The following is a 72,089-nucleotide window of genomic DNA, read 5'->3' on the forward strand; positions in this document are numbered from 1 at the left end:
CCATCTGAATCACCTGGTGGTTCAGGCGATGCACCAACTTCAGGGTATTGTTCCTTCTCAGAGTGAAATACTCAGCTGTGATATCAAAGGACGCTTTTCGTCTTGTGTGGTATTTACTTTCCCAAGTAAGCAATTGTAGGAGTTATGTGTCATTAATAGTCACAACGGAAGGTGGATGATGAAATCACTATTTAGTCTCATTTAGAAAAGTCTGGGATGCTTTCTGCGACTCACATGGGGTGGACTCTGTCCCATTCCTGTGCACTTTGCACACCAGACTTCCAACAAAACTCTGACAGATGCTTTATTCAGAACGTTTCTGATGACTCAGCAATTGCTGGCTCTGTTTGGAGAGGATGGGATAAGCAGTACAGAGGGCCTGCTGGGGAATTTGTGGACCGATTAAACCACAATCATCTTTAGTTGAACATCAAAAAGACAGAGATGGGTGAGCTCTACGTATGGATGTATGTAATGTTCGTGTTTTTTATTGTATTATTTTTTGTTTTCATGCCCTGCCTTTATTTATTGCATTATTTCCTGTGTTCTGTGTCTGACCTCTTTTCCCCTCATTGTCACACCTGCTCCTCATTCCCTTCGTCACCCTGCCTTCTTAACCAGTTCGTTAAACCTCAGTCACGACTTCTTCTTTTTTTTTTTTTTTTTGTTGAACACGATGTGATTATGTGTGTCTTTTCCCAAAGCCATAGAACCAGAGGCAAACAAGGAATGAAACGTTAATGTCCTAGAGAAAGGAAAGGTGCATGGATGTTGGACTTGCACATGGAAGGAGGACAGTGACAAACACTGTGTGCTGTTGTTGCACCTGGGTGAAACCACACCGTGCAGGCTGAAGAGACAATTGGGCTGTCACTAGTGTGGATTCTTTTTATTTTTATTTTGCAGTTTCAGAGAAAGGCAACAAGCAATTAGCATAAAATGTTCGCTAATGGTTTAAGCGGAGACAAAAATTACACAGCAAGTTGGATTGGATTGTTTTCATGAGGTATTGTTCCTGGTGTAATTGTGATAAAGACAACAGAGTTGTTTTTCATCATCCCTATAGTGGTGAAACGCCTCCAGCAGTGGACAAAAGCAAGAGTTTATGCATTCATTTAAACCATAATGTAGACATAAATGCAAATAAAACTGGTGGCAGGCTGCCGAGCTCACTGGATCGCCAGTCAGCTTTCATTTTCCCAGGATAGAGACGGCAGCTTTTATAGCGAGCCACTCTGAATACTCAAGGCATTCTTTTTCTGGATTATCTTTTTACACTTTTATGGTACCATCAGCATTTTACTTCATAATTTTCTCACAGCAAGTACACGGTAGAGCCAAAAAGAAAAACCAAGCAGCGCCCCCCCCCCCCCCCTTTGTTTTTTTCCTCACCCAATCTCTAGCTGTGTTTCTGTAGAGGAGGTCTGAAAAATGGCAGTGGGTTCTTAAATGTGGGCGTGTGCACATGCTGCAGCGCTTTAATATCATTAGTCAGCAAGCACTGGCCTGTGGATTTCGAGGGGGTGAGATGACTCTCTGGGGGGGGGTCAAAGTGAGGTTGTTTTTCCACGTTGTCATAGAACCCCAGTAAAGTAAAGTAGTGACGATTATTTCGTATATTAAAAAAGACATGTACTACTTCGAAACGCAAATCAGACATCGGAGGATTGGAAACGGCATCAGTTGATGTTGAAATGTCTCGAATCAACTGTATGGAAAGAAACGCTTTAACATGTCGCTGTGGCTGGCGGGGTTGCTGCTGTCAGAAAAACAATTTTGCTGTGAATCGTCTCCGAGTGTTGGAACATTACAAGATAAATTCACATCTGAGGGTAAATTATGGCGTAAAGCGCAGTTAGAAACGTAAAAAGGCACATTTCATCTGGACAAACTGGAGGCTTCATGACTGAACCACGGCCAACAGTGAGCAGCAGAGCAGGATCAACAGGTTCAGCAGACCTGGAGTTAAAGTTCCAATGAACCGTCAGCTTCTGACGCCCATCAGCCGGGCCTAAGAAGATGTACTCTGACACGCGGCAGCCTTGGCGCCAGGAAGACAAAAACATCACTAGGTGCAATGTCAGCATGTTCACAACTGACTCATGGCTGAGTACCTAATTCCTCCTACCATCTCTCTGCCCCCCCCCCCCCCCTCTATCTCGCACCCCTTTTTCAAATTTGCAAATGAAATGGAAGCGCTTGCTAATGCTGTCATTAAATGAGATGGCGCGTCATCTGCTGCCACCACCGTCGCCTGTAACACCAGCCTTGCTCATAGCGGAAATAAAAAGAGAGAAGTGTCTTGTCTCTGCTAATGAGGCTGCTGGGGCTGTCAGTTTCTCCCAGCTCCTCTCTTAGGGATGCAAGGAAGTGCATATATGGAGTTAATGGATGGTACTCAGAAAAGATGGTAGTAGAGTGTACAATATAAATCTAAATCAATCCGAAAATTGATTACATTTGGTGTAATTTCCTTTCCTCCAGCAGCAATATTGCAACAGTTCTTTTTGAGTCTCCTCGTTCCAGCGGTGACATCAGTGACAGATGTTTGGACATGGTTTTTAGGTCTGAAATTACAAATGTAATTCATGCAAAAGCCTGTGGTAGGTTAAAATTATTCTGTGCTCAGAAAAGAATACCAAGCACAAAATGCCACAGAGCACAGAGAAGCCATTGGAAAGATAGATTTTGCATTTATATTTTGAACAGAACAATGACATCATCTCTGACATCCATGCCAACATTAATAATGCATGCGCCTCATAGACAGGATGACAATTCCCTGTGTGTCCGGGACCCTTAGTCAGCCACAGTCAAACTGGCAAATGGCATATTGTCCTGTATTTCAGTCTTGGGTTAGAAAATATTAGATTCATAAATAATTAGTTGTCTTAAAAGTTATTTGGACTTTTCTTTGGCCATTGTTTTATTATTTCTAGACTGGACGGATAGATAGATGATAAACCAGATTATGGTGATACAGTTGCAGCAGTGAAAGACTGGAAATTAATCTCATCATTCCACATCCCTCCACTTTAAAATGCTAAAAACAAATTTATTTTTGATTTGATGATTGGATTTATGAAGCACTGGAAGGTTTGGGCCAAAACATACATACTTCTGGTTTGAAACTTGGGACACGTCTTCTTTCTGCAATCAGAGTCAAAGCTCAACACAGAGAAGCCGAGTTCTGTTTTTATGCTTCATATATCCAGGACACCCAGAATCATGACAGGTTCTCAGGTTGTTTCAAATTAAACTAAAATGTATCTATTTTAGTTTAGTTTAGTTTATCTTAAAAAGAAGTGCACACAAGCTAACTTTTAATGTGAAGTCTCACGAATGCATCACAACTTTCCCCAAAGTTGAGCAAGTCGCCTGCAGCAATTGGAGGGGAATTCCCCCCCACCTACCCCCACCGCAGACTCTCTGGGGTTCGACTCGGGAATGTCTCCTTTACTGGCACAAACTATTGAATAAGTCATTGTGGTGAAACTGACCAATCGCCGAAAGGCATAAACCCCAGCTTCCGCTGCTTGTGAGTAGTGAGTATGATCCATGGCACTGTTCCAAAATGTATGTCTAGCGTTCTTTGCACAGGGTGTTTTAAATTCATGAAGAAAATGCATGAAGGGGGGGAAAGTATTTTTGACCGGGCTTATTTGCACCTTCCTGTTGTTATTTATCATTTCAGTGACAAACAGTGGTGAGAGCGATATGGGAAATGCTGCTGCTCATTATCAGAACCTATATATGATTTTTCTACCATATTGTGGCAGTTCTCTCTGCTGGTTGCCCCATCTGTCACCTTGGTGTCGCAGAGATACTTTTCACAAGCAGATTGTGTCTTGCGATCCCCGAAGCCTGGCCAAAGAGGGTCGACACCGCTCTGATGAAGCGGCTTCTTAATGACTCTTTGTTTGTCCATCACAGATATGAACAATTTATTTTTGTGGAAAACCGCTGCTTTTGCCCCCCCCCCCCAAAAAGCAAAGCAATAGACCACATCAGAGCCTGGATCATATTTTTTTACAAATATTGACATGTTACCTGCAGTCGCGATGACACTGGCTGTTGCTGACTTTCACACTTGGAATGAAATCATTCGAAAGACTATGGTTCAGGATAAACCATTTAAAAAGACGAGTGTTTCTACAGCTGTGCTATTTGTACATTAACTCAGGAAATCTTTTTTTTACAGAAAGTTAGTCCCAGGTGAGAAACTGAAACCTTCTCTGGTTGCTTGTTTTCAATGAGAAATATAGGAGGCAAAAAAAAAAAAAAAAATCTGTGTACACAAAAAGTCTCTGGTGTCATGAGAATATATTTGACTTCATATTATCCCCTGCAACAGGGAGAGCAGCACCGTCGCAATGATCCACAGTCTCTGCTGTTCAGAATCAGCTCAGGCCTGTCCAGGTTTTTGGTGTGGTTGACATCCCTCACCAGCGTGGTGGTGACGGACGTCAACCTAAAGCCATACAGCTCTGGGCTTTGCGCTTCATGTCTTCAAGTTCTTATTAACTACTAGCAAGTTTTTCTAAACCAGCTTGCTCTGTTAAAAATATCAAAAGTATTTTTCTTCTCACTGCCAGCCTTACCACTCGCTTCCTTTGGACCCATCACTTATTATAAAGACTATTCACAGATACAGTGGAAATCACTGAACAAATGACGCGTGCTTAGAACGCTCGCAGCACATCTGGAAACGTGCTTGCATCTCACAGCACGATATTGCTCGCAGGCTGGCTCGTATGTCAAAGTGTTCGCGTCGAGGTATTATTGTAGATCAATATATATACTGACGCAGTTTCACAGATAGTTAAATGGTGGTTAAATGTAATCAAGAGGCTTTGTGTCCATTGGCATGAGTTACATTTTTTCATTACAGTCTGCATGAGTGCATAGAAGCTTCATTGTTCCAAAAAGGAATGAATCCATCAATCTTTGTTCTAGAAATCCACTCTTCGTATCAGGGTCATGGAGGGCTGGAGCCAATCCCTGCTGTCTTTGAGCAAGGAGCAGCTTCCATCACAAATTACACACATATAGGCCTGAAATACACATAAAGGACCAATAGACATGCAATATGGGCAGCCACATGGAGGCACCATGAATTTTGATTAATATAAAATGAGACGTTATGCTGTCCTTTACCTTACTGATTGAAATTGATTTGATTTCATGACTGTTTGTCTCACACCGTCCCTAACTTTGATCGCAGCACTTCTGTTGTCTAACCACTATTTTTAATGCGAGGTCCAAAGAGGTCTTGAGAGGAAAATATTTTTCCTCTACAATTCTATCCAAATGTGACACAGGGTCTTGTAAACACAGATCTGAGACCCTGGCGCATTGGTTGGTGTGCTTGAGATGAATTTGCTTGAGTCCAAAACTAACCACAGATGGGTTTCTAATGTTAAAGTCCTTCATTTTGTACAACCACCAACCAAAAATAAGAAAAGCTATAAAACAGTTACTGTTTCTAAATGTAAATATTTAATAAAAAACATACGTGAAAACTTATGACCTGCTTTAATTTAGACGTGTGCAGTTTCTTTCTTTCTTTCTCTTTCTTTCTTTCTTTCTCACCCACACGCTCTCTGCGGCCTCTAATTTCCTGGCATTTCACTACATATCACATTCACAATGACTTCAGCAGATATTTTGGGCTCACTTGCTAATGAAATGTGCAGAAAGGGAAGATATATTTTTTTATTTTTTTCCTGGACCTTGTATTGTGTGACACAAGTTAAGCTTGCTTGACAATGAACCGAGATCAGCGTTTGGCATTTGTGTTTTGTAATCTGCAGGAAAATTGTAATTACTTTTATTACTGTGGTGTTGAGCAAAACAAAAAGCCTCCATTGGGGAAATAATTCCTTGTTCTTCTTCCATTTGCAAAAAGACCAACTACTAAGTATGAAGGCATTTAGACTAAACCAAATTAAATCAGAAGAGAATTCCCCAATAAACGTGTGTGTGCTAATTTGAGGGATAAAAGGCTGAAAAAAGAGCACAGTTGTGACTATTATGGGTGAATCTCAAAGACTGGAAAGAGAGAAGACATCTGAGTTCCAAATTACAGTAGGCCTGTGTGTGTGTGTGTTGGGGGGGTTACTTAATCTCCCACCCACTTCCTGTTATTCTTTAATACTTAACATAGCAATAGCAGAACAAAAGTGTTGCATGATATTCTATTGAATAAAGTAATGTCCTGTACAGATTACAACCTGGCCTGCATGTGAAAGGCCTGGGAGGCTTGCTGTGTTTTACTAGTCCCACCCAAACCACTGGTCTTTAATGCAGACCCGGGGCATTAATTCACCTTCACTCAGCAAATACCCTCTGAAATGAAACCATCACTTTAACAAGTCAAATTGACAGCGTTTTATTTCCGTTGCATGGTGATTGCCGGAGCCACTACCAGAGAGTTTGGTACGCCTTTCAATCTGTGTGTCATCAGGAAATGATTGCGTTAAAACATCACAAATCAAATCCAGATGAGCCAGCAGAGAAGGAAACAGTGATCGTGTCCATCCCCTGAGGTAATTATATCTGATTCCCTCATGTCTGAAAGGCACTGTTGCCAAGAGCACATTAGGAAGGAGGCTATGATACCACGCAGTTGATTCGTGTTTTTATGTGTAACTCACACTACTGGTTCTGCGTTTGAACATTATCCAGGCAGACAGACACAGTGGGCCAGTTCATTGTGGTTTAGACTCAGTCCCAGACTGTGTTTTAGCACACTGGGGCTCCCACCATATGCTAATAGTGTACTGGGTTTAAATCTGGCACACATGCATTTCATAAATGCACACACACACAACACTACAGCAGCCATGTCTTGTCCATACTATACTTAGTTATATAGCAGTGAGACGTGCTATGAAGTATATTTAATGTATTGAATTTGTAGGATTTGGGGATTTTTTTTTTAACATAGCTACAGTATTTAGGTTCCAGGTTGGCATCCAGGCTGTAATTTGTTTGGAATCTCCGTGATATTGTTCACGAACCAGTCCAGGGGTATTTAACTAAACTACAGTTAGTCAGCTTCCCTCTCCTGCTGATGTCTGAACGGTTAAATATCTACATGAGTTGCTTGTTTGCCAGACTAAACAAATCAGTTTAGTCCGTTCAGGCATTTCTTTTCCAAGTACAAAATGTTACCAATTTTACACAAACATGATTAAATCAATAACTAAATTCCTTCCAGTCCATAAAAACCCAACTCCCTGAAAGCAAAGCTTAATGAATTCATCGTCTAGACTGAATGAGCTCATCCATCACTTTAGAATCATTTCATTATCCACACTGCAATCACAACTCTGACAGAAAGTGCAGGAGCATTCAGAGGAGAGGTGCAGTCTGTGGATCACAAATCTGTGAAGTGAGTCTTTCACACCATCATAAAAATACACACTTCTGTGCAGAACATTCCATCACAGGCATGTGGTGTACAAATATTTTTATACCAGTAAACACATATGCACAATTTATTTAAAAATTGTCTTATATACAATCTTACTGAGACACATTTCAACATTTCCTGACAAACAATGAGGCTTTATTACTTAAAAGTAAATAGACTTACATTTCAGAACAAGCATCATATAACTTCACTTTACTGTAGATATTTTGGGGGGTGGGGTTGGGGGGGCACTGTCATTCATGTACATGACATAACTTCAAAATATCGGAGTGGAATTTACTGGAGATGATTTTTCTGAAGCCAGAGAAATCTATATATATATATATATATAAAGGTATTTGTTGAACCTGACAAATTTGTCCCAAAATGCAAATGCGTGTGTTTTATTGTATACAAATATATCAAACTTATAATGTAGAGGTCTCAAAATCCTGAAAAGCCGAGTGCATCAAATAGGATACACTCAGCTTTAAAGGGTTAGCCTTGTTGTGTTAGTAACTTTGAGGACAGATTTCAACAAATGTTGAAAACAGATCTGCTTTTTATCATTTTGTCAAATGGCTTTGAGGTCCAGATGGAACCTTGTCGTGGCGTGGGGCTTGGCCACAGGGCTGCCAGTTAGCGACTCCTGAATTAGGCTATTAGTCCCTGTGTTTACATGCGGCTTCAGAGTAGTAAACCAAAATACGGACACTCCCTGATTCTAAGAGGAGTATTTCATCTTTGCCTCAGACCACGACACCGTCTGAAGTCGTTGATGACAAATACAGATGTCTGCTTGAGTGGAAATAAACAGGAGCAGCGATGATAGGAGTGTGCTTTCACCAAATTCTTCTTCCATGCATGCCTCATCCCAGAAGATTGTTAATCAACCTAACTGCCGTGGAGACGCGCTCTCATACACACAACGGCATGTGGCTTGAATGAGTTGCCATTTTTAATCAGTGGGGAAAATTGATCCTTCAAAACATTCACAAGCGTATTCTGGGCATTTTGAACAGGCCAGTGGCTGTTTCCCTTCATATCCAGAGGGATGAGCTGAGGGCTGGTATGGCGAGCAAGAAAACAGAGAGGGGTCTGTGTCTAATTCTAATCAGTTCAGACTTCAGCCACAGCAACACTCTCTATTAACTGTAATAGATGGGTCTGACTTTGGATGGAATTTGAACCAGTTCCTCAGTGAATTCTTTGCAGAAAAAGCCTCTTGTGAAGGAATGTGCAGCCGCAATTCCCTCAGCTCCCTGATCTCCCACACACAGCTGCCCGTCAGAGAATCACGCCAGATGAGCATGGGAAGAGAGGTAAAGAAAGAAAGAGAGAGAAAAGTTGGGTCAAAGGAGAGAGTATGCATGAATGGTGATGAATAGATGGCAAAATGGAAACAGAGCATCAGGAAAAATGTAGCCTGAATTATATCATAGAGAGAGGAAACACTGAGATTGGAAGGAAGAATACATCTGAAAGAGGAAGATGTGAGGAAAGAGAAGAAAATCATGGACAAGGAGACTAGGAAAAGCAGGAAAAGGGTGGAGAAAGGAGAAAAGAGGCAGAGCTGAGACGCTCCCTCTAAGTCGCCTTGAGGTGATGGATTGTATACGGAGTTTGGCAGGACTATCCATCAAGCGAAGAAAAGTGGTGAAAAGAAAAGTCTGAATAAACATCCGAGTTCAAAAGCACCAACAACACCATCAGTACGACGCAAATGGAAGCTGAAAATGTTCCTTGCAAAAGTAGAGGCAAAGTTCCCTTCTGGCCTCCTGCAGAAAAAAATATCTGCTCCATCAAATCTGTTAGTTTATCCTGTGGTAAAAAATCTTTTTTAAAAATAAATAAATAAAGATATTACTCCTAAAGCCTGGCAGCCATTCAAGAAAGATATTTTCAAAACACACATCAAACAAGCAGTGTAGCTCTAGAAACCCAGAATTCCTCTCACTGAGAGAGCTTCAGCATTCAGTGCTTTATTGTGTTTCAACTGTAAATGCCGTTTCTCTGAATGAACTACGTAAATCTTGACATTTCTAAGCTGGAGGCAAAAACCCCCAGAAGTTATTGACCTCCCGCTGCGCATGTGTCAACGTTTGAGTAAATCAATGTTTAGAAATGTGACATAACATTCGCGAGGATTATATTCTCATGTCTCTGATGATTGTCTTTTGGTACAGAGCTATCTGCACATGCAGTAAAAAGAAGAGACGATTTTTATTATTCATCTCTTGTCTGGAGAGGAAAGTGCTCTTAAAGTGGGTTTAACAGGAACTTAAAGTCTTTTTTTTTTTTTCTGCAGAGGTTTCACTCTTTATTTGGGTTATCTTTGTGCATGGCGGGGGAAAAGGGTTGAAGAGGGAAAAGACAGCAGGTTGAAAAAGGAGTGGGGCCCACCGGTCTCTCAACAGCTCTGTGTTGAATATGAAAATATATTATAGCATAATGTGTTCAGTATGTCAGCTTGAAGGAAACCATATGAACAGTTCCCAGACAAAGAGCCTTCTGTATTCCAACTGACCCCCCTTCCACCCCCATCTTTCGTCTACTTCAACTGAGAGAGAGGGCGAGACAGACACAGAGAGAGAGAGAGGTAAAAAGAGGGAGGTGTGTGTTCATAGCTATAGGAACTAAAAAGGGGCAGCACACACACTCGCTGGCTCACACACAGCTAGACCCAGGTGAGCAGCATGCCAAACCGGCACTCACCACACAGGACAGAACCCTGGAATCGATCCTGTGTTACCTGCATGCAAGTTTCCTTTATGGGGTAAGAGACTGTCATTGTTTGGAGAAAGGGGGAGAGACATAGGGAGAGAAAGCGGGTGGAGAGAGAGAGAGAACATTTAAAAGTCTTTGTTTGAGTAGAGATAACAAACATCTGTGCCTGCTGTTTTTCCCTCGGTGCAGACTTGCGGACCTGCAGAGGGCATTGACTTGCAACATTAGCACTGTGATCACTGTGCTCTGAGCCCATTGTCCTCGCTGTGTGGAGCCTGCTGCGTTGCCAGATTAGAGGCTGCGCGGTGTAATATTAGGAGGTGGATCCAATCAAAGGCTGGCTGGAGCTGTATTGACTTTCTTAGGAAATTAATTGCTTCCGATTGACACGACAGGTGAGACCTATTAACTGCTCTACAGGGTCAAATCTATGTTTGTTCTGCCATATGTTACCGTGCACGTATCTGTTAACGATAGCCCTGTAGTTTACTGTGCCCTAAAGCATGGTAAATGCGGCTAAAGCTCTTAATAATATACTGTACGTATAGATTTACAATTTTAAAAGTACTCAAACTTGCTCCCTTTCACATCTAACAGACTTCAAAGTATAGCTCTAAATACTTTTGGAAGGTCCCTCACTCTTTGTGAGAGTTCATGCACACCTACTACTTCAAGTATTAATCTTTGCCCCTTGAAGTTCTCCACCTGTGCAGCGTGAAGCTGCAGATGCAGCAGACGTCTCTTTACACCTGTAATCATTTTCCTCAATGATCAAAGTGAAAGAGGAACATAAAGATTGGATCTGTTCCTTGCAATGTTTTTTTTTTATATATGTCAGTCATCATCCAGCACAAGCAGAGGCATGTTTACTGTCACGGGCTCCTGTGGAATTTTGAACTAGCAACGCTAGCGTTGTAGCACAACCTACAATTATTCTCTAGTGCTGCGAGGAACCTTACATTGCTCTTTGTCTGAGCGAGCAAAGGCCCCCGTCTTTACCATCTACACTGAATGAAAGATTTTCACTTGCCAAACTGGTGGGTATGCTGTCAAAAGCCAAGAGATAATTATATTTATTTTACGGCTCTGACTCCTTAACTTTCAATCATTGTGTTATACCAGTCGCTGAGACCTGAGTTTGAAACTTCTAAGCTTTTTTTTTTAAGTTTGCCTGATGATATGGTTGTGTGTAATTTTGTTATTTCTGTTTTGTTTTGATTGAGGACCCCCTTGAAAACGAGATGGTTTCATCTCAAGGGGTTTTATCCTTTCAATCAATCAATAAATAAATAAATAAAATGCTTGCAGGATATGACAAAGTGTGATAGATTCTTACTACAAGGAGACTATTGATGCAGACGGTGTGAAACGTGTAGAAAACAGCACCTCTGAGACTCGAATGAATGATTTCCATACAAATGGCTGCCAAAGACATCTGTAATGTCCATCATCACTGCGCAAGGGCGTGCAGCAGGGAGCTGTGGGGTAGATTAGGTGTCAGGGTATGAATCAATCATATGTTGTCGATATATGCAGGAACCCTTTGATTACACACTAAAGTGGCCTATGGGCCAAACAGAAATGATATCCTTGGCTCAGTCATGGAGGTCGATGGGAGGCACAGCAAAACTGTGCAGGGGTGGGAGCTGGGCAGAACAGGTGGGCATTGTATAATACCTTTTTGAACTTCAAGGTAATTGAAGGGTGGGAGAGGGAGCAGAGATTACATCAGATTTTTGTTATGGGGCTTGGATATCAAAAGTAGTTTGGAAGAAATCCAACATTCTAGACGGATATTAACAAGCTAGGATCCACGGAAAAGACACAAAACGGGTTGTGGTTGTGTCTGCGGCATGTTTGTCTCTTGAGCCACAGTTGCTTCAAGTCTGCAACACGTCTCATGTCAGGCCGGATTGAATAGTATACTGTAATCAAATATTATATATTAATCAGTCGTGTGCAGCAGGGTTTGGGCGGGCACACCCTCAGCATGTTGACAGGAACAGTGAGCTCTCGGGACAACAATTATAATTCTGAATCAAGAAAATATAGAAAGGTGAGCTGCTGATCAAAAAAAGACAGTCAGAATCTCCAAATGAGCTCATCAGGGGAATCAAAGTGCCATTGTCCGAGTGCGAACAATCCCGGCCTAGATCTGTTCGCACTTGACACGGTCACAACAGTGAGATGAATTGTGCAGTGTTTTTGTTGTTTTTCTGCAGTGAGATTAAGAATGGATCTCTTTGAATGTATTTGCTCAGGATCTAATGAAGGGTCCTCCTGTGATTGTCGTGACTCATCTGCCTTTTCAAATAAAACATGAATGTGCATGCACACCGTTAGGAGCGATTAATATGAGCATGGTAGCAATGACCGTGGGATTCACTTGAAAATCTTTTTTTTTTTTTTTACTGCGTGTTCCCAGCACGGCCCGCCCACTCTTGAGGATTGCACTGGAGTAAAAACAAACACAGCCATGATCAGCTTCAAGATGAGGCAAGTCTGATCAAGGACAAAGATGTGAAAGCACTTATTTACTATAAACTTTGCCATTGGCTTATTAGCTTTTAGGGTGGTGGGGGGGGGGGGGGGGGGGGCATAACACTGAGCTAATGAAACACTTTATCAGATAACAGAGGGAGATGTGACACATGCCAAGTAGGACCTGCAGGACTCGAAAGCCTTTTATCCACAGTTCTCTGTGTTCTGCATCTCATGCCCTGAGGTAGAGAGACTTTTGGGCAGGTTTCAAACTGAAACCCCAACATTAAGTTGTGACCTCCCTTCCCTGCTTGGAAGCAACACTAAGTTCATCATGTTCAGACTTTAATGACTTCGATTTCCTTTCCATCCTTTTATCTTGAATGCAGTTCAAAGAGCACAGGCTGATCTGCCTTATTTGTCTCAAAAATGAAAACAAAAAAAAGAAGATTTAGATTTATGTTTTCTCAAAGCAAACCAGCCAAGTAAGACCTTATTAAAATGTTATTCAATTCACTTTCCCAGTCCAATTTGTGAAAAACTGCAGATTCCCATTCAGTACAGAGGTCAGAGCTTTTGGATCGCTTTCATAAAACCATTATGTGTAATACTTTAAATCCTTTTCAGTGGGCTTGAAGTCGTGCCATGACTCAAAGACCGATGATGGAAAATTGAATAGGATTCTTACCTGCAGTATGCCAAGCATTGGTTTGCAAAAGATGCTGATAGATTTAGCATCCAGCTTTTGTCTTTGCAAATGCCAAATTCAGATGGCACAACTGCAGACAGCAGTGATTGAAACTACAACTCCTTTTAACCTGCATATTTCTCTGTTTCTGCAGGTGGATCTGGACAGAAAATGGGCATAAAGAGGGATTAGATAAAGCAATGCAACCCATCATTTCTGCAGTCCGTTCCAACCTTCAAATCTGAATTGTGAAGCTGCAAACCATAGAATTGGTGTATTCATGAACCCTATGATGCATTGGAGTATTAATCAAAAATATCACCATAAGAAATAAGATTGATTTTCCTTCCTTCTGCAGTGGTGTATGACTTTGATGCATAAGAAATAAAGCAGGACTTCAGAACAAAGCAAGGTTAATGGTTTTGGAACTCTGAATGCAAACCAGTCTCAGGAAGAACCTTTTCAGATTGAATGTTATTCCTTACATGCAACTCACAGCAGGAAACCACCATATAGACTGTTCCACTCCGTGGCACCATAGAGTTATGATCTCCAAGATAAAGAGCAGAACCTTTTCTCCCAAAGAAAAACAATCTGCTTTCTGCAGATAGGGATGCAGATTGAAAACAGGTTTTACTGACCAAAATAGTAGAGGAGGGGGAGAGCAAAGTCTGGGAAATAAGGGGAAAAAAAGGAGTGGAAAGATGCAAATAAAGAGGGCTGGACTGTTTCTCAGTACTTGTTGCCAGATATTTAGGAGATCACAACAAACTACAATTTCTGTGGCGAGCATTCAGGGGAACATATTCAAGGCACATCGCAGCTGACTCTCCTGGGAGGTCCCATTGGGTAGAACTAAAACTTTCTGAAGCCCAAAGTAAGAGGTCACCTCTGCTGTCACATTCTGGCTGCCTACAGGGCAACATTTTGAAGGAATATTGCTGAAAGGAGAGCCATCGCCACATGCAGCAACCTGGAAAGCTGAGCTTCTCCCCTCCTCGTTCCTTTATGTGTGTATTTTTGTATTTCTAAATGCATTCAGTGCCTGCCAGCAAGGACTAAATCTTTCATCTTCCAAATGGACCGTGAGTTTTATTGAACGGACTGGAACAAAACACATCTCCCTGCTGAGAAGTTTTGTTTCTGCTGTAGCAGAGGAATTCTTTTTTTTTTTTTTTTACTGTGGGTAAAGATGGAGATGGAGATGGAGAAGGGACACATGCCTGTCAGGAGAGGGGTGAGCTGGAGTCCAGGAGGACTGAGAAAACCTTTTCATGCAACACAAAGTATGCACACACCTCTGATGGAGTGCAATGCAGCATGGGAGAAGACAGGCTCCAACAAAGAACAGATGAGCCGCAGAACAAGTAAGTTTTTGTTTATTTGGTGTTTTTGCCTCTTATTTGGGAAGTCCAAGAAGTAGAATGTGTATTTTGTTTTCCCCAAGTTTCTCCATTATACAGAAACATAGTTATAAATTTATTTCCAGTAGTTTGTTGGAGTATTGTCGTAATATTAATCATAATAGAGAGGAATAGATGAATACAAGTGAGGCACTCTGTGAAAAAGCAGAATCCATGCCATAAACATAGAAGAATGACTTTATTGATCCATCAATAGGAAGACAGATAGATGATGGAGTGATGGTCAGCCACGTAGCACCATCCTGGGAGCAGTTAGGGGTCTGGTGCCTTGCTCAAGGGTACCTCAGCAGTGAACTGGCAACACTCCATGTACCACTCCACATACACCATGCTGTGTCCCACACTGCTGTTACACCGGCCAACCTCCGTTTCCCGAGCCAAGTTACTGCCACCCAACAACAATGAAATGATTAAAATGAAAATACTGGCTGAACTAAAAGTGAAGGAACCGTAATCAGTCATCGCTGCCAAAGGGGGGAGACGATATATAATTCAGGCTCCAACAATAAAGGGCTAATGTGTTGCAAATGCTGTTTAGAAACTCTTTCTAAAAGTTCTGTTTACTTTTACAACTGACCTATGTAAAATATAGCAAAAGAAAAGTATTTCACATACCGTAAAAACACACAGACCAAAATGGTGTTAAATTTCAACGTCGAACTACACTGAATGATTTTACCTGGGATGACAACTGCCTCTGGGCTGTGACAAGTCAGAGGCAGCATTCAGCAAGAGTGAGAAAATACCACTCGGTACGGAAGCATAACAGAGAGGCAATGACCATCAGATACAGATCTGTAGACTTTGAGAGTCTAGCACGGTTCCCATCACTCAATACATTCTAATCGGTTTCCTCAAATGGAGCAAAGATCAACCAAAAGCAACACCACACACAGTTAAATGACTGCATCTCTGCAAATGTAACAATAACAGGCATCAGAGCTCGGCTTCCACCTCTGAGCCGCTCTTTCATTTCTCCCATGGGATCCACCGAGAGCTTAGATCCCAGGACTTTTGTTAATCCTTGTCTTTCCATAGTGCTTCTCACATCACCCACAGGGCTAGTGTTGTCATCCCGCTCACCCCACAGCCATCGCCCAAAGAGAGATAACATCCGACAGCGTAATCTGACCTGTCATACACAAATGCCGGGTTGGCCTCTGTCTTAAATCCTCCTGCTGTGTAGGAGTTTGCTGTTTGCCCCGACCCATGCAAGAGACGAGGGGTTGAGGGATGAGGTAGAGAAAGTTAGAAATGGAAACACAAAAAAAAATAGAGGGTTGAACAATGATAGGTGGAGTTTTTTTTAAATAATTGCCCTGAGCTTAGTATTTGACTCTGCAGAAAGACAGGAAATTCCTGCACTGCCCTTGGCGCTTAGAGCCCAGAGGGTTCAGGGAGGGAGGCCAGACGGTTGGGGAGCATGCTCAATAAATACACACACACACACACACAGTTAACATGGTGATATCCAGACACAGAAGGTGGGGGCAAGACCGCTGTAGCCTCAGCGTTCGCTCTTTCCACTTTAGAGATTGCAATAATTGTCAGACACTTCCTCAACATCACGGGACATGAGAGATAAGTCACTCAATGATTGGACACCACTCCAGGACGACAATAACAAAGTGCCGTCTGTGAAAACATCAATACTTTCCCAACAGAAGCCCTGAGCACTTCCCTCAGAGTCGTGTCTCCGCGTTGATAATAAGTGGAAGCCCCGTGGAGGTGGTGCCACAGCTATGCAGAAGTGAAGCAGAGCTGTAGGCTGTGCTGTCTGTCTGTCATTTGGCTTTCAGCAGACCCCCCCCCCCCCTCCCTCCCTCCCTGCCTGTGTGCTGGACTGCACAGAAAAAGAAATCTGATCCCGTGTCTCGCTCCAGAAAGGGGGGTGTAAAACTATCAGACGCAGTTAAAATTGAAAACTCTTGTGGAAGTATTTCAAAAGAGCGGAGTTCTGAATATGGCATGAGAAAGGTAAGGGATTAGACACTTAGATGGAAGATTAAACTCCTAATGGTTCACTTTACCGTCATCGTTCGGATAGTTTATAGCCTTGAATTAGGTAAAACTTGTACTTGCCTGTCTTTTTATACCACTCGTCAGCTGCGTGACATTTTGTAGTCTTTCTGAAGACATCAGTTAAGCTGACGCGTAGGGCTCTTTTCTCCTCATCAAAGAAACGGTGCGAGTGAAATCCATTTAACTTAATCCTCGCTGTGTAATCTTTCAGTTCATATTTCCATCTGCAATAATGCTGTGCACTTTAAAAGAATGTCATTTTCCTCAACTGGCATTTATTTCCCGTTATTATTGCTGACAACTTTGGCCTTTTATATTACTGGGAGTGCCATGAATAAATGGTTGGTAATAACTAATGTTTTCAAAAAGCATTTAAAGTACATCCCCAGTTCCTTAAACAAGTTATATTTAGGTTTTTTTTTAATATCAATTCTCTCTTTTGGTCATGATATTAATGGCTGATGGGATTTGCACCTGTATGTTACTCAATAACCAGTCCCTCTGTCCCAGGAGGCAAGACGTTAATATTGAGGACAGTTCATTTCAAGCCTCACTGCTCTCGCTGTGAATAAAAAGAAAAGAAAAGACACAGCTAGTTAAAATGATACCACTGGCCTATGTCTTAAAATTCTCACCCATATCTTGATATAAGATACTGAATATTTGTAAGTACCTGTGTAACAGGTTTGTTCATTTCTCAGCAGTTTATAAAGGAAAGGGAATCCTGTTGATTCCAACGGTGGTAATTTGAAAATGTCGTCACACTTGATATATTGTTGTTGCAAATACAGTGATAGTGTTTATAATATTGTCACATCCTGTTTTTTCAACTTTACCTTTTGGTTTTATAAATTACAATTGTTTATTATAATGCTGATATACCGGTACTTCTTTACAAATAAAACCACCACCACCTTCAAATATTTTGTTTGTGTAAATTTATTGCAAATGACTAGAATAAAAACAGGCTCGACAGTCACAATTTTATAAAACAGACCAATATACTAAAAAATTACGATACATTTTTGCTTCTGAATTTCAATTGAGTTTATGAAAAAGGACTTCAAGGGTACCCTGTTGGGGGGGAGTGTTAGCGTTATGGCCTATTTTGTGCCAGGAAAAACTATACTGGCAGAATGAGCGCTATAGGAAACCCTTCGAAATTACTTATTTACATACAATTAATGTGATTGATACATGATTATCTTAAATGATATTACATGGATCCATCATATTATTAGATGAAAGAGTCATGGCTCTGCCAACTGTCTGAGAAAACTCCTGGAAGGGTGATAAATGTCTTCCACCTGTCAGAATAACATGAATTAGATGAATATTACACCTTACGTGACATTACAATGGGTTATTCCCCTTCACGGTGTCCGTCAGAAAATATATGGTGTGAAGTTCTTGCTCTGCCAAAAGAAAGAAATAACCTTGATGCAGGGTGCAGAAGCGTCAGCACTATATTTAAGATGGGAACAGTTGATTGTATAGTATGTTTATAGACAGCGGTAAAAATATATAATTTGAGTAGCCATTGATTTTAAGCATTTAAGCTGCAGTTCTGCACACATTAACTGGGTAGGGAAACCAAAGGCATGCTGGAAATTCATGCAGGGAGTTTTCCCCGCGGTGGAGGAATGCTTAGGGAGGGACTACTGCAGAGGGCAGAGGAAATAGCTCTGCTGTCTGAAACCGAGCTCTTAAGCTCAGAAAACATACAATAATTTCAACATAGACATGTCTCCACTCATGATTTAAATGTAAGCAGTGCAACAAGACGATTGGCATCCATTTCTTTGGGATCTGTAGGAGGCATTAACCCAAACCTCTTCATCAACTTTAGCTTATTTGTTTTTCCTCATTTAAATGGTTATTTGAAATGCTACTCTGTCTTGCCTTTTCATTTTTCTTTGTCAGAAGCTTCTATATAATGAGCCAAAGCAAAGTCTTATGTTACTTGCGAATAAAACCTACAGCAAAAAAAAGAAGGAAAAGAAAAAACAACAACTATTAAAAGCATATGGTGTTGGAATAATGACCAGTATGTGGGTTTTAGAGAGGATATTAAATCTTAGAGTTGTTAAAAGCTAGCCATTTGTGATTCTGTAGTTCTTTATGAGTACATGGTGGTGAGCTCTAATGATATGTTGTAGTTTAAAAAGTAGGTGTAGCCTATTGCTACATTCACCACTGTTAGGGTCCCTTTATTATTGAGACATCGCTCTTGATTAGGCTGTCCTCTCTCTCTCTCTTTTTTTCTTATTGCTCCAGATCTGACCCGGAGTGCTACTTTATCAGAGAAAGAACTAAAGGAGGCTCGAGTCAGGAGTCAGATCATTGCTGCGCAGCTCACTATCCCTTCCGACTCCAACTCCAGAGGCGTGCAGCTCTTCAATCGACGCAGGCAGAGGGTCTACGCCTTCACACTTGAAAGTTGTGGCGAGGGGTCAGAGGACGACAGAGCCGAGAATGTGAAAAACAAGCTCTCATCTAACAAGCTGACATGGGCAGAGAGGAGCAATGAGGAAAAGGATCGAAATCTGAACATTAAAAATAGCACGACCTACCCACTTTTGTCACACCCTGCGAGTGTGCACTTAGTCAGTGATAACATTGAAGACATCTACAAGGAAAAAGAAATGGAGGACCATGTTATCCAAGACAGACTTTTTCTTCCTGTCAATGAAGAGCGGGAGGAAGAGGAAGCAACAGGAGATGAAATGCACAAAGAGCTTGAGGACAAAGTCAAGGATGAGATTCCCCCTGGAAGTAATACTAATGATGTGCTTCTGATTGGACACACTGTTGGAGAGACAAAGATAAATGGGTGCCACACAATGCCAACCCCCCATGAGAAGTTTCTTAATGGCTGCCACAGTACCTCTGGATCTGAGAGGCCATCTATGCTCACATCCAAACCGTCAAACACCATCATCAATCGAACTGCCAGGCCTTTTTTGTCACCACTGACAGTTGCATCTCCAGGGGAAGTCAGTCATGTTATGGACATCCCCCCTCCTCCTTCTTATGACACTCCACCCCTTCCTGCTTTCACCTCTCCCCAACCAGGGGTCTTTTCGCCTCCTCCTCCACCTCCATCCTATCCCACACCTCCTCTACCGTTATTTACAAACCAACCCCCACAAACCCTCTACTCAAGTCATCCACAAATGTCTAATGTCATGTCCTCTTTCTCCCCTCCACCACCCCAGTTGCCTGTTCCAGCTGTATCTCAGTACCCACCCATGCCCAATTATGGACCTCCCATAGCACCCAAACCCTTCACCTATGTTCCACAGCCGGGTGGAGAAAGGAGACCAATAACACCATTCAAAACCGGAATACTTGAGGAAGGTGCCGCTAAAAGGGCAAACAAGAAATCAATGTTCACTTTCAAAGAGAAGCCAGTGGTATCTCCAAACCCGGAGCTGCTGTCTCTGGTACAGGGGGCAGATGAGCGGAAGAAACATGGCCAGAGGCCTATGCCTGATCCAGCATCTGAGGAAGAGTTGCTGGCACTGGGTGCTGAGGCCTCCAACTTCCTTGCGAAGGAAGAGGACAAGGTTGAACAGGCAAGAGCGCCAGAGTGGGCTTCCTGCCTCAAGAGTTCCAGGACTCAACCAAGGGCGGAGCACAGGCCGGAGCAAACACTCATTAATGTTTCAGGAAAGGGGGCTGAGTTGTTCGCCAAGCGTCAGTCTAGGATGGACAAATATGTTGTTGAGAAAAAAAGCACAGGTCAAATTAGGTCTCCCTCTCCCACAATGTCCCTGCCTCCATCTTGGGTGTATCCATCAAACATGCCAGGAAGAGTAAAGGCAATGGCCAAAAGCTCCGAAATAACTGCCCAGCTTTCACAGAACCTTAAGGCCCAACAAGCAAGCAAGCAAAAACCAATGTCTAAAGCTCCAGCGCCAGCGCCAACTCCAGAGCCACCTCCAATGGAAAACGGATGCTCAAAGATAGAGATGGATCTGTCAAGGCACCGGCCTTACCAACTTAGCTCGTCCCTCTTCATCCTTAACCCAATCAAGGACCCCATTAGTACTCTACCCCGAGGAGCACCACAGTCCAAGAACCTGATGTTGACCCAGTCTTTCACTAGACAGATTTCCTTACCAAACAACCCTCCTTCTAACTTCATTGTTCAGCGTGTGTCTCCACAGCTGCCTCTCAGCCCCACAAGAGGTGGAGAAGAATGCGCGTCAAATCCAGCCTCTGGTCAGCCAAGAGTCGGTTCTTCAATGTCCGCCTTTTCACCAGACCGAGTGTCCTCTCCACGCTCAGGTGTCCAGGCACCAAGACCTACGTTTTCTACCAGGAATGCAGGGATTGCACCACAGGTGTGGAGACCCCCTCGCTACCACTTTTAGAAAATATCTTTACAATCACGAGATTATTTTGTGGATGTCACACAAGATTTTAGTGTATTAAATTCAGTATACTGCACTTTTCTCTTTAGTTTTATTTTTTTTTGATATGTAGGCAAATAACAGAGTAGATTACGTTTGCATGTGCAATATTTTTAATCCTCATGAAAGTAACTGTTTCAATGCTGCAATATTTGTAAGAAAAGCGAGAATTTGTCTATATCTTATAAACATGTCAAAGTGAATACATCTTGACTGTTAAATTATTGTAATATAATAATTAGTTAACCTCCATTAATTACTGTCAGTAAAAATTTTAATTGTGCCTTCATGTAATTAGATAAGCTCCTTACCCAAAGCAACTGAGCAACATCAGTTTTCAGTGTGTTTTTATAATATGATTTGACACAACTTCCCACTTTTCCCACTTTGTCTCCCTGTTCTCTAAGCATGACAGTGATGCTGCCACACAGCACTTAAGCAGATGGTCTGGCATCTGTTTTATGATCGATGATTTGAAATGTAATGCTACTCACTGACGGGCGTGAGAGAACTCTTTTTATGTCTTAAAGTCTTCAGGGAAATTTACTCTGCTTTCTAGTATTTTCAAGCTAGATATATGATGTGCTATTGAATTTTAGATCTGCAGGCTGCATGCTTATTAATTTGCATCATCGACATATATATATATTAAAGCAGTAATTCCAGAAGTTTTTAATATAGGACAAAATCAAAATTAACATTACACATTTCCAATACAGGAGATTATCAAAGGTGAAACACATCTGTGTTCCTGAAAACAGGGAGTGCAAAAAGTTTCCTGAATATTCTGGTCCACGATGCCGTTGCTTTGGACTACAGGGTTTATCCATGTTTTATTTCATGAACCTTGTTCTACTGCTCCTCCTCTGCTATTTTACTATGCTGTCTGTTAGAACTCATGTTTCTATTAAAATTAATCTTTCCTTTTCTCATTAAAGCTGTGTTAACACTCTGCCAGCATCTCTTTCTCTTTTTTTCCTGACTTCACTGGCTTCTATCAACCTTAAATTTAAAGTCTGTCTGTTTCACTTTCCTGTCTGTTACAAGGATATGCATCTGCTAAGCACACAGATAACTTTTTACAAGGTACACTTGCACGTTAGAACACAATATGTGACATTTTAAATCCTGGGTTTTTCACTTCATGCTGAAGCCTGACCCTTGCTCTTACTGGGTCTTATGGGGTCTCAGACATTCAGACCAAGGGAATAACCCGTGATATGGGCCTTGTTTGTTTCACAGATTACTTGAACTTTGTAAATAAGACATCCATAATTAATATTAAAAGACCCGAACTCCACAAGATACTAATACAAGCAGTTCCTTCTGTAACACGAAGGAAAATCTCAATATTATTAGCAATACGTAGAGATACTTTTGCTTAAATCATGTGCGTAACTTGTAATGCTTCTCTTGCTTCGGTCAAGTAACTTCATATCCCTGTAAAGGTTGACCACCTCCGGAAATTCAGATGAGACCGATGTGCTGATGGCTGAAGAAATTACACACATGAAGGGCAAAATAGAGATGACCTGGAAAGCCACGTTGCTCAGACATGCAATGCTATTTGATTGAAACAAATCCACTTCGTACAGTCTAGATTTGACTCACTGGTTGGGGTGTGTCAAGTTTCACATGAAAAATGTTAGTCTGTTAGAATGTCACGCTCCAATGAAATGAATATAATTTAGAAATACGTTTATTAATTCCAAAGCTAGGCAAACGTCATGCAACAATCCTCATTTACCATGTTTGTGTTATATTTTTTTGTACTTATGCTTCCAAAATGTCTAACAAATATTATTTGTCATGGTCCAACAGACATCAAAGGACTCTGCTTCAGATGAAACCTCCAGAAAGACCCCCACACCAACCAGAACGCCGAGCTTCACCAGGCGTTTTAACAGCCATGAAGGCCATGCCAATAGAACCTGGACTCCCAGTCTGGTTGTTTCCCCGGTATCTACTCCCAGTGGTACAAGATGCCAATCACCTATGTCAATTCAGAATATCCCATTTTTCTCCACTACTACATCGACACCCCTGCAAACATCTACAGCCACCTCTACATGCTCTCCTCCTTGGGGTTCAAGATGTCAGTCCCCAACGGTAAGCCAGAATGCACATTCCTCCAGCGTCTCCTCCATTCCCAGTTTCAGACCTTCTCAAACGTCTGTGACTAATCGGAGAAGCCAATCCCCACAAGTAAACCAGCCTACCCAATCATCCGCTGTTACCTCCATATACACATCCAAACCGTTCCAAGCTTCTCCAACCGCATCTCCACAAGCTCCTCCTTGGGGATCACGATACCAGTCCCCAATGGCAAGCGATGGTACTGGTGGTACTGCTTGCATATCCAGGCCAACCCACACATCTACAGTCACATCTCCAGTCTCTCCTCCTTGGGGTTCACGTTCTCAATCTCCCGGACTCTCTCAGACCAGCTTATCCTTCAAGCCTCTGCACTCATCCTCTGCTACCTGTTCTATTTCCCTACTGAAAGACAATCGCTGCAAGTCTCCCATTATTAATAATGTAGATTCTAAAGCCAGCCATCGCCTCCTGGCCAAGAACATCATCAATGCAGCAAAACGTAAAAACAGCCCCTCGCCTGGAGCACTGAGCAGTCGCAGCCTCCCAATCTCACCAGTGGGACATTCCTTTCATGGCTATGACTGTCAAAAATCACCCATCAGTCCTTTACAGTCACGGGCTTTGGGGGCTCAGTCTCCTTCCTTCACCAGCCCACCTCCCACTCCAACACACAGGATTTGCTCCCCTGTGAGGCTATACAATACTCGCTCCCTCACAGATTCTGATGCATCTGTTGAGTCCGAAGACTCAGGCCTTCGATCGCCTGGCCTTCACTCCTTTAATACTTGTCCCCGTGGCTGGGGGGGAAGCCTGAGGGTGAAGAGGAGCGCCATCTCCACCGACATGTGAGGGTGAAACTGGGCAATCAAACCATTATTTCACTTTTTATAGATTTTTATGGCATTGTAAAGAGAGTTTCTGATTAATACTAGGCAAGGTACTACATTGTAACGATAAACCCTGTTGTATGTAAGTCTTGTGTACGTCTTTGATATGACTCACACTCATAGTAGCAAAACTATGTGAAAGTGAAAGCCTCAAAACTGGCCAAACAGATTTGAATGAACTTGAATTTATATTTTTCACAACATGCTGTACCTTTACACTGTAAAGTTTACAGCAACTGTCCCAGTTAAGTAGGGGTATTTGTTTTAAATAGTATTACTGAAATACTATAATGTTTGCTCATATGACTCAAATAAAAATGGGAAAAGATTTCAAACTGGGAGGCTTTGCAGCATGGAATGAATAACGTGTAAATAAAAAGCTGATTGGACTGTGCAGACATAAGAAGCTCCTGTCTTACTGTGTTCAGGATCAAATATAAGATGAATACTGATTCAGATTACGCTGCTTAAAATTAATTTACATGACTTTTCCATGGCATAATCCCATTGGTTATCCACATTATCACACATGGCCAAGGCATTACCACAGTTTATTATGTCTTTGTATCTCTGCAAAATTCATCACAGTGCAATAACCAGTGTAAATATGTTGCTTTTTGTGCTGCACTTGCTAAAATGAATGTAAACTTTATGAGTGGACTGAAATGTTTTCAAAGCATTTAATGAATGATGAAAGATAATTCACTCAATACCCAAATAGCTGTTGATGTCCAAATTTAGGAGACCAATGTACCGCATGCATGCAGATTGAATTTTATCTTTTTGCTTTTGCTGACCATGAACATTTTGTTTTATACCAGTATTTTTTCACGAGGCACAATTATCATATTAATGTTGATACTTATTGCACAGTGTCTGTTTGAGGCTGAGAACCAAATGCTCACAAGACACAAGTAGAGAGTAAACAACCAAACTCTAACGGGGAAAGACGCTTAAATGAATGTTGTATATTGTGAAACTGCGAAAGGTATCAGAGGAAGAAGACTGTATTTTGATATCTTAACTCCATAATGTTCATACTCTTTAATTTCTCATGTGCTTTTTCATATACTTCCGTTGCACTTCTGTTCACTTCTTGCTCAAACACCAGCCAAAGTATATAATTCAACACGCTAACATATTGGTGGATAGCGACTGCTGCTTTTAATCTACGACGAGGATTCTGTTTCGAATGTGGGGGCATTGAAGGTCATTCCCATCTTTCTCAGTCCTGTGCCAGCCAACACAACAAGTCGTGCCAGTCAAACTAAAAGCATCAGCACATTTCTAGATATTAACTTCTATGTGTCTTGTGACTGACAAGGACACCTGCTGCATGGTGACCTGGCTTCCTTCAGCCGGATTGAGTTTATCACTGTCATGGATTGGTTTCAAACTGGGTAACCTCTGGGTACAGCTGACATCCACACATATAGAGAATATTTAATACAGCTTTCAACTTGCAACCTTTTATGTTTCTGTGATTGCATGCATGCATTCTTTTAATACAGATAATGTTTCTCTCATTTCATAACTGTATGAAGTTGTGAATACAAAATAAAAAGTTATCACAAACTGGTTTCCATAAAGAATATTTGTTTCTTGTTTTATTTTATTATTATACTTGATCACACACTAAATAATGGTGTAACAGGAAATTATCCAGCCGTCAGTATCAACATTTTAATATAACAAAAACAAGTGAGTCAGGATGATGTGTATATAAATCAAAAATACTGACATATTTATACAGTTTGATAAGTCTCCTACATGCCTAAATTTTAAAGGTTTTTCATTATCCGAATCAGAATTAGAATACTCACAGAAGGAAATTCTATTAGCAACAGTGCTCCACTTAACACAACTTAAAAATAAGAAATTGAGAAATAATAATAATTAGTGTTATTATTAATTCATTGATTTTCATGTTGGTTACAAAGGAGCCAATAAATATACGTTTTTATTCAATTTTTTTTATTTGGTTAGGGAGAATATAATTTAGGACATTTTGGGATACCAGGATTTACTGGGGCATTGAGCTGTATACAATCAGTGCATCATTGAGAATATTTTTTTAATCTACACATGTTTTCACTGAATTTGCATGTACTGTATGCAGTTAATAAATGAGGACTGAGCATTTATCTCAGAAGAACCCCATAAATTATTAGAGCTTGAGAGTAGAGGTTTTCTTCATGTTCATCAAAGAGGGACAGATATAAATTAAGGCTATCCAGAGATAGATCACAGACTATAAAATATTGCTTTCAATTGGTTAATTGAGACTTTGTGTTCATTGTGTCAAAAGCTTAGCTGGTCTCCAGGCAAATTTAAAGAATATTCAAGTTACTACTACTACTACTGTACTATTGGCTTGTCCCGTGAGGGGTCGCCACAGCAAATCAACCTTCTCCACTTCACCCTGTCCTTTGCCTCGTCCTCCCAAACACCAGCCACTCTCATGTCCTCCCTCACTACGTCCATGTATCTTCTCCTGGGTCGACCTCTAGCCCTGTTCCCTGGCAGCTCCATCCTCAGCATCCTTCTACCGATATAGTCCCTGTCTCTCCTCTGGACATGTCCAAACAATCAAAGTCTGGTCTCTCTGACCTTGTCTCCAAAACGTTTAACCTTCACTGTCCCTCTTATTGCCTCATTTATAATCCTATCCAACCTGGTCACTCCAAAGGAGAACCTCAGCATCTTCATTTCCGCCACTTCTAGCTCCGCCTCCTGTCTTTTCCCCAGAACAGAATATGCAAGCCAATAAATAATCCTGTGTGGCGGTGCATAAATAAATATTCATACTTCATATGGTATCCACATCATCCCTTGATACATATCAACAGCATTTCTACATCGTTTTCCTTCAATGGTTTAAGTGAAAATGTCATAAATGTCCAATTTGAAGTCATATTAGCATAATAACCTTGCTGAACACTGTAATTTGCACACAGCAGATGCATCTCTGCTTGTGTTTCCATGCTTTATCCTTTTAAAACTTATTTATCTCCAAAAGCATTGATATGTGTTTAGAATAAACAACAACCATTTCTTTTCCAGCAACAAGATGCATATTTGCTGTGATAGGTAGAGGACTGATATATCCCTAACCCTAACCATAACCCCTCAGGGTGAAAACAAAACCAAAATCACATTCATCATAGGCTCACAGACTGCCATCTGTAGGACTCCAGACAGAAGTTCAAAAGAAGGAACACTGAACTGATTTGAACTGTTTCCCAAAACAACATCGACGTTCTCATCATAGCTCATATTTTCTTTTAAAAACTTTGATAGAGTTCACAAATGGGGCATGCTTTTCTGAATAAAAAATAAAAACTGCAGAGACAAATGGCTTCTTTTTTTTGTTTTGTTTTTGTTTAAACAAACCAACATCAGAGACAACAATGAACAGGAGAAGACATTGCTAGTGTTTCAGAAAAATTCAAGATAATTTTCAGTAAACAAAAGCTTCTAGCAACACACTAAGACAGATTCTGGTCCACCCGAAAAACAAAACACCCAGAAAAAAACAGAGCAATCACACTTATCCAGTGCAGTGAAGAAGGCAGCGACTTGTACATTGGGGCTACCTGTATCTGGACTCTCTACCGGTCAGTTAGAACAGAATAATTATCTTGGATGCGAAGTGAGATGTCTTCAACAGTTGATTCTGTTCTTCATGATTTACCTTGGCTTGGATGACTGACAACCTCCATAGACAGCATCTACATGTCGATGAATTATGTAGTAAGGACTTTCAACGGAAACAAGACCGCAAGGGCTTTTTTGAAATGCTCCTCTTAGACAGGGTGTTTGACTGTACTTGTACTGTAATACATGCTACTGTTCGACTGTACTTGTACTGCTCTGACATTCTATCTAATAAATCTATTAATCATCAAATAAAGTGCATGCTTTAAGGTATTTAATATATCTGATGACAGTAAGTTTATGAAGAATGGGATATCCGTACCATATATTTTCTTGGACGTTATTCATTTATTTATTTATTATAAATTATAATTTCTTACAGCGCCCGTCTGAGTCAAATCTGGACGTTTCATTCGACTTCCTCGCTGTCAGCCTGCTGTGTGTCTTTCAAACGCTAGAGGTCGCCGTGGAGTTGATGAAACGTGCGCGCTTAGTGGCTTCCTTGTTTGACAGCAGGGGCTCGTTCAGGAACTAAACAACAAGGATATGAACGTCTCCAGCGGCGATGTGGCAACAGAGATAATCGGGGAAATGTTTAGGTAACTGAAAGGCCGCAAAGCTCCCGGTGTGCACTCCGAGATCAACGCCAGGCAACTTGGATATCGATTAAACTGCGGATGAATGTCTGTGCCTTACGTGTCCCCTGGATTTGTTGTTGTTAGCTGCTAATGCTAATCATAGAAGTTGCGAGCTAGCTGGGCTAGCAACAAATTCATATTAAAGCGAGGGAAAGTCCAGTTGAGGCATATCGTCGATTTGCTTAATGCTGTTCAACGACTAACATTTGGAGTGTTCGGGCTCGCTGATGGAGCTGACTATCACTGGCTTCAGCAGTTTAAGAATCGTCGGTTTGGCTCCGGTGTTGAAGTAACGACCGAAGGAGTCCGCCTAGCTCGCCCGTTAGCCGCCGCCACTCTCCTCGGAAGAATGAGTAGAAAACATCATCACTACAAAGGAGAAGAGGTCAGCTGCTGCGTGAAATACTTCTTATTTGGATTCAATATTCTATTCTGGGTAAGTAAACACATTATTCATGCAGTTTTTCTGACGTTAGAAACTTTTTTAATGCCAGTGTGCCCCCCCCCCCCCCCCCCCCTGTACAGTATGAATTGTTCTCTCATTAGCCTAACATTAGCAACATTGGTAGTTCTAACACGGTAGCGACCAGGAGCCCTTTGTGCTCACTGTTTCACGATCGTTCAAGTTAATTAAGCTATAAACTTAATAAATGGAACAAATGTTGTCGGTATGGTTTGTTGTGTGTTTCTACTTCGGCTCCCTTTCGTGTTTTAACCGAGAGAAATTGACGTCAAAGTTGAGTTAACTAATATTTGCTGTTGCTGAACAGTTAGTATTTTAATGAAAATATTAGCGTTCACTTGTTTAGCAGATAACTGCGACTTATTCTTGAGCCCTTCGTAATGTTTGGGGCCGCTGTGACTTATTCTGTCGTTATATTGTTGGTAAATGGTGGTGAGGAGATCCCAGATATCACCGGCCTGACATGAAACACTATATTAGATAAGTTAAAGTTTGAAGAGGAATAAAGGGACATTTGATGATGGCGTCTTTCCCTGCTTCTGCTTTGGCAGTAAAGATTGTTTCCATTGTGCTTTAGTTTGAGAAATGTCAGTCTCATCTGCATTGTTAAGCCAGTGGCAAGTGAGCCCTCATCTCGCTTCCAGGACCCCCCCCTCCATCTTTATCCCTCCTGAGTCTGAAGAGTTTCTCTGTTCATTCTGCATCACCCCTCCCTTCTCCGCCCGTCTGCGTGGCCTCTGTTCAGCTCGTGTATTATAATGTCCGTGGCCGATGGAATGGTGGATCTGTTTGCCCCAGACGTTCTTCCCACACATTACTGGAAGAAAGGCCCCACAGGCCTGAATACCGGCCGTCCCTCCTCTTTGCAAGCGCCCTTTTACAACCGCCGCTACTGGAGTGATGGGGCTCTGGAGGACACCATTGTTTCTGCCACACGCCCACAGTCGCACGACGACAAAGACTCTGGGGAGGAACCGGGTGTGATTCTGTGATGTCTGCCCTCGTATTGCTTGTTCTGATTTATAAGGTAGACAGGATCCACTTGCAGCAGAAGCTAAACAAGTCGATTTTTTTTTTTTTTTTTACACATGAAAAGTACTATGTAAGCCATTATGACTCACCAATCCACCAGGAATTACTGAGTCATTGTTTGTATTGTTGTAGTTCCTGTATACTGTACTCTTTCAGGCTGTCTGACATTCATACCAGGCCAACAGTCCTGAGTCTGAGCTGTTCCCAGAACAGTGGAACAAGTTCCAACTCGTTGGCTGTTTCTGTTGATAATCACAGGACGATGTTCTCTTCTCATCTGCGTGCCACAAAACTAGATTTGATAAACTCGCTTGTTCACTGCCGAAATAGAGAGTTTGAGGTTTATTCTCCTCAAATCAGCGCATTCGTCTTTCCTATAGCAATACCTAAATTGAGACAGAATGCTTGTAACGTCCTCAGTGTTGTGAACAGAATGGAGGAGTACACCTATTACTTTCCTTACTGTGTAAATTCTTCCAGTGCCTGAGCTCACGCCTGCCAGCCAGATGTTCTTACCCCGAAACAGCACATCTCTTGTGCTAACAATGGAGGCTTTGCTTGCACCCACTTAATCATACTTTCTGCCTGATCTGCTGAAATGTCTGGAAGCTGGGCGTGCTGTGATTAAGAGCTGTGACCAAGTCGCTGTGTTGATTGTGGCAACGCTATTTGTTATTAGACAGCTCCACCTTCTAGTGTTCACATTTTGATCTAGAATGTTTGTCAGACAATGACATCACAGTTCGGCTGTTAACGGTATTGTGTCAACGGTACACGATATCTGCTTGCATTTGTAAGAGGCCTTTTTAGTGTGAACCAGAGAGCTGAAACTATTTGTTGTTTAATCGATCAATTTGCCGTTAGAACTTTTTAAATTCTTGTGAGAACAAACCTTTTGCTCACCAGCGCATCACAGATGGAAACGTGTGATGGTTTGTGATGAGCGATATTTGAATGTCATTGGTTTTTGGGCTGTCGTTCAGTTAATATGAGGAATTTGAATATGCCACCCTTGGGCTCTGAGAAATCAAAAAGGCCATTTTCACTGTTGCTGGGAGTGTTTTGGACCAAGAACATAAAATGAATTAGTAATTGGCAGGATAATGAATGGCAATTATTGATAGCTTTTTCCTGCTACAAATTATTGCCCTTTGAAAGCCTGCTTTCGTTCAAGCTCTGCTAATGTGTTTTTCTGTTCAGTGGTTGTTTCCCACAGACAAAAAGTAAAACAGCCAAAGACCACTCAACATGGGGAATCTTCCCCCTGAACCACTCTGATCTCTCTTATGATGGATGCATAGCTGGTTAGCTGCCGTCTGTCACAATTGGGTCTTTGGAAAGAAATACGGCAGCACTGAAGGCTATTTCTCCTGTCTATTCTGTTCTATTATTGATGATCTATGTTCACATATTGAGGGCATGTGCATCTTGCAGCTTTACTTGATAAATAACCCAAACAGCTGATACGAGGATAGCTAGAAGTTTATGTTTACACAGTGAACAAACTCAAAATTAGGGCCTCTGTGGTGACCGAGCCATGGATGAAAATGATATGCCTTTCTCCCGAGACCACTCCTTCACAATTTGAGCCTGATGAAGTGTGGCTTTGTCACTCTGGAATATCCCCTTGCCATAAGAGAAGAAAAAGCTGGTCATTCAGTATATCCAGGTAGTCAGCTGACCTCATGCTGAACCATCCGAAGCGATCCCAGATCGTAACTGCCCCCACAGGTTTGCGCTGTCAGTGCTAAGCATGATGGATGCGTCTCTTCATCCACCTCTCTTCTTACTCTGGTGCACCCGTCTCTTTGGGTGAATCAGAGCTTTATAAGATCACATGAGCTTCTTTACATTACGTCAGAGTCCAATCTTTATGCTCTTTAATAAATTGCCCCCCCCCCCCCCCCCCCCTTTGCAGTGGTAAGCGGTTTCCTCAGAGCTGTGTGGCTAATGAGTGTCCAGTGCCTTTAGTTCTCATCACATTTGCTTTGTTAAATCAAGGTGGTGACGCTTGGCGAAGTAGTGTATATAATTCTGTATTATGGTTCATTAGCATGCTTTTTTTTTTAATCTGGAGAATATTATCTGACAGAATTTATTATAGGTTGGTGGTTTTTTTCATTGTTGGTTTGAGCATTCTCATTCAGCAAAATTCACTTCAACCTGAACCTTCTTATCCCTGAGTGGAAGTTTGGTTCACAGAAGGATTTAAATAGAAAGACAGTAGAAGACAGGATATGTTAGGATAGAAGACGCCTCACAATGCATTCTATTGTGCTAACAGTGGAGTTGGGCATTCCTGTACATTTCTATACATTGCAATATCTTGTGGCATGTTGCAACGTGAATTTTGCAATATATTGCGAAATTCTCATTTCGATATTGCATACTCACAAAAAAAGAGGAAACATCGTGCTTTTGTAGTTTTCTGTCATGTTTTATAAAGATTTATTAAGAACTAAAAGTGAAAAAACCAATGTCTATGCAAAACATCATTAAGAGGAAAACACGTATTAAAGTCCATTTAACCAAAAGTATTGGGCCTTGGGGCTGGGAAGCGGAGAAGTCCACCGGTTTCCCGGTTTGAGTCCCATCAGTCTACCTCCAGAGCCCTGTCGAGGTGCCCTTGAGCAAGGCACCGTCCCCCTCCAACTGCTCCAGGTGCGCCGATCATGGCGGCGCCCTCCCTCTATTCCCCCTCAAGGGGCCCATTGTACTCGGGTGTAAACATAGTCTCGTTGTGTGCTTGCGGTGTAATAACAAATAAAGCTTTCTTCTTGTAGGTACATACGTACCTACTTGCAAGGACTTTCAACGGAAACAAGACCGCAAGGGCTTTTTTGAAATGCTCCTCTTAGACAGGATGTTTGACTTTATTTGTACTGTAATACATGCTACTGTGTGACTGTACTTGTACTCTAACATTCTATCTAATAAATATATTCATCATCATCATCATCATCACGTTATGCTTTTAGCTCGTTGCGCTGATATTTCATGAAGTGCTAGATTCTGATTACCTCTTACATCCATACTGTGCCTACGTATCACTTTAAATCATTCATAAGCATGGAAAGTGCATATGCTAGCTTTAGCTAATGAAATACAAGCTTTTGTATGTACAGGATATTATCCATAAAGGTGTCATCAGCTCTTCCTCATTTCCTGCTCAGGGCAGGGCAATGGGAAAGAAACAGAAAACGCGTGTTGGTGCACAGACATTTGCTTGCTGTCTACTTTTTTCCCCTCTTTGAAGCAACAATCAGAAACAGAAAAAGTTGAACAACCTTGAGCTGAGGTTATACCTAACATGTGCATGAGGCCCTGCCTGATGTGAATGTCCTCATCAAAGGCAGGGTGCGTTGGCTGTGTGTGGGAATTGGTGTCCCTCTCTATATGACAAGTAATGGAATATATCTGAATATGTGGAATGGCAGAAAGCAACATAAAGTGAGTTGCTGCATCTGAAGTCTGAGGTACGCATGCTGCTGCTGCTGCTGCTGCTGCTTCGGCATTCTGTAGCGCTGTTGACCTTGTTATGTGCTCTGACTGACTGACACCGGACTGCCTGTTTGTCTGATTTAATCAGCTTACCAGCAACATCATTTATCCCAGTATCAATGGACCTTTTTTTTATTTTATTTTATTTGTGCCCCAGTTAAATTAGCCCCAGTTAGCATGTCACATCTCTTAGGAATGACCTTGTGCCCAAGCTAGGCAGATGATTAGACAATAGCATTATAGCAGTAGTTCCCTTTCTTTTCGGCATGATCTAATCTCTCATGGGACCAGAGGCGTTTCGTTTCCTCTCAGGTTATCAGATCCTTCATCTTATGGCCTCAGAGTGCTTCTCTAGTTTCTACAATACGTTCTTTTAGAAATGGTGGGGCTTCTACACACCTATCATCCCTAATTTGTATGGTATTGTTGTTTTGTTTGACTGGTGTTTTCACACTTTTGATTTTGATGAGATTGTGTCAGGTCAAGGTCGTGGTTGATCACAATGGATCATTCTGTGTTTTAACGTGAAGGAATCCATTTTATAAACGCTGTTAGGAATTCAACACAGTATTTTAGATGAGTCAAACCACACGAAGACAGTCCTTTGTGGAGGCTTTATCATGCTCAGCTGGAGATTTATTTGCAATTATTTATTTTTTAAACTCATTTATCAATCCTATTACATCTCTACTGTGTCATTATTTCACTTTTGCATTCCATCTGATGAAGCCTCTTCTCTGCGTTTTGTTTTACAGTTACTGGGAGCTGCATTCTTGGCAATCGGCTTGTGGGCATGGGCGGAGAAGGTGAGCAAACACACATGTATGCACATTGCACACTAGCAGACAGTGTTGGGGAAGAACACGATTACAACAGCACAGCTGGATTAGCTGGGATTCCAAATAGCAGGAGAGAGTTTAGATAGAAGCAGAACTTTGAGACGTGTAATATGAGAAACGAAGGCACTGCTCCTCGAATGCTTTGTTCTAAAAGGCCATGTAACCACACAATTGTAAACGGGCCTTAGTTGTCTCAGGAAATTAAATGTTGCTTCAGCTTAAGTGTGATTACCTTCACCAATGACGAATTGGAAGTGGTCATGTGGTTACCCAATGTAGAGTGTTACGGTGAAATACACATTTGGAAAGAGGTAATCTGTATTGGGTCACAGAACAGTAACGGTGAGGCGTGGAGACGCGGTTCAGCCGCCGATGCGTAGCTCAGCGGTGCAGGTTCAGGGCTAATCAAATGGATTTCATGTAACTGAAGGCCAAGAGGTTACATCTGGAGCAGGGATTCCCCACCGGGGGGGTGCATAATAATAATAATAATACATTTGTTTATCTTAAATTGCATTCTTCATCTTCATATGAGATATTAGATTTCGTAGGGGCGTGCGAGAACATAGTAAACGATTTGTAGGAGTTAGAGGCGCGAAAAAGGGTTGGGAACCCCTGATCCAGAACAAAAAATGGATCATGATGGAGCGTTGTACCGTTATTGTTTTCAAACTCGTAAATTGCTAATGGTAAAACCTTAGGAAGCGGTTGGTACGACTCGATATGGCTTTAGGGCTCGTGACATCATGAACGATCTCCCAATGGTGATGTAAAGTAGAATGCACATTCTGTGCATTTTCTCGAGCCTTTGTTTGTCACGTGGAAAACGTGTTTCTTTCTATTCCGGCTTCAGTGACGGTGTCGTGTGCTCCGTCATTTTATCAAACACGACATACAACGTCGTTTGCATTTAATTTTAATTTTAATTGTTAAATTCCGGGGCCCTTGCTCAAACAAAGGATCCGTCGATCAAATTAGCGCCATAAATTCCTCTGTAATGTCTTTTCCTATCAGAAAATGAAGATGATAAATTTGCATGTAAACTGCTCGCTGTTTATTTCCACAGGACGGGAGCTGCGAAGGTCAGGTGCTGCCGTTAACCTCTTTACATATAATGGCTGCATTTAAAACTCCCTCCAATTGAGTTCAAAGTCAACTTTCTCATTAATTGTCAGTTCAGTAAATGCTGCATCGGCAGAGATGCGTGTACCGATTAGTCGAGTCTGGTCATGAACTTTGTGCGAGTGGAGTACCTTGGTGGAACAGCATAAATAATTTAAAGGCATTAGGCCAAATGATGGGAACAGGGAAGGGGATAATAGTGACTTTTGGGCTCAGTGGATAAAATAATTGGTTTTTATTTTCAGCCAGACAGGTTTATTTTTTCAGGGCCTCGTGCGTAAATTCAAATGAAGGCCCTTTATTGTGCACTAGTGCCATAAAAACACAACAATGCACCGCCATGTAGTCACTTAGCTCCGTGCAGAGTTTTACCTGAGCAGCTTCGCTGGCTTTACCTGTGTCTGTGTTGGGCGCAGCGTGTGTGAATAAATAAGAAAGCCGTACATCTCCTGTGTGAAACGAAACTGAGAGGAAAAAGGAGCAAGTTCTTTAACAAGAGGAGTTTTATATCAGTTCAAAGATGAATACAGTACAATGACCGCCTTTTGAACAACATAAACGGATGATGAATAATTATTTTCCAGACCACTGTAGTTTAAGGTTAGAATGTAATCCGATCCATGTTTAAAACATGGTAAGTATCCTGCAGAGGTAGCTGCAGGTTTTTACCCTAGTAACCAAAGAAACTGTAAAAAATAACTTCTGTCAGGTTCGGTAGAAAATAAATTATTTTAATCCCTTGAATTTTGCAATTGTTGTTTGCCATTTGTTTCTTGTTTCTTTTGCTGGATTGAAGTCCTGAGTGGGACTCATGCTTGGTCTGGTGATTATGTCTGTGGACTATGCTGCTGAGTTTTCTTTACTTTTGAACCCATGGAGAACGGGGATAGTGGGTTTTTTTATTTTGTGATAGTAATGTAAATGTCAGTGGCACCTGTTTGGAAGGTTGTCCAGGATTCATGGAGCGTTCCCATTCTCCCGGAGCAGCCCACATTTACAGAGCCGCTCTAGATGGTAACAAAAACCGAAACAAAAGGAATACGCATGATCCACAAAACACATTTTTCCTCCAGAGGTATTTGTAATCTTCCCCTGCTCCTCCTTTTAATGTGCTACCTCGTGACTCGTACCAATGAGCACAATCTTTGGCATCAAATAAACAGGCGGCTAACAGGAAAGAATGAGGAAGGAAAGTCTGTGACTGTCTGATACTCAGGAAAGCCACTTTCACAGGTTTTATTAAACGGTACAGCGATCTACAGATTCAATGTGATAATCACAGAAACATCCTGGAATGTAACTTATTGAGAAAGAAACACTTGATAAATCCTGTTCTAATCAAATTACAGTATTGCATTCAGTGTATTTTCCTGCTTTGCTTGTGACACAGGGCGAGTCCGGTTCTCTTGGCTATGATCAATTATTTGACATTGCAATCCCCTTTCAAGGATAACTGTTTTTCCTAGAGTGGGAATTTTTCCCAGGACCGTCCAACAGAGATAGGAAAAAACTTGCACATACTGGAAAGAGTTACAATCAGGCCTTCATCGCCCCCATTTTATCTTCCTTCCTGTCTTCCAGGGCGTCCTGTCCAACCTGTCATCCATCACAGACCTCGGGGGCTTCGATCCTGTGTGGCTCTTCATTGTTGTCGGCGGGGTCATGTTCATCCTGGGCTTCGCCGGCTGTATTGGAGCGCTCAGAGAGAACACGTTCCTGCTTAAATTTGTAAGGCAACCCCCCCCCCCACATCTAGACCTGCAGGTCACGCGAAAGCCAAAGCTGTCTGTGCAGCAGGTGTCCGGAGGCGTGTGAATCACCTTTTCTGGTCACATGTCTCAGATCTATAATTTCACGTGATCATTTTGTCACGTGTGTTATATCTCAGATGGGGGTTTCATCATCTTTAATTTTGTCTTCTGATCTGTAAATAAGCATTTTGCCTAAAGACATGACCGCACCTTTTTTTTATTTTTTTTTATTGCCATCTGTTTTGTTTCTATTGATACCAGCAAGCTGATGGAAATAAGCTTTCCGTGTTGCTGGAATTCTGAGTAGCCGCTAACCCCAGCCGATGTCCATTAACCGTAGTGAGTCAGGCGTCAGTGAGAGGAGCTAATGTGGCTTTCGTGCATTTCTCATTTGCTCCGTCTCCTCTCCTACATTTACTGTAAAGGGATGATACAAAGTGACCTCTGGGACTGCGTTTTTTGTTGCTCAGCAACTCGGGACAGGCCTGACAGCACTACTGTATAGCGATATTGCACCATGGCGGTTCAGCTTTCAGTTCTTCTATAAAAGATGTTATGAGACCTTTGAAAACAGGATTTTTTTTTAAAAGCACCAAGATCTCCCGATTGATGCAAGTGATTTATTGTGTATTTGTGTGCGTGTGTGTGTGTGTGTTCCAGTTTTCTGTGTTCCTGGGTTTGATCTTCTTCTTGGAGCTGACTGCGGGGATCCTTGCCTTCGTCTTTAAGGACTGGATCAAAGACCAGCTCAACTTCTTCATCAATAATAACGTCAAGGCGTACCGCGATGACATTGACTTGCAGAATCTCATTGACTTTGCCCAGGAGTATGTGAGTCCACACCTGCTGACGGGAACTCGTAGCTTACCGATAGTCACGAGAATGGTTCTTCTCTAGCGGAACATGCTAGCTGTCGCATTTGTGCCTTAAATGTCGTATTCTTTACCATAGAGTGATAATCCTGATGAGTGAGCGTGAGTAGAACACGGTGTTCCATGGGGGCCCCGACATGCCACACTCTCTCGCCAGTCACTACTGGCTATGAAACGCTGGCTAGCTACCCAGACGAGCCTGAGTCCGGCTCCAAAGACCGGTTTCACAATCCTTTACATAACCAGAGTTGAATGTTTGGTGTCTGCCTGTCGTCTTAGTGGTCATGCTGCGGAGCCAATGGGCCCGAGGACTGGAACCTCAACATGTATTTCAACTGCACGCCCTTGAACCCCAGTAGGGAGCGCTGTGGAGTCCCGTTCTCCTGCTGCGTCAAAGACCCGGCAGTGAGTCATCCAGTGATGGCGGTTACATTCCTCGCAAATAATTCTCCTGTATCGTTCTAACCCTTAATCAATACGAATCCATCAGCTCCTTCGGCATTTAAGAAATTAATTATTTTAGGAGAAATGCTAATTATTTAAGTGACCCTAATCGGATGATTTTAATGACAGTGAAACAATCTCTTTTGGATTGTAAATAGATAAAAAAAGATGTGTAAGGAAACGCCGCCGTGTCTTTCACACAACGAGCTGCATCGTACATTTCTTCATGTGTTTTCCATGATGAGGGCGCAAAATGACTGAAGAATTTATTGTGTGTTTGATGTAATTTGAACAATTTCATTGCTCCGCTGTGACCTGTTTGATTATTTCATTGCTCCATTGTGACCTGTTTGATAATTTCATTGGTCCGATGTGAAGATGCTAAATGTATCGGTGCCATTTTTAGCCCGTACAAATCCATAAATTAGCCGCATCGTTGTGTAAGACGGGAATTACGGTATTTACTTGCTGCAAAGGCCCCCGTGGGCAGCAGTCACTTTTTCACTTCTACTCTCCTCCGGACTTAACTCGTTATTTTATCTCAGACACCGTGGCCGGAAGCTGAAATGGAGAGGATTTCACATTCTTGTGTTTTCCTTGCAGGAGGATGTCATCAACACCCAGTGTGGCTACGATGTTCGGCAAGAAAAGGTTTGTATCTTCAGATCCCTGCCTTCATCCCCGTCCTCTTAATTTGGCGTTTGTTTTATTTCATTCTCGAATTATTCCTCACTTGACGACCTCAATCTGAAATTGACTGATTGATCGAAACGGTTTTTGAAGGTAGAGTGGAAACCAGGCCAACTTATGTGAGCCCTGTAAAATGGCTCCGTCCACTTGAAACTGATTTAAATCGAGTAGAAGTTATGGCACCTGTGTTTAAAATTGTGACAGGAATGGTATAGAAAATCGACCTCTTTTTATGAACACATTCCGAACGTATAGCAGAGAACAGTTCAGGCTCCGTAATAACAGATCGTCCTTCTAACAGGGATAATTAGGCTCCCGTTATAGCCCAAAGGGCAGCCTCACTACGCTCTGTAATTGCCGACTCAGTGGGTTATGCTAGTCCGTTTCCTCTTCCTCTTCCTCTGTGTGTGGGTGTGGCGGTTGCAGCTCACTGCACTGCAGTCAGACAGATTGCTGTTGCTAGGGCGCGCAGAAATACAGGGAACCACCTCCGACGGCGTTGCTCTGAACTCATTTTCTGCGTGTGCTCTTCTCCTAACGCCCCTGCTATCAACATTTTACTGGAATCGGGGTTCCTGCCTAGCTCTGATATGACGTGATGCTGTGACAGAGGGAAGAGCTGGAGACACAGACAGGACAGCAGCAACACAAAGGCACGGGGCCGAAATAGCCGGGGAGGAAGTCCACGGCCGGAATAACAGCGTTTCCTGCTTTTCCGTTGGACTCTCTTTACCTCTCATTGGCTGAAAGCTAGCTTTCAGGTTTTTAACCAGAGAACGAAAGGGTTTGCTTGGTTGACTTGTGTTTGAGGGGAACAAAGAGCGCATTGTGACGAGTCCTGTTCACACCCATTCGTCCCCCTTTCTAGTGTCTCTGTAGCTCTAAATTACATCTCACTTCCCTCGCTGAATAGACCGCATACATCATTGGTTGAGTCCAACAAAGCCAGCAACCATCTGTCCAGAAACAGGAAACCTCTGTCTTCTGCCTGTTTGTTCAGCCCTTTGATAGTGTGTGTGTGATGTCCAGACACTGATATGTTATCAGCCAGAAGGTGACGCACATATCAGTCACTCCCACGCCCTACTCGTCACCGGCCTCACATTAGTCAGAGGTCAGACCTCGGCTAAATCACACCAAAGGTCGATATCTTTCCACGGAACATGTTTGTGATGTGATTAAGCATCTTCATCTTTTGTTTTTCTCCTAACAGAATGAGCTTGACCGGCAGAAGTACATCTATACCAAGGGCTGTGTGGGACAGTTTGAGAAGTGGCTTCAGGACAACTTGATCATTGTAGCTGGGATTTTTGTCGGTATCGCACTTTTACAAGTGAGTCTATCTTTCCGGCAAATGGTTCCGTGAAGAAATCTCGTACATTTGAACTAAAACGTTGAACCCGTGCTATGGCTGCCTCTTTTTTCATGTCATCACTGCCATCTAGTGGTGACAGTAGTTAACATCGAGGAAGCGGCTGCTCTGGTGGTTTGTTTTTTAACTGTTCACAGCCCATTTTGTGTAAATGTGTCTCGTGTCCCATTCCTCCGCAGATTTTTGGGATCTGCCTCGCTCAAAACCTGGTGAGCGATGTCAAAGCGGTCAAAGCCAACTGGTGACAGGAGGCGTGACGCGAGGGAGCCTCAACCCTCACGCCAGCCGGGCCGAAACAGCACATGGAAATCTTATCCAGCTGTGGGCAAGACAGCTGAGAACTGTCCACTCGGTCTAATTTTCCATACAAAAAAAATGTACTTCCCTGTTCATCGGTGATCCTCACAGGAAGAGACGAATATCCCACGCAGACCAGTCACCACTATACCACTCAGCTGGGATTTTAAACCTACATTTATCGAATATGTTCCGGCCTACATTGGCTTTTTTTTTCTTTTTTTTTTCCTCTGATATTGTTCTTTGGACAATAGTTATGGGGCACGGTTGCACAAGTTTGTTCTGTCAACTGAGATCTAAAGCCATGGATGAAAATAGGAGATAACAGAAATGTAATGAGACAGGAAGTCTCTTTTACAGGCCATTTTCACAGCGCTACTTTCCACCCAGTGAGGGCTTGAGCAGCTCCTCCTATTTTTAAAGTTTTTTTTATCTCCACCCTTCTGCTGCTGCAGGGTTATGTGTGGCTGAGCGGCCGGCCTACGCCCACGTGGATTCTTCTCTGTGCTTTTTGCTTTATCGTGAGCTTTTCACTGCCCCTGAAAAAGACTCACCGTCTGGCTACGCCTGCCGCCTCGACTCATTCAGGAGGTTTCAGTTCCAACTCAAAATGTGAAAAGTGCCATTAATTTACCATGATATCTTTGCCACCTGTTCTTTACAGGGATTTCTACACCCACCTCACAATACCTCAGGGCCTGGCTGAAGACGCATGCTTTCCGCCACCATTCAAAAGCATATCTTTTTTTTTTTTTTTTTTTTTACCATCCTTGTCTGTTGGATTTAGATTAACGCAACACAGGAAACCACTGACAGTTCCTCAAATGTGCCCTGTTTGCCCTGCAGTGATTGTATTATCAGATTTACAGGATGTTGTTTGAAATGGAACAGCCTGGTGTGGTTGGACTCGTTGGTATTTACCAGTTGCTGAGATTGTGTATATCTGAGAATCCCCCGGGCACATGGGATTGCTGGTTTGGGACCTTCGTACTTGAGCTATGTTACCACATTTGTCTTACATTTTGCCCTTGATGTGGTGAAATGAGAATATTTGTCTTTTCAAAGATGTCCTCTACACTCCTCCTTTGTTTTCTATGCGTCCATTCACAGGCACACATTTAAACTCAACATTCATTGTTCGGGTTCACCAGAAACCCGTTTCTCCTCTGACCCAGCAGAAATAGCTTCCTATCGTTGATGTTGTTGACAGTCCTAATGGAGACCAAATAATGACAGCTGGGCCACAAGCTAATTGCTAAGGCTTTGTCTGGCTGCAGGAATGCCAAGAATAGCAGATAGCAAAATGCTAATTTGTCTTCTTGTTTCTTTGAGAAGTGCCAGTTAAAGTGAGAAATAAAACAATAAAATTCAATATGTTAAAGTATGGATTTTATCTTGAATTTAATATTGTGTCTTTTGTTAGGACATACAAAAACTAGAATAGTAATTGTGTTGTTACTATGATATAAGCGACAGCCTCGATATAACATGACTGCTGCTTAAACTTGATCTACATTATAGTTTCACACAATGGCATTCAGACTATTCACCGTGTTATTGTTTCGAGGCTGAGGGAATATTCACATTCTGAGTTTACACCGTGTTGATTTATATATTGGCCTTTGTTGTTCATTATAAAACCCATTTCCTTCTTACGTCTCCTTCGCAGCGCTTTATCTTTATCTTTTCTGTGGTCCTCACAGGATGTAGTTTGTGATATGACTGGATTCACTTGATCAAATTGTACTTTTTTTTTTGTCTGCAGGCTGCATGTTATCAGGACAGCTTGCCTGTGGTTGTGGTTACGCCACTCGCATTTTATACACGTTTGGGTAGCATGTATCACACACACACACACAAGTCCATATATACAAATGCAGCAAAAGCTGCTTCTTGTATTGAAGCAAAAACACAACCTTCTCCGTCTATCAATCAGTGGCAACATCTTCCGGTCTCCTGCAGAGCGTGCGTGACCCACGTCGCTTCCACCCACACGCTCCCCGACTCAAAGCGCGGCCTGATCTGACGGCGTCAGTCTCAGAGCCCGTCATGTTGGGGTATTTTTAACCGCTGGCCTCGTTTGAACAAAGTGCAACACAAGGCAAAACAACCACCTCTTGATTTAGCTGGCAAATATTAAATGCAACCACGGAGCACAACGCACGTGCATCGGCTTGGCTGAGTCTGAATGACTTCGTTCAGGGTAAATGGACGGCTTTGCAGAGAAGCTCATTCATTTTAGCACTTCAGGTGTAATGAGTTAGAGCCTCGAGCAATCTGAGAGAGTAGACATTCATTTCCTTCACTTTAAATATAGAAACATCTGCATGTTAAAACGCAACACAGCTCTTAAGAATTCTCATCTAAATTAACAAGCCCATGCTTGATTTCTTTTTTCCCACCCTGTAATTTAAAAGCTTGCGGACCTCTTTGATTTCAGTAATTCACTCATCAATCTGTCACTCGAGTCCAGACGAACTTGACGAGGCCTCCTTCCTCTCACCTCTGGGGGTGTGATCTTTAGTAAAGTGGGCGGAAACAGATGTGTGATTAATTTGTTTTTGTGAAATCTTTAAAGTGGTATTTTCAAAACTCTTTGTTACAAGTGTTTCCTAAAAGTCTCATAATAAACAACCAGTTTGCTTCTGCATGCCAGGCGATTATGCGTGGAGCCTTTGCCCCTTGAGTGCTGGTGAGAATCCGGCCCAGAAGTGTTGTGTTTTGCTGCAGTACAGATCTGCAGCTCTTAAACAGTGAGCTGTCTTGCTTTCCCTCTGCAGCCAGCAGCGTGTCTGGATGCATATACCAATAATCAAACAGTCACCTTAGTAATAAGGCTATAATAATTAGTAACAGTAGTGTGGCAGGAAGTAAATGTGCATACTTTGCAAAGGTGACTTACTGGTGTTAGGTCTAATGGAGGCAATTGGTAATTAAAATATGAATAACGATTAGCTGGCTCTTGGTCTGTTGCTATTCATGCTATAGCGCAAGCACGCCATGCTCACGCAGCTGGAGGACACAGAGGTGGGGCTCGGGGGTCAAGAAAAGGGAAAGGGCAAGCCAGGATCCAAGGAACAGCCAAGAGAGAGGACATAATAAGCACTTGCTTGACTTTGCAGGGAAGGAGAGGGGAACCCTGCAGTTTTTTATTTCCTCTCACCCAACGAGGTTCAGTTTGGGTGAAGGAATTTAAAACCCAGGTCTAAATGTTGCCCCCTGGGAAATGCAGTTCAGGCTTTGCTTTATTTCAAGCCATGGACCACGAGGCCCAACAATGAACTGGGTTTTAACAGCTTTAGATTTTGTATTTTTTCAAAACAGGGAATGAGATCGGGGGGGGAAACCTGCTAATTATGCTTTTGTCATTTATGATAATGTCTTTTGATTAAGAGACACCCTCTTAATTTCTCTTTTTCCATGTTTAACTCTACAGGAGCAGCCTTATGTGTACCATGAATGTAAAGTGTAACAGTACAGACCCATCGCTCCACACTCTGTTGCCATTGTGCAGCAAAACGGCACATGAAAAGTGAAGTTTAGAAATGTGAAATAAGGACTTGTCATTTGGGATATTTTTAGACATATTACTGATATCTACGTTTATTTTTATGAGCATCAAAGAAGGTGAGCATTCCAGTTCTTTCTTTTTCCAGTTGGGCGTACGGAAGCACAATTTTATTGTCAACCAGCCCAGTTCTTTAGATTATTATTATTTTTTTAAACATGTATGAATTTTGTCTCTTATTCTTTTCTCCTTAATTTGAAGTCTCATCCGTGCTTATCCTTTTCCTGTTTTTGAGACTTCAGACACTGCTATTATGATGGTGTTCTCTTAGAATCATGGGGGAAACATGAGACATCCACAAGTCTTACCTTCTTGTGAGCAGCTGCTGATCCCATCAGCGATCAAAGGAGCAGGAAAACCGATTTCTTTTTTTTTTTTATCAGCAGATTAACCACAATATCACAGTTAGAACTAATATTTTCACACCAGATCAAGACATTGTTTCAGGACAGCCATGACGTTTGCCGCATTTGAACGTTTCAGTTGAAGATGATGATTTTACAGATTTCTCTGTTAAAGGTCAAGGATTCAGTGACTGATTACGGATCTTTCAGCCACACACAAACCGCGATGGATATCCCCTTAAGCTTGGCAACAAAAGGACTTTCTTTTGCTTGTAGTTTGCAGCAGATTACGAATGCCTATGCCTTCTTTTGGTTTTGACCTGTCTACACGGACGTGTAGCCTTGTAAAAGAAATGTGTATGAAAACTGTGGGACATGGTCTGTTACACTGTATCTTCTGTTAAAATATGCTTCTTTCATATATTAAAGGATTTACGATAACAGCTGTGTCTTTCTTTTTACTCATGGGTAAGTATATCCATGTTCTGTATTTTTTTATGTCAAATATTATGGCACTGCTATGTACTTGTACTCCAATATATTTCAAGATAAAACACGCATTGAAGTTGAAATCTGAAGTTACTATTTATTAGATAAAAGCTTCAATACGAAGCACGGCCAGCTCAGAAACCAGAGTCTCTGAACCAAAATCAATAATATAATGGCATTCGGGCAAGTATCACTTTTAACATATCGATCATGCTCTTGCCTCAGTTATAATGATGTTACTGGAATTTTTACAGATTAAGAAATTCTTAACGTATCAGCTGTGGATGACGTCTTTCAGACGATGACGCACGACTTCAGAGACGTCAAGGTTTAATCTGCAAACATGCAGTGAAAACACGCACACGAGTCATGAAGCGATAACGAAAACAGCCCTGTGATGAACTGGTGACCTGTCCTGCGTGGAGCCTGCCTCGTGTCCTTTGACAGGGATGGGTCCAGCTACTGTGTGCTGGATGGATCAAGCTTGTCGCAGTCTCCGGCCGCAGCAGTAAATGACCAAATGTAAACCTAACCAACTTTAAATCATTTAGTGCAGTACCTGTCGACATAAAGAATGTGTTTCATGGGCACAAATACAGTGACAGCAGATGAGGTTGATCGTTTGTGATTTGGTTAGAACAGGCTGCTATCACAGACATCATCAGTCCAATGAATATGACTGGCCTTGTGCTTTTTTATCTGCACAGGAAGTGTGTACTTTAGCGCAGCGACTATCAACTACCATTCATCTTTCCCGCAGTTAATCAATTCAACCGGACGAGCTTATATGCAGTGCGCTTTGACGTCACTGTTTGATATGCAGCCTAATGTATTCCCTTTATCGGTGAAGATTATAGAAATGTCTCAAGGCTTGCACCCTGCTGCATTGAAGCGGTTGTCTAAACAGTGACCAGGGCTATCTTATTTTGAGGCCCTTGCTCAAGGGCACATTGGCAGTGCCCTGGAGGTAGACTGGCTCCTCTCCAGCCACCAATCCACACTCCGTAATTTTGTTTGGGCCGGGACTTGAACCGGTGGCCCGGCTGTGTCGTGCATACAAAATGCCCAGAATGCATGGGCTTAGAAGACAAAACAATATCCAGATGGTTGCAAGGCCTCACAGTTTACACAAATATAAACAAAACACTAAATCCAGATCAAGCAAGGATATAACACATTTTGTCTTCTGTCCCAGGCTTTCCAAATATAATACACAAAAGCAAAAACGTGTTTTTTAAAAAAAAAAACAGCTAAACATCTCACGACTAGACATTAAGGACACCGCTGGGAAAGCATTATGGACATGTTTGAATAGGATTTCTATGAGATCAGAATAGAGGACAGTATAGAGCTAAATCTTTGATTTGTAATTTACATTATAAGAACATTGTGGAACATTGTAAAAACATGTCACTAACTTACAAATTTGGAACAAAGGAAAGTCAAACTCATTCACTGTAACGACCTAATGTTTTCTATTTACCGGTAATATATGTACAGTATATCAACATCATCATAACACTGTGACATTTAAACACTCTGATTGAGGCTCCAATGAATGCTGAGTTAGGAGGCAGGCTAGCATTGTCTGGAGACGTATTAGTTATCATGATCCGATCACATCAATAGCACAATTATTGGCATTAACTAGTCATCTATTATCTTGCTGTTGTTGTTTTTAAACATTCTCTGAACCTCTTTTTATTTCCAGACTATTATGTGCATCCCCCATCTGTCCATCACTACTCAGTCTTCAACAGACTGAGAAACAACAACGTTTTATTTCTTAGGCCAGGTCTGTCTTCTTTTAATGTCAGCCTTTAGAACTATAAACACTTCTGTTGTTTTCCACTGTCTGATGTTTTTTCCCAGACAGTGGCACAGCCTTGAGCAAAGGCTGTGCCACAAGGCAATGACATCAGCCTTCACTGATAAATTAAAATGGGAATAAATAAAAGCAGTCAGCAGACTTGTAGATCGAGTTTTATTATCACAGTCTCAGATCACATGGCGTCTGGCTTATCTCCTTGGGAAATGATCAGGCCTTTCTTTCCTTCCAATTAGTAGAGGAATTCTAAATCAGTCTTTTGTGTAAGTGGCTGTCAAAATTGTGTCAAGAAATATAAGCATTGATCTCCGTAGCCACTTCGCAGTGCAGGCTAAGTGTTTGTGAATCAGTCTTAATTTTTATGTTTGAAGAAAGGAATCAATCTTTTTTTTGCCATCCTAAATCAATATATTCCAGATTCACGGCTGCAGTCGAGGACTGTTCACATCCAGTCATCCAGGCAGGATCAACAAGGACAATTGTAGAGGAAAAAGGAAGGCAGGCAGGCAGGCAAACCGGCTAACTGTGAACAGACCTGTTTCCAGTGCATAGCAAGAACAGCAGGTAGCTGAAGTCTGTCATATAGAAATGGACTTTAAGTATTCTTGTAGGTCAGGTGGGGCTGATGACATGATTGTGTGCAGGTGATCAGGAAAGGAGGAGGGGAACCACAAAGAACCGCAAAGAACCACAAAGGCTCTACTTTGAACAAGCTGAGGGTTTATTCAAGCTCAGATCAAACTGTAAGAAGATGCTGCTGATCAGGTATGAGCAAAAATATTATTTTACCTCACTCTCCAGTCTTGCATTATTACCCTCGCCGAAGGGGAGGCGAGGGTATTGCAATTGGGTGCGTTTGTCTGACTAGTAACCCTATCGACTTGAAATTTTTACACAAGCAAGGTTCTGTCCGTGGCTCGGTCCTCCCCGAGAATGGCGTTGATCCGGATCTGGATCCAGATTCTAGAATTATTTTTACGTCTGGAATTGTGCCTGTGCTGTAAACTGTCACTTTAAGAGGGAAGGACACGAATGGCATGATGGGAAAAAGAGTCCAGAAGATGGCTTGTAGTACATTCCGGAGCAGCAAGCTAGAGCAGGTTTGGCCCCTCTGATCCGGAAGCCCCGGATCAGAGGGTCGAATAGTCTTTTGGAGGCGAGGGTCTGCAATCTCTGATTGTCTTTTTCTAGTTTAGCATTGCATGGCTGTGTGGTATTTGAGTACTAAAAGGTTGAACAGAAAACAAACATAAACAACAACAAGAAACCTTATCTGAGATGTTTATTGGTGGCCCCCTCCATCCAGCTTGCGTTTGTCAGACGTCAGCAGGAGTCTTATCTCCATGCAGTCTTATCTTCCTCTCAGGAAGATAAGGCTGCATGGATGAAAGCTTTAATCGTATGTTGAATCTGATAGCCATTTTGTTGTTTTGATATCTCATAAAAATTGATGCCAAGGTGTTGCAAGAAAGTGTGTAATGGAGGATATTTTAATCAATATTCTCTTCGACACCCTTTATAAGCCCGGACAAACTTTTGTTTATTTGAGACTCTGTTATGGACATTTTTTTAAAAGTCACCTATTTCCTAAAACAAATGATTTAATTTATTATACAGTATATCTACATTAGTTATTATTAGACAATAACTTAATCTCCCTCTCATAACATTCAGTGAAGCGGTCTGCGTGCGTGAACACACAATTGCTTGTGAGACATAACTCATTTCGCAGTGGTTACATGCTGTATCATCACTATATCAATCCCGATCAAGGAGACAGATAAAGTGTGGAAGTGATTATGTGGAGGTGCCTCAGGGCTGTGCACGGGCACCTGATCAATATTCAATCTCAGTTATTTCCCCTTACATTATCATTTCCACGCAGGCCTGCTCGATGACTGAAAGGCCCGACGCTGCTCATTCAGACCGAGAATCACTTCATCGGAGAAACTAAATAGATTCCGAGCTGTCAATAAAAGTATGTCAGTGAATGTTTACATAGCGGGTGGAAACTCTCTTTTGAAGCAGTAGGATAAATCAAGCAGGAATCTTGTGCCAGTGTGTGTTTATGTGGGTAGATGTTTGATATATTACTCAGCTCTTCCCACTTTTTTACAGAAGTTTCTACATGGAAGATTGTATAATTGCACAATTTTTAACCTTTACACATGTTCTGACTTCTTTCTGTTGACAAAATCTATAAAGAAGGCTGTGTCTTCATGTAGTCCCGGATAGTAGGATGCTATTGGAAAAGCAATTTTTTTAGGTTGGAAAAGCATTTGATCTGACATTATCTGACATATAGTGATGGAAGCATATGAGAAGAATGTTCACAATCTAAAGCAGGTGACTTGCAGATGATCAGTCTTTCTCTTCTTACATGCTGTGCATGATTTGTGTACCAGTAATTAACAGCCAAGCCAAACAAGCACTCTATTCTGTTTCTTTCTATTTAGCCTAAAGAGCAGCAACAAGTGTTGACTCTTTCTGTCATCAGTCACAAGGCATCAAGCTCAATGAACCCTTCTTGGGAGCATGAGAGGAGAAAACAAACTGAAACATCACAAGACCATGTTTTGAATGCTCTAAAAGAGCGCTGGATTGTTGGCTTTTAAGTTTAAGTTTGTAAAGCGCTAGTGGAAGAACTATGAGAGTATGCTCTGACAAACGGTGATAAGACTGTAGTAGACGCAAAAATGAGATTTAATTCCAATCACGTAAACTCATGCAATAACATGATAACATGAGGATGATGTTTCTGGCACGAGGAAAGTATTCATGTTTACATTTCTATAACATGGATGCAAGTAAATGCTTCGCAAGTTTCAGTTATCTGGTGTCATACAATAGAATTGGATGTTTGCATGCAAATCAACGTGCTGTGTTCAAGGAATTAAGTCTTAAAGCTTCCGAGTGCCCTTATATCCGGCCGTTTTTCAATAGACAGCCTCACACTACGTTCACACTGCAGGCCTTAATGCTCACTTCGGATTTTTTTACGAGTTTGTTCACATTTCCTCGTATGTGATCTCCTGTGTGAACTGATTAGCTGGTGTTTTATTCTTGATTCTGCCTAGTCTCTGGACTCTGCCTGCTGCCTGCTCCTTGTCGGATTTGTTTGCCTGTTTGGACTGATTAGCGGCTGATTGAATTCTGCTTTTGAATTAAATTCAGATTTTGATTTGCGTCTGTCAGTTTTGTCTGAAGTGTGACTGACACAGAGCTGGAATGTGTGAACATGTGCTGATTGCCACTGTGACTGTGAAGGCATGGAGGAAAGGGTGACGTAATGCACATTGGATTTTGAAGTAAACACAAATGCTAGCTTTAAGAACTATAACGCTGGGTCCTTGTATATAAGCAACCAGTTAGCTTAGCTTCGTTTGAGGAGAATCAAAATAGGAAAATGTCTTTGTCAGAAGTTTAATAAAGCCATTTAGATTAACACACAATATATATATATATTTGTTATATTCCTATTGAAAAAGGATCAATTTTTGTTATTTATATATAAATGTTCTTTGCTTTCCTCCAAGAACAACTTGCACATTAGCATTACTAGTAATTTGCCATGACACTTTCCTGTAATCTGAAAAGAAGCGATTGCCAACGTTAGGTGCTGTTTCACGGAAAGGAAAATGGCAAAGTCACAGTTTCTGTGACCATGTTAATTTTGTTTAACTGTGTACATAACTCTAAAATCTAATTCCACAGTATCCGTAATTCCCAAAGCGTTTTGTGATCATGATGGAGGGAAAATAATGTGACATTTGCAAAACCAAAAAGCATCAACTGAAGAGAAAATCCAATGTAGCGCATTATATCGCCTGTAGCCCTGTGATACGCTGGCAACTGCCGGAACCGGCATAGCCTTCAGTGGAAATCCGTGACCCGGATCCAGATAAGGGACTGAAGAAATAAGTTTAATGATTGTCTTGTCTTCAAGAAAATGAATGAAAATCCCATGTAGTCTGAATGGCAGCCATGATCGAGGCCGAGGTCTCATCCCCACATTACATACTGAAGTATGTTTCTTTCTGATATTGTTTGTGCTTCTGGAGCTGTCGCTGCTGTTTTTCTTCTAATCATCAGTTTCTTCTTTGATCCCGGGTCGCAGGTTACGCTGCCACCTATCCCAGCTGGCAATGCGTGGAAGTCAAAACACCAGCAGGGCCACATAGACAAATATTCAAACTAACGTTCACACCTACAGACAATTTAGAGTGATTAATTCACTTAAATTGTATGTTTTTGGTGGTGGGAGGAGTCAGGGATCCCGCAGGAAGCCCACATAGAAACGGGTAGATCGTGCCTTACTGTGAGGCAACAGTGTTACCCAATAAACATCTTGTTATTTTGCTGCTACCTGTACTTCATTTAGCATCATTATTCTAGAAAGATCCTTTGTGTTTAATGTGGTCAAAGGCAGTAAGGGATATACTGTATCTTAAAATATTACCACTGAACCAACATTTAAAAGCTTGACTCTAATCTATGTGTTTCAGTTTGTTGAAATAGGGAATAAGATAGCAAGTAAATTAAATAAAAAGAAAAAGTGGTTTGCTTGTGGGGGTTTGCAATATGCAACGAGCAACTCTAGGCTCTATTGCTTATGATTCCGAAAATATTTGCCATGTCCATCTATTGAAACTGGTTGGGTTGACTGTTTGCTAAACAAATTGCGTCTCGTTTCAGCCTTCATTTTTGATTCGTGTCGTCGCCATTGAGCAGGGAAGGAGGGATTTTGCTTTCTCCGTGAACTCTGGGAAGCATCCATGTGGGCTCTGACCTGTGCACTGGCATGCCTGGGTGTGTTTGACTGGGTTGGACTGAAGTGTGAACATGCAAACATCCACAGCATTTAATTGTCACTTTTGTCTCCACTGCACATCTAATTTAATTACTAATGGTGGGGTGTAAAGTTTAAATTAAAGATCAAATTAAAAGATAGCTACTGAAATGGACATAAATGTGACACCATACAAATTGATCATAAAGCTTTCTTTAAATAAACTGTACCACCAAAAGCCAGGGTACTCGGGACAGATCCATACTTTCTGTAAATATGCAGTAATAAATCATGCTTACAATTCTTACTTTGTTTTAGTGTTAATATGCAGTCCAAATCACAGGACGCAGAAAGGATGACATGTTTTAATGTTGAACTTTGTGTTTGACGAAACGTCTGCGGAATCCTTCCAGATTCTCTTCTACTCTGCAGATGTGACTGAAACCTCCAAGTCTGGGTCCTGCAGGATTCTGACTATTAAGACTCGGAAAAGAGTGAATCTTACACAAAACTGAGACTCGGCCCCTTGTAAATCTATTTTTTGATATATCTAAATGTCTTCAATTCTCCCATCAACCTCGCATGAACACTTTATATTCAAAGTGTATAGGTAGTTGAGGCTTGTGCCACAGTAATAATGGTGTGATTGACTCATTCTTGACATTACCAGATGCTCCTCCAGCAAACTCAATGCTTCCTTTGTCCCTTGTTTTTATTAGAACTCCAGACTAAAGGCAATGTGCCATTAAAGGCAAGACAGCACAAATAATTATCTTGAACTCCCAGATCCCCTCGACCTCTGGGCATAATTACTTATTATTCTCGGTTTATTTACAATGGAGGAGAACATTATATTTATATGATCAAACCAGGATTTGGAATAAACAAGACAATATTTTTTTGACTCATAGTTGTTGATGGGTTGACTGTGAATAGATGAAGCAACAACAACAACAGCACTAGATATAGTGCTGCATGGTCCAAAGGATAATCATTACAGGTGGCTCTCACTTAAAGGAGGAGTTATAATTGTTAAATGGAGTGCTTCTGCATAGAATAGGGCAGAAATAGTAATAGAGTACAGGGAAAGAGGTTTCTCTATTGTACTCTATTACTATTTCTGCCCTATTCTATACAGGGAAACCTCTTTCCCTGTCTAAAAACATTAAAATCAACGCTAATAACAATGGAAACAAGTTTTTAATTGCAATATAGATACACACACACACACAAATGATATAATAAATGATATACAGTATTATACTATAAAATGTTGTGAGACAGACGATGGCGCTAATGGCAGTGAGCAGTGCGAGGAGGAAGAGGAGGAGGGGGCGGGTACGTAGACACTTTATGCAGTAATCGTACCTTTACACCTACACTTACACTTGGACATAGTAGCTGTGCCTCTGGAAGGCTTTGTGTTCTTGATAGCATCCTCCTGTTTGAGGATTGTACATATCGCGGACACCTCGGTCACGTTGATCGATAATTTCATGCTTCATCTCCATCATCGTCATCATGTGGTTTTTCTTGTCACCGTCATCCTTACCACTCGCTTTCTTTGGACCCAACTTTATGCTCGTCTCTCAAAGCAAAACATTGGTCACGTCTCAGAACGCTCGTATGTCGAGGTATTTAATTAATGATAATGTCAAATTACAAATATATATCAGTCCATTTGAATGAATCCATAAATGTCCAAGTTCTACCCTGCCAGTGGCATGGATTAAACAAAAAACGCATTTGAATTGTGGCGATTACACACAGATGGAAAGCACAGGTTAAAGCATCACATAAAACATCTAAGTTCCATCATCGTTTAGAATGTGCATTTGGTGCTCTTTGGCTTGTCTCTCACAGACAACATCAGGCTCATCCCTTGAAACAGTATTCAGCAGGCACTGATTGGGTTCCGTTTTCCATGGCTGTGATGTTCATAATTTACATACTTCAGCAGCTGTTTCATTTCTTTTTTACCGATTTGCGGAAAATCGAAATTCAAACATGACTATGCAAGAAGTTCCACTGTTGCAGTCTGAAACCCAACGGCACTGTTTTGCTCTTGCGTTGGTCCAAATCAGCTGTGGCCTGATCATCCCCTTGATCGTCATCCGAGTCTAGAAAGAAGGCTTCTGGTCGATCAGGAATTGGTCGTTCTTCCCCGTGAGGTACAGGACGCATCGCTGAAGGCATATTTGGATAATACATGGTCCACTTTTTCTTCCAGAATGGAAAAGTGGACCGATTGAGTTGAATTCAACTACTTTCATTTTGGAAGCATTTCGCTTGTTGACCATTATTATCACAATTCAGTTCAATTCAAGTCACTTTGTGCTGATGAGGATAGCCCATAAGGTGAAAACAAGCATACGCACATGAAAATCTGCCTAAGTTTACAAATGCATAGAGTCCAACCTGGTTTAGTGACCACCTCTATAAGGCAACCACTTACTCATAATGGCCATAAGTTTCACACTCCCATTTTACTTTAATTTTCCTGTTACAGATGCCAACCCACCAATGCAACATGTTTTAAGATTATCAATCAACATTAAAGTCCTGTCACAGCGCAACAAGGAGATATTGTCCAATTTAGTCTATTTTTTTATTTGCTTGAGTTCAAGCGAGCATAACCATTTAAGTACAGTCCAACAACCTGGAAACTGTTATGTCTCTGTTTTATTGTGACTTGGAATGCGGTATTGATGACCATATGTCCAATGTGGCCATTTTGCTTAATTCTCTTGACAGGGTTTGACTGTAACCAGTGAGGGAATGGATAAGATACTTTCCTATAAGTTCAGTAGCAATAATGTCTCTGATTAGATGACAGTGCAACAGTGGTTTGGATCATTGATGCCACTGGAACCATCCATTTTGACTTTGGGCGTGTTCTTGTTGTGACATTTGTTTCCAAAGCAAAGACGCTCGCGGTAATTCTGGGCAAAGATGAGCAGCATGAGCGGGTTGATGCAACTGTGAGAGTAGCAGAGACAGATGCTAATGTTGTAGGCATAGACAAAAGGAATAGTGGGGCTGTTGTTGGTCAGGTTGATCACCTGAATGACATGGTAGGGCGACCAGCAGATCAGGAACAGGACAATGACTATAAGGACCATCTTGGTGGCTTTTTTAGCCCGAACTGACTGCTTACGTTTGACACGGCGGATGGAACGGAAGACGTGATAGAGGGCGAGTGAGTAGAAGGTGCTAATGATGATTAAAGGGATGATGTAGCCCAGGACAGTCTGGTAGAGGGTGTACCAATACATGTCCTGAGGTCCACTTAGGTCCATGATGCAAACCTCCAAATTCTGTTTGTGCACAACCTTGGCGTACAACATGACCGGGATGCTTAGGAGGAAGCTGCCCAGCCACACCAGCATGTTGATCATGACGGTAAACCGGATTGTCCTCTTCTCTGAGGTGGGGTGGACAATAGCGACGTACCTAGACGAAAGACAGCAAAGAAAGACGCCATCTCTGTCAAATTGGAATGACCATCTCTAAATGGAGGGTGGGGTTCTAAACCACCACATCCATGCAGTCTGAGCATCTGCCCCCACATAGTCACGGCCGTTTACACTTTGAGTGAAGTGAAAATGAGAAATACAGTAATGGCGCACGATAAACGGAACTAATTATGTCTTCAGTGACGGTAAAGACCTAAAATAGTGTATTTGAATCGACTGTTGGTGCGACGTTGACATCAATGTTAGTGACCTCAGAAGAGTACAAACATGTGTGCTCCCCTCCAGCCAGTTGGAACAGAAGAAGCCTTTCATATGAGAGGTAAAACATTGTGAGACCCTAAATATCAATCAATCAGATTCGGATTCAAACCTTCAAAGTCATGCCCAGTGGGATTATGCAGGGGGAGAGGCTGTTACAATACCAGCAGTCTTGTAATTGTCTCCAGGACATCCCTATAAACTGCATTTGTTTTGGACCATTAATAATTAATTTAGCATTCAAATCCAGCATCCTCCCATAAACTGAAAATTTATTTTTAGTGAAAACTGAATCGTTAAATGCAAAACAGTACAAGCGAGTACCGTTTCTGGTCTCCTCTGTTCCTTTACATCAGCCGTTGCACATTTGTTTGACGAATAACGTGCATTTCGGAACTTTAGTACACTAAATGATTTATGGCTTGGAGTTGTAGAATATGGCTGTATTAGTCATAGTTCAAAAAGAGAAAAAATATCTGATACAATTATAGGTATCAAAGGCTTACAGCAATAATATCTGTAGTTGGTGTAAACCATGGTGTAGTGTAAGCACGAGACCAAAGAGATTCTGGTCAGAAAGGATCTTTAATATCATCCACAATGAAACAATTACTTCCTGGTGTTTTTTTTTAATTTGGCATCCGACTTCTAATTATGAGAGAAAATCCAGATTTAAGTTGTCAATGATGGAACATAGACGTTCTTCTCAGGTGTAATTGAAATATATTATACATTAGCCACTCTATTTTGACCACAGATCAACAGTAACAATCCAAAGAAGCATGTTGTTCATTATTTGGGACGAAGGGCTGAGTTGAATCGAAACATTCAAACGGCAAATAAGATATTCATCTAAAAACATGAAATATTTTGAACACTAAAATGTTCTCTTTTTGCACTTTTTTTTTTTTTTTTTTTTTACCTGTAGCACAGATTTCTGTCTTGTAACATTTGTTTTAATTCAACTACCAGCTTTCAAGGATCTGCATTGAAGAACTCTCTGATCTATGTTTTCCAATATTTTCTGAATTGAAGTTGCAGAAAAATATCAATGTGATATCCAAAAACCTCTACAAAAGAAATAAACAACAAACAGTGTACTAGTAATTATTACGTCCCAGTGAATAATAACACAACTATCTGCTATAGTTGCACTGAATGCATATTAAATAATAATGGAATTGATAATCCAATTAAAAGTACTGAAAACAGATTACATTGTAACTGAGAAGAGTCCAGATTATATAAAAGTTGATTTTCCACATTCACAACTTGGCACGACTAATGCATTATTATTATTATGATGAAAATGATATATAATTAAATGATAATGACTCGATTGATTGTTTTTTTTACTTACCGATCAATGCCCAACACAGTCACGGTTCCCACCGTGGTAAACTGGTTGCTGACGTCCACCACCACGACCGCTTTGCACATGAAGTTCCCAAAGATCCAGCGCCTGTCCCGGACCAGCTGGTGAATGTTGAACGGCATCACCAGCAGGAACAGCATGTCGGCGACCGCCAGGTTCAGCACGTAGATGTCCGACACCATTTTCTTCTTGCACACCTTCACCGCGTAAATGACCAGTGCGTTGGCGATAACGCCGACTGCGCACAGCACGCCGTAAATCAAAGGGAATATGTGCGTGAAAGTGGTGACGTGCGCGTCGCTGTAAGGCGATGGCGTGGAGGGGAAACAAGACTGGCCAGTCAAGTTCTCACTTTGGTTGTTTCTGCAAAATATGTCCGTGTCATTCATGGTCAGACCGTCTTTGGTTATCGCTTCAACGTGGTTGTTAATGAACGCACGCGCGCGCGCACCGGGACCTCTCCGTGGTTTCCAGTCTCCAAACTTGGGCATCAAACAGTCTCCCGCAGCGCGTCCGATGTGCTACACGAAGTGCGCGACTGTGCGCGTCTCGGGGGACTCTCCAGTTCCCTCCCTTCAAAGACCATTCGCTGTGCGGTGAAATGAAATGATGAACATTCAATAACGCCGCCCAGAATATTTTGGCAGATTTGTGTTCCGCTTAATATTGTAGCTCAATAACTCGTTTGCCAGTTATTGGGGTTTCAGTTTACAGAGAACCAAGTGTCTTGGTGACTTTACTAAAGGGAATGTTATGCACATACTGGAGCGTGAAAGAATTCCCTTTGAAAGATGAAGCAAAACGATGAAAAAACGACTTTTTATTATCTCTTTTAAAGGTTGTAAGATACGTTAACTACTGATAACATGCAATTCTTATTTCAATACCACTTTTAACTAGTTTGTTATTTATTATGTGTGTGTGTGTGTGTCTAACACGTGAAAACGCAATAAAACAAATCATTAAAGGCTTGAGTCAAAGGAAGGATAAAGCAGTAACAGTGTCTTTTATCAGAGAACAAATCTGTACAATAGAGCCAGTTGCTTTATATAAAATGGAACATCTTCCTTTTTGGTTCCAGTGAAAGTGCTTATTACCAAAGGGCGTTTGAAGAGTGTTTTTTCTCTCTCAAACTGGTGATTAGTTGCACTCTAAGACAATGAATCGAGGTAATCTCTGGCAATTATGTTGTTGTTGTTGTTGTTTTTTAAGCAATATGGGCCTGAAAGCAGCTGCATAACCTTTATAACAGAATTGTGACTTTCCAAGGAACTATATATCAACGTTAAAGAATATAATCAAGACTTTGAAACTGCTCAGCAGAGACGGCTCAGCCAGGATCTGATCATCGCTCTGCTAAAATGTGCAGTCCATGTGCTTATGCTCCTGTTCTTTCCTATATCTAACTCTTTTCATTAACCTCCTGTTATTTTCACATGATTATTAATACGTACATGAAATATCTACAGCTCCAAAGGTAACGGTATTAATTTATATTCCTATTCAAAGTCCAGTTGGTTTTCAATCAGTCCTCTCTAACTAAGGAACACTGATTAAAATCGATGGATTCCTGTTGCTACAGGAGTAATCAGAATTACTTGAGGGTTGTGTAGCAGAATCTGAGTGTTATTCTGAACAATACTTAGATTACCAAGCTATATGGCAAAACTGGCAGAAGGATTATAAACATGCAGAAGAGTAGGCAGAAAAGAAATCAAAAATCACATTTAATTAAACATGCAGAACACCCCCCCTGCTCTCCCTTCTTATCGGGGCTTGTTGACTCCTGGGACTCCGGAGGCAGCTGACGGGTACCAGCAGGCCAAGCGTAGATCTCTCAGCTGGTCAGAGGTCAACACTTGGAGCACTGTGCTTGCCCTGATCAGCTCCTGAGTGTGAACGTGTGCGCCTGTGCACATGTGAGGCAGGGCATTGTTGAATCAGAGCACAATATAGTTTCATCATGAGAACAAATGGCAACTTACTAAAGAAGCCTACTTCTTAATAATATGCATTTGACCTAGAGCAGTTCTGGGAACAATTAATCTCAGCGTTCAAATCGTGTCACTTCTCAATCGCCACCTTCGGTTTTGGTTTGACAAGTTGGGCTATTCCACAATAATGAGATAATTTGATTGTAGCAATGGCAGTTGCAAATCCCTAAAATGTTGAACAAATCATTATAAAAAAAAAGGCCTCACATAACAGCCACAACAGAATCGGAAGCGGTTTATAGCCATTGTCAATGAGGGTTCACAGACTAGGATTTTTTTTGGTGCAACGTGTAACATAAGGTAACGACAATAATAAAACGCAAACTACAGCGATATGTTGTAGGGTATGCCATAAACTAGACTTAGAAAAAAAAAAAAAAAACATATGGATACAGAACCCACCACAAAAACAGCAGCATCAGGAGTGGATCCACAGATGTGTATCAGCAGCAGTAAAAACTAACACAATCACGCAGTGCAAATAGAACAGTGCAAGTTACCGGTTGCGTTTATGAGTCCGAGACAGAATTATTGGACAAATGGACAACAACTTCATCTACTGCAGCCACGCAATTGAATTCCAGCAATTGTCATCTGGCTCAATTGACCCCTTCACTTGAAGAGCTTGATTAAATGACCAGGCAAACAATTCCAGGCGGACCTGTCAAAAAGCAAAATGCGAGCGATGGAAAAGAAAAAAAATCTGTACATTTCACACAAAAGACGAGAGGTGGATGGGTTTAAAAAACAAAATCTCATTCTACAAAACACTTGCACTGAAATGCAAATACTGTGAGTTGAACTGAGGAGCTTTAGATGATCACAATCACATTATAAACTCCTCCAGATTGAGCAGATGAATTAAAATTTGCTTTATATTGCAGTGAGACTGTTTATCCACCCATCCACTTATTTCATTCCATTCCACAGGGATTCATCCCCAGCTGAAATAATAAGACAACAGTCATGAAGCTCTGTTCATTTGGCACACTTGGCTGCATCCTGAATTTAAACCTTTTTTTTCTTTTTGGCCCTCAGCTTTTCTGCTCCACCCATCTCTTTTTCCGCCTATGCTTTCTTATCGCTCCTTACTCCTCTTTCTTTTTTTTTTTTTTACATGAAAACAATCTGCTCAACGTGGGAGGGGCCGCTCGCTCCTCCCTTAACATGCAAATAGATCTGTGCTTGCTCCCGGCTGTGGCTGCGAGCTGTGAGGGCAGGCTGCTGCAGTTAACCACGGCTGCGTTTGGGTAAAAATGATGAATGTGCAGTGATGTGTAGGGATAAGGGGGGGTCAGCAGGGGGCAGAGTTCTGTAAGGAGACAGCTCTGAGGAAAAACAGTTCCTCAGTCTACTGGTCCTGGTTCAGAGGCTCCTGAAGCACCTGCCGGATCCAAGAGGGCAAACAACCAATGAGCAGGGTGGGATGCGTCCTTGAGGATGCTGTGCGCCCCGCGAAGACGGCGTTTCTTCTGGATGTCCTCAATGTCGGGCGGTTTTCAACACCCACTGGAAGATGCTCATCTTCCAGTCCACAACAGAACAGTTCCCATACCAGACAGTGACACACCTGGTCAGGATGTAGAAGTTCACCAACATGACTGAAGACAGGTGGTGTCTCCTCAGTGTCCTCAGGAAGAAGAGGCGTCGGTGAGCCTCCCTGACCAGGCATGGCATTGTTAGTAGTCCAGGAGAGGTCCTCAGAGATGTGGGTCCCCAGGAACTTGAAGCTGGAGACATGTTCAGCAACCTTCCGTTGATTTAGATGGGATTGTGCGTCCTTCCTGTCTCCCTCCTGAAGTCAATGATAAGCTCCTTTGTCTTGCCGGTATTGAGGTTATTGTCCGTGCACCAGGTGGTCAGATGCTGCACCTCCTCCCTGTAGGCTGTTTGGTTGTTGTTGCTGATAAGGCCAATCACTGTTGTATCATCCGCAAACTTGATGATGGAGTAAGGGATCCGCGTACAGGTCTGCAGTTGTGGGTGAAGAGGAATGGGCTCAGCACACAGCCCTGTGGTACGTAAACTACCGCTAAGTATTTTTGATAGAATTCTTACCTTCCACTCAGTAAAACAAAAGTTAATCAAACTTGGAAACAAAGATTCGAGGATGTTGCTTGACTACAACGATGAGACAATCCGCTGCAGCATAAATAAGAGGAATATTTATTCTATTTACATGTAGATCCACTGGTATGTGGCATGTGTGGGCGAACACAGTATATGTCAGGGCCTACTAGCTGATTCGTGTAGGGCCAGATTGGAGAGATTCCAAATCAATGTGAATCACATAAAACTTGTCAATAACTACTCCCTCCATTCCTCAAGGGGAGTGGCTGGGAGGGGGGGTTGGCACATGTTTTCATCAAAGTGCTTGAATGTTCCAAATGTTTACCAGGCCTTCTGATGTTTGCGTGAGAGGCATATGTGTACGCCGACGTATCAGATTTCCCGAATTAAACCGGTTATTTTGTTATACAATATGTAAAAAAATGTAATCTGTAGGCTTAATGGCTGCTGTTCTGCCCCTTTGCACTTCATGAATTAGTGCTCACTGCTCGCCATGTCTCCACAAAGAAAAGCTCTGCCCTCTCTGGAGCATCTGAGGATTCATGTTGTGTCTTTGGGGTTTCAGCATTATCAGTATGCAGCACACATGCCTCTGGGTCTGCAAATAACTGTGGCATAACCCCCCACCCGCACATCCTGCCCATTTGTTGATTTGTACTTTATTGCCATATTTATGAGTAATATGCAGGCTCCAAAACAGTTGTTCTAATCAACTAGGGAATGTGCAATTTTCTCTCCTCACTAGTCGTAAAATGTAATGAATAATTTGAATAGATGCTGATGCAGATGGAGCGTGGGGTTAGGCAGGTTTCTCTGATTATATTTTAAACACAAAATGTAACAGACATGTGATGAACTGGCGGCTCGTCCAGGGTGTACCCTGCCTCTTGCCTCCAGTACACAGACCCCGATTTCAGATAAGCAGATAAGAATATGAATGAAATGAATGCATGAATGAAACAAACACATTTAAATCTCGGGGGGGGGGGGGATGCATTTTTCATTGGCAAGTGATTAACCTGCAAGCAATTGAGATAAAAATAAATATTTCAAACTAATTACTATTTCTTTACCACCTTTCAGGGGGTGGAGTCTACATCAGCTCAAATGTTCACAAATAAATGAGTAAATAACAGAAGTAATGCTGTAGTCATTGGTATAGTGAATATATTCTGTGTCAATAACACATACTGTATATAATAGCATTAGAAAAAAATGTGGGTACTCAATTATTAATGTTGTTTAAAAGGAAAAGTATCTCTGTGCCTTATTTTAAATGCTCTTCCTTCCTCCGAGCTCTGCAGCAAAAGCTCTTTGGCACTGACTCAGCCACTGAATATGCATGCATTTCCACCTACTGGTCGAGTCATAACACTGCACATGACCCTCATCCTTTCAATTTTCAAGTTGATCGTACAAACTTTGTGATACAAATCTAAATTACTCCTGCAAAATAGAGATTTGTGTATATTGTAGGCATGCATGTAAATTTCTAGCATATCTATTTAATAGATTGCAGCCCGTGGAACATTTACTGGCAGCCTCTTGGAGTTATAGCCATTATTAAAACAGGCTGGTTAGGGCCTGTGTTGATTTGTGCTTATGTTTACAAGAATGTCCACATTAAATTTGTCCAGTACACGCCTTTCTGTTCCACACTGCAAATTACCCCTCAAACAGGGCAAGACGGCACACAAACCATTCTTATGTTACACTTTGCATTAATGCTGCTCTCGCGTTCGTCAACTCAAGTGGGAATAAAACAGGTGATGCCTCCCCTCTTGTGGTTTGAAGCAATATTGCATTGGTTTAACTGTTAGGTCAGCGTTTAATAGCCAATGGAATCCGAATCTGCAATTCATGAGCAAAAAAAAACAAAGCACACGGAAAGTCCTACACGTTACATCTGAGCAAAATATAACTCTGTAAAGAGGAAGTATAGTGTGAAGGCATGTGTGTGGAGTTATGAGACTGTGATCCTGAACAGTTGAAACGAAAGAGAAACAAATCACTGTCACATTTGAAGTGGTTGCTTATTTTCTTTGGAGTGCAGTGCATTGCTGATTGAGTGTTCAGATCCACTCAGGACCGAGATTGCATCTCCTCTTTATAGGCAGCTCTGGCTTGGATTGACTCTCAGTCTCATGATGATGGTAAAAATAGCTTCATTCTCAACAGGCTAGATTTAATTTACCAGCCCTGTGTTTCCACGGTGATATCTGATGGGAAGATGTATTCATAATGGAAGAGTGGATGGATCGGACTTTTGTCGAAAAGTTTCCGATTTGAATGCTTTTTTGCTTCTAAAAGCAGAAGACTTGACAGCCTAAGTGATCACTGCTACAGAAATCACATTTGCATTGATTGCGTTCGTGTAATTGTCATCAATTTCCTCTGTCTCTCCATCTTATGATGTTAGAGTTTCAACGTATCGAATGATTTGTGCTCATAGAAGCGAAGGTTTCATCATGCTCCGAGACTTCCTCTTTAATTTCCTCCAAGAACGCTCCTGGGCTTGGCTGCAAAGCAGTGGCAGTGTGAGTTATGACACGCAAGGCTTTTCAGAAGGGTCTGGAAGAATTGGTGAGTGAGAGGATTTCGCCACACTTATGCTGCTATTGCAGCACTGTGCAGTCTTCCATGATGCTTTCCATACAGTATATAAAAAATAACATGAGCCAGATGAAAGTTGACACAAGGAAATGTTGGTCCCAATGGACAACAATAAAACGCTACAGTGTGTTTCTTTTTGGGGTCTGGCAGTGAGGTCATCTTTTTTTGTGCATTTACATGATCATGTATACTTGGGGTGAGTTCGCCTGAACCACACCAATTGAGGCTATATGGCATGGAAATTGTCTAAATCAGTGGTGCATTGTGATGAAGGCTTTGCAAGGGAATTTCAACCATGACCAAATCCGGGATCCAAGCAAAGTGGTTTTTTTTTTTTTCTTGCTTTCAATTGAAAGTCCTCCCCAGGTATTTTGACTCACACATTTTCTGTCTAGCTTTAATCTTTCCTGTTTACCCAGCTTGATTTGCTGGTACCGTTCACTGAGTGATTTGCTAGAATTAGAATCACCAAAGGTCGTTTAGCGTGCTGAGCATTTGATCAGGCAGCAATGTATCTGTCCCCAGAGATGAATTTTTCCACATTAAATGTCTCTTTCTTCCATCCAGTTTTCCATTTAGAAACTGATTGTCTCAGTGCTTCTGCATCCACCATGATCACCAAATCATTTGCCTTGTTATCAAGAGGCAGAGACAATGGAAAAGAAAATAAATCTTGCCTTTATTAGATCAGAACATTACAATCAAGCAGGGGAAAAGGGAGAAAGTACTCGCTCTGTTATGCTCATTTGTGCAATGGCTTCTGTCGTTTCCCACATCGCTTCTCTATTTTGGAGTCCAAGTGACTTCACACACCGATCGCTGGTTATTTATTTACAACAACCCAGCACATGACGGTAAACGGCATGAGAGTGAACACAGTCCACTGCCGATGCTTTTACAACATCCAGTTAAAACACATGATATACAATTGACATTAAGTCACCACCACTGTAAACGGACCACGGTAAACACACTTCTGATTGCAGAATTGCACCAAAGGATTACGGTTGGTTTCTCATTAAAATGTAGTTTGCAGATTTGCTCTAATACTTTTTATGCTGTGTATTTGGAAGCATTGGGATGCTGTTAAAATGTGGATGGTCAAGTTTTACTTAGCATGAGTTGGACTAATTCTTTAAGAAGTGTCTGGTGAGATCGTCATTGCTGCTTAAGGCAGCGTCTTGGACATGCTGATGGGGAATTCAATTTTCAGCAGTGAGAATTTTAATAATCTTTAAAATTGTTATAAGATTAAATAATGAGATTCTCAGCACCCTGGCAGATATAATATGATTTCACCGGTTAAGGCAGCGCCGAAGACAGGTGAATTTAATTAAAACAGTTGGATTTTTTTTACTACATTGTTTGATTTGATCTAACATTCATATCTGGCTCTATAGTCCACATTATTGACTGTAGAATGTAAACTCACCTTTACAAGAAGTTTAAAAAAAGCTACAACAACAAAACGTGTTCCTATTGTTTACCAATCACAACATACATGGTCATTATCTTTTTCCTATATGTTTGAAAGAAACATATTAGTGCGGTCAATCAGAACAAATACACTATGTACTATTCTGAAACCATCATTTAATAAGCATGGTTGCTTTCTCCCACTCATACCTCTGGCTATTGCTTCTGTATTTGTACACCGATGCTGTGCCACTCAATATTCTTGGCCACTCTGCCATTGGTAACTTTGCATTCCAGTGCAGTGTAGAGAGGAAGGTCAACAGAAGAGCATACTGTAAGCCTATCAATTACCTAACCAGGTATTTTACAGCTCCACGACAGTTCTAATGGATTTGGTTCGTGTTTTGCTAAAATGTAGGAAATAAAATTCTAAGTAGAAAAGACAAAATATGAAATATTGAAATTTTCATTTTAAAATGATTAGATTCAGAACACAATCAGCATTTAAAATCATGTAAACGTAATGATCTGGGCAAACCTGAATGCTTATTATTACATTGGTGTCAATCAATTGGAATATGCACTTTTATTTGTGTCAACAACTGGGCAAGTTAACCGCACTGATTTATACCATATATTTATGATATATTTGCACAATTATCTTCATGCTTCACTCTCATTTGAATATTTCCAGAGGTGGAAAATGAGAAAGGCCAAAGCAATTTGCAATTAACAGGATATTTGCCATTTGCTAACTAGGAGATGCTCAGTCACTTTTGGAAACTGTGTAAAGCCAATTCCGATCATATCAGACACAATGTGACAATGCTGAGTAAACTGTACAATCAAAGCAGCACAATAAGAGTGTCCTGTAATGTGGAATGTGGAATGATGGAAACGGAAGTGACTTTCAAAGTAAAGGCTCTCCATTGCACCTTAGTCCAGTAATGAAGTCTGACAGTCTTTGCTGGAATATAAAGCTTAACCCTCAAGTACTGAATGTAATGAAGCAGCAGAAATGCAAATGAACAAAAGTCTGCAGACATAGAAAATATGCTAAATTATCACCTGTCAACCCAAGACATCTTGGTGCTAAAGTTGAGAACTAATTCTCCATCATATCTCCACATGGCACTGTGTGCAGTACCTCTCATATTATTACAAATACAATATTTTACTGAAAGTCACATTCAGAAACTCAGATTTATTCCGGTTCAGGAAAATAATGCATCTTCATCCTATAATATTTAGAATGGCATCTCTGCATTATTTCAGCCCAATTTAGCAACACGGGACTTTAATCACTCTGACAGTAATGACTTGAAATGATGTGTTATTTTGTATTTTTAAAATGCTGCTCCATACCAGGCAGCATTTGTCATTGTGGTGAATAAAAATATCTTTCCAATGAATTTAATGTTGGCTTAGATGAATGCTACACGCTGCAAAGGCAGACTCAGACATCTGTTAGGATACATTTTTCATAAGGAAGCCGTCTTTGCGGGCAAACCCCCCTCCAATAATGTATGAAACATTTACCACAATCAGTGAAATGACGCTGAGCCATCAGCAAGAAATGAGTTGAAGGTGCAGACTGTGGCCCTCCATGTGAGAAAAGGGCCAACTAAAGCTCTCTGGGCTACATGCAATGGGATAACTGATGCTGCAATGCATAAGCTGCTGATTTCTTCTATACTCCTCTACTTTGAACCCCACCTCCTCTGAACCGCTCCCCCCTCAAAACCCATTTTCTTTCTACAGTTCTGTAAAACCACATCTGGTTCAGTTCTCTCATATTACTTGTTGTTCTCATATTTTCATGCTTCATGCTTAATCGTTTCATTATACTTGAGAAGACCCTTTTTTTTTTTTTACAAACTGGATTATATTTGTCACAGATGTTGTATTATTACATGGCTGTCTCCTGAACCCATGGTATGCTTTTAAACATTTAAGCATGCTCTTGGGACATTGTTTTCTATAATAGTTTAGTCATGTCTTCAAAGATATGCCAACACAACATCTTTATGTAAGCATTGTATTTATTACCTTCCGCAGAGGTGAGGCGGAGGTAATGTAATTGTCTGTCTGTCTGTTTTTCCTTCCTTTGGTCCATCTGTCCGTTCGTCTGTTGGCAAAATAACTCAAAATGTTCTGAATGGATCTGGATGGAGATGTTGGGAATGGCACCAGGAACAGATGATTAAATGTTGCTGATGATCCAGAAGATTCTGGATCACTTTTAAATTTTCATAAACATTGCAGTCAATGGAGCTTCAAAATTTGTTCCCCGATATCTCGGTTGATCATTGACCGATGTTTATGGAATTTGAGACAGTCATGTAGGGGTGGGACCTCTATGCCACCATTGAATTTAATCCAGATTAGATCCAGAATGGACCCAGTAAAAATATTTAATTTTAACATTGAAATTCCAATTTACTGTTTCAAAAATCAGTTAAAAATACACATCAACTCTGATTCACTTTTACTTTTCATGGTTGGTGTATAAAGATACCAAGAACAATTTAGAACCTTTTGGTGATGATCCAGATCACCATGTGGACGGTGTAAATCCAATTAGGAGGGGAATGAGCTGCTCGGCGGAGGTCTGCGCTTTTCACTATGAACTTCATCCCACAGTAGAGTGAATGTCGTCAGGTGTCACAGGTTGCGATCGGTTCCCTCCTGGATACAATTCGGTGTCATTAATACACATTAAAATTATAATTAGACAACTGTCATTAAAAGGTCACCGAATGAAATGTAATTGCGCAACACTCCTAATTACTGACAAAGTTTTACAGTTTATTACTGTTAGTTATTTGTCATTAAACCTATGGCAGGCATCTTAAGTGCATCCAGATTCTCAAAGTGGGTACAACATTTGAGATGTGACATGTACAATGTTAATTTTGGTGTTTAGAAAGCATGGTCTTGTGGTATAACTGATAAATAAAAGATTGCTTTTGCTTTGCTGCATTTTAAGCTTTAGAGATGTTGCTATTTGCAAGGGCTGACTGAATGTGCTGACACATCATCATCTTTTAATTTATTGTGGTCAACTTTTCAGTCAGCAATATTTATAAATCCAGTTAAGAAGGGACATTTTCATTACCGGTAAATAGAGTCATGTCGGCATGTTCCAGCCCAGTATTCTTTGTTTTAGTTTAGTTTTATCTGCAGTTTGGTCTCTATACAGAGGGAAAATGTCTCTCTGAAAAGGTCTGTCTAATTGTGTGTCTCTGCTTTGCTGCTGTGCGGTGCACAGTGGATTTACAGGGGGACACTATTTGGTCCTGCTAACACAAAGTGCAGTAAGACTGAACCAAAACGGTCAAGTTATGGGTTCGAGACTTAAAGAACAAGCTGAAACTGGTCAGAAAGCTCTGAGAAGACAAAAGGAACTACCGGTACACACATTCGGATAACTTATTGTTAGATTACATCTTCATATTACCATAAGGAAGGAAAAAACCCTCTTCAGAGAATCACATCATTTTTACAGTGTCACTTTATACATTGTTATAATGCGTCACCTACAGCAGCACTTGCAGTGTGTGCGATGGGACTAAAAAGCAACTAGGACCTATATACTCATGGTGTATTAAAACAATCCGTTGATCAAAATCATGACAATCAGCAAGTCTAAGAAATCCATTGATTTATCTCATCTTATGAAATACATAGATTTGATATAACCAGCACTTGGGATTCCCCGTTATTGGCAATATTGACGTGTCAAAACAGAAATCTTTAAACTCTCCTGACACTGCACTGAAGTGCACGTATTCTCATGATTGATTAGACATCCATTTGACCGATTCTTGGTTGCTATGGTTGACCTGAGCAACAACCCGGCTTATATTGCTCTCCACTCCAGCAATATTTCAACCTTGCATCTCACCCCTTGGAGCCATTAGTAAGTAAAATCAGTAGAAACTGCTTGTCTCTGGGCATTGCCGGTCTTCTTACCAAATTGCAGCACCGCCATTCTGTGCTTGCGTCCACTGACATCTCTTCAGATTGATGCTTTCATTTCCAGGTGTAGTACATTTACAGAAAAAGTAAGAAAAGATTTACAGGTAATGATCCCTTGCCATAATTTTTTTTGCTGACTTTCCTTATGGTTTAGAAGTACTTCATCGGTTTACCATGTTTGTATAGTAAAATGAATAATCACTTCCGTAGCTTTCATAGCTTGTGTGAGATTTTCATATCAGTAGATTATTTTTTTTCAAATCTCAAGTGCATATTTCAGAACAAAGTAATTTTAGCAAGAAATGCCTCTTGAATTTTGAAGATCTGAAGGGTGAAGATGTGTTTTGCTGCTCAAACTTTTCACTCACTCCTTTGCCTCATTATCACAGCAGAGCATCAGGTGACAATGACTGACAATGGCTCAAGATGGAAATGAAAAATAAATGATGATACAGAGGACATCCTTATACCAGAAAGACTCAGTCAGACTGAATGAGGATCACTTCCTCTGAATGTGTTTCTGTAATGAGCGAGGATTATGCTTTCGATGAGCCGTGTTTTGCGCTGTTTTAAAAACAAGGCATTACTTCCCTCCTTCCATCAGCTGGTTCATTGGCTGATGGAGTGGGTGACATGTGGGACTCTGTGGAAATTAGATTTTACAGTATGACGCGTGGGAGGTACTTTCTTCCAAATGTTTGGAAGTATTGGTTCTGTTTGAGTTAAATGAAAAGGTGTATTCAACAAGCCACCAGCTCAGCTGAGTTGAGAATGTGTGGGCGTGCTCATCGAATTACTACACTTCTGCTGCTGCTGCATTCAATAAAGAGTAATTTAGGCTTAGAGGGTGGTAGATTGTGTGATATGTTATTGTTAGAGTAAATATGGCATGAATGAGACTGCAGGTGAGCGCGCGTTCTCCTGCAGTCACATCTACCAATTTCCTATGGCTCACATGGACACAAACAGATCCTGATGATGTCATGGCATCACTAACATTGAAAGGTTATTTCCCCCTTCTTGATAGTCGGGTATATCACATGCTGAGTTCAATTTCCAATTTGCCACAAGAGTGCCTGGGTCATTCCTATTCTTATTTATCTGGAGAGAGTTCTCCAGATAAACTTGTTCTCATGGAGCTCCTGACTCGACTTGGCAGCGTAATTCTCCATCCGCTGTTTGCTCGCTACAGTCAGACTGAAGAGCAATACAGCCTCATAGGTAGCAAGGGTGGTGTCTCCCTTGAGACGGTCCCAAGCCCCGATAAATGCAGAGGATTGCGGCGGGAATGGCATCCGGCTTTAATACTTTGCTAGAATTAAGCATGCAATCGAATAGAAAGTTGGTATGCTGTGGTGACCCCTGACAGGACAAGCCAAAAGAGGAGGAAGAAGAAGATAGTGTAAAAAGAAGCAACATTAAATTAACAGTTTCTGTGGGGTAAATTCCCATTATTTTTCCACAAGTTAACGCAGTTCCCAAACAGTTATATTAAAATATCTGATGCTGCAGGACACCGTCCCTCTTTTCTGTCTCAAACAGTTCTGTCAGAAACGCCTCTGAAAATTAAACCAAAAGTAAATTCTTAGCGGGCATGCACAGCTGCACGCTACCATGGCAACCCGTGAGGTGACTTTTTTTTAGCACACACTAAAACATTTTTGCCGATTTGTGCAGGAACATTACCACCAAAAATAAACTTAATCCACTCTCTTCTTGCTTTTCTTCGACTCATGCAGGAGCCACAGGTAGAGCGTGGTTTTGTGGACCGCAGACACGGAGAGAGTGCACGCACATCTCGCGAACGTGCTCCCGTTGTGATGTCACAACGGAGGAGAGTGCTGCCAGACATGTTTACAGAGCTACGCAAACGACGCAGGATTGACTGGATGGTTTATTTTCGCAGTTTTTGGGTTGGTAATGACCCAAAGCCACCAAAATATTAGTGTAGAAACATGGGAAAAGTGTTTTTTTTCACAATATGTCCCCTCTAAATAACCGATTACATACGCACTGTAACGAGGTCACATGTCAATAATATCTGAGTCATGAGTCATATTTAATACTATCCTGAGATTAGATATACTATATCAAACATATTATATGGTTACATAGTTTAGTGATTTTGGCAGATTAGAATTTTGCAAGCAACAATGTACTCGGACAACTTTTTGCAATTTCAGAACTAACTCCAAATTATTTTTAAGCCGCTTTGTAATGCTCTAATTAGGAACCTCGGGCTACAGTGGTACGTTTGAAGGCATAATTAGTTTTGAAACCTCAAAGAAGTCTTCCTCTCTATTAGCTTCATTCCTTCTTTATATTCTATTTTATTCTCTTTCCTTACCAGCTCCACTTCAAATGTGTCCTGTCAGTGCTCAGAAAACGAAAGACAAACAATGTCACCTTTTTCAATTTAGCTGATAAATAATAGCTCAAGAACAACATGTCAATACATTTACACTTTAAAAATTACTGTGGTGTTGCACATGCTTAATTGTATATTATAAATGTGCTGTGTTTCTGAAGCACACAGACATCTTTATAACATTGTAGCCAAATGTTTGGGGATGTCTGAACCTGCAGTTCTCTGCCAATTTGATACAGTATTTTTGACTGTGGTACTTTGTCCACATTCTTCACTTTTAGCCTGAATCCCACTTGGAAAGTAAGAAATTAGGGCAGTAGAAACCCATGAGAGTTTTGGAATAAAACTGCTGCTGACTGCATATTAGTTAGTATTCATTCATAGTGTAAATATCATCATAAACATGCTATTGCTTCCCCCATCTGTTTAACAGATGATGATCACAAAATGAATTTAGGGACAGCAGAAAAATGCTAATCACACGCACTGATCTGAGATTGTCAACAATGCTGTTGCTCAGAAATGTCAGCATGGCCTAATTTCATTGAAACTCTTGCTCTTCAACAAACACATTTAAAAAGCTACCAGAGTAAATACATCAGATGGCCGCTTACAGATTGTGGGATCTCTCCTGGTCATTTGGCTCTGTCCCACCACCAAAATCATGCAATGCGTGTGAAT

General features: G+C 41.4%; 3 protein-coding genes and 1 long non-coding RNA gene across 5 annotated transcripts; 3 read left to right on the forward strand and 1 right to left on the reverse strand.

Annotated features, from left to right (window-relative positions):
- Positions 1-10,089: 10,089 nt before the first annotated feature.
- LOC137895377 (uncharacterized) lies at positions 10,090-13,711 on the forward strand. Its single transcript, XR_011105543.1, has 4 exons — positions 10,090-10,193; positions 10,334-10,539; positions 12,570-12,640; positions 13,468-13,711. It is a non-coding gene; the product is annotated as an uncharacterized lncRNA (long non-coding RNA).
- A 794-nt stretch (positions 13,712-14,505) lies between these two features.
- LOC137895313 (synaptopodin) lies at positions 14,506-24,497 on the forward strand. The gene is made up of 6 exons (XM_068740793.1): positions 14,506-14,680; positions 19,037-21,108; positions 22,999-23,119; positions 23,185-23,286; positions 23,444-23,587; positions 23,684-24,497. Exons 1-6 carry the CDS (start codon positions 14,506-14,508, stop codon positions 24,121-24,123), a joined length of 3,054 nt encoding a protein of 1,017 aa, XP_068596894.1. The 3' UTR covers positions 24,124-24,497.
- A 4,189-nt stretch (positions 24,498-28,686) lies between these two features.
- Positions 28,687-40,787, forward strand: tspan17 (tetraspanin 17). Of its 2 annotated transcripts, none has more exons than XM_068740267.1 (8): positions 28,687-28,892; positions 34,208-34,258; positions 36,995-37,141; positions 37,825-37,995; positions 38,316-38,441; positions 39,084-39,131; positions 40,384-40,503; positions 40,722-40,787. In XM_068740267.1, exons 1-8 carry the CDS (start codon positions 28,806-28,808, stop codon positions 40,785-40,787), a joined length of 816 nt encoding a protein of 271 aa, XP_068596368.1. In that variant the 5' UTR covers positions 28,687-28,805. The 2 variants fall into 2 exon arrangements, with proteins under 2 accessions (XP_068596368.1, XP_068596369.1); XM_068740268.1 differs by having other exon boundaries at positions 40,390-40,503.
- A 13,895-nt stretch (positions 40,788-54,682) lies between these two features.
- mchr2b (melanin concentrating hormone receptor 2b) lies at positions 54,683-57,355 on the reverse strand. Its single transcript, XM_068740635.1, has 2 exons — positions 56,952-57,355; positions 54,683-55,310 (listed from the first exon to the last, which is right to left on the reverse strand). The coding sequence occupies exons 1-2, from the start codon at positions 57,353-57,355 to the stop codon at positions 54,683-54,685; spliced, it is 1,032 nt and encodes a 343-aa protein (XP_068596736.1).
- Between the last annotated feature and the right edge of the window lie 14,734 nt (positions 57,356-72,089).

Source organism: Brachionichthys hirsutus, chromosome 6 (assembly GCF_040956055.1).
Source record: "Brachionichthys hirsutus isolate HB-005 chromosome 6, CSIRO-AGI_Bhir_v1, whole genome shotgun sequence".
Lineage (NCBI taxonomy): Eukaryota > Metazoa > Chordata > Actinopteri > Lophiiformes > Brachionichthyidae > Brachionichthys > Brachionichthys hirsutus.

What these genes read in the sequence shown, in the direction of transcription:
- LOC137895313 (XM_068740793.1), top strand. Translation starts at nt 14,506, where the DNA reads ATGGAGATGGAGATGGAGAAGGGACACATGCCTGTCAGGAGAGGGGTG. An exon ending in ACAGATGAGCCGCAGAACAA is followed by an intron (nt 14,681 to 19,036) that starts GTAAGTTTTTGT and finishes TTATTGCTCCAG; the next exon opens with ATCTGACCCGGAGTGCTACT. An exon ending in CAATAGAACCTGGACTCCCA is followed by an intron (nt 23,120 to 23,184) that starts GTCTGGTTGTTT and finishes ATGTCAATTCAG; the next exon opens with AATATCCCATTTTTCTCCAC.
- tspan17 (XM_068740267.1), top strand. Translation starts at nt 28,806, where the DNA reads ATGAGTAGAAAACATCATCACTACAAAGGAGAAGAGGTCAGCTGCTGC. An exon ending in GATTCAATATTCTATTCTGG is followed by an intron (nt 28,893 to 34,207) that starts GTAAGTAAACAC and finishes TTTGTTTTACAG; the next exon opens with TTACTGGGAGCTGCATTCTT. An exon ending in ACACGTTCCTGCTTAAATTT is followed by an intron (nt 37,142 to 37,824) that starts GTAAGGCAACCC and finishes TGTGTGTTCCAG; the next exon opens with TTTTCTGTGTTCCTGGGTTT.
- mchr2b (XM_068740635.1), bottom strand. Translation starts at nt 57,355, where the DNA reads ATGAATGACACGGACATATTTTGCAGAAACAACCAAAGTGAGAACTTG. An exon ending in ACTGTGTTGGGCATTGATCG is followed by an intron (nt 55,311 to 56,951) that starts GTAAGTAAAAAA and finishes TCTTTCGTCTAG; the next exon opens with GTACGTCGCTATTGTCCACC.